Raw genomic sequence first — 60,948 nt, 5'->3', positions numbered from 1 at the left:
AAAGAACCTCTCCTCTCCACCACATTCCAAAAGGTGCAAACAGAGGAAACAGTATAGGATGATAATGCAAATTCATCAGATTAAATTGTTCTGGGAGCTATACCTGCTGGGGATGAACCCAGGGCCCCCAGATTAATTTTGCTAAAGAAATCAGGGCAATGTAAGGGGCTGTTCCAGCTGGGCTTCAAACCCAGACCCCTCAGTTATCCGGAAAATGGGACTTGAGTGAAACAGAGTAGGGACAGCATTTCTCCTCCAGGTGGGAGGCGGGAAAAGAAGGGAGGACCGTGTCAAACTCGGAATTCATGGTTCCAGCTGGAAGCCTCTACCCATGAAGGACCAAATGAAAAAGGTTCAAGAAGAGCCACAGGACAGCTTCTAAAGCATTCCCAGGAAGACAGAGTGGGTGAGTGTGCAAAGAGGTGCAGTTAAGTTCCTATGCTGCTAACGCAGTCTATGGGAGGGAAGCGGTCATCCTGAGCAGTCTCTTAAGGAAGGGATAGGAAGCCTGAACTCATTTCTCTAATGGTTTCAGTAAGGAGGAAAAGAACTGAACAAGTGCCGTTTCCACAGCAAAGAGATGAAAACTGAAGCAGGAGGAGCAATGAGGAGACGAATGAGGATTTCTGAGCAGGGTTGGGCACCTAATGAAACAGGCCATTGCTCAAAGATTTCTCTCAGGGTGGGTTACCCAGATTTGTGTAGGCCAGCAAGGAGGGCAATCAGCCAAGTTAGATCTGGAGATGGCCTAGACACATCCCCCACATTCCCAGCTGGCTGTTAGAAAGAGTTGGTCAATAGCCCAATAAAAGATTTGCTTTTTTCCCAAGCCATCACATCACTCCTTTGGAACTCTGGAGACAACACAAATATTGGGATTTCTATCTAATGTCCTCTCCTAGAGTCTTGTTAATAAGGACAAGGAACTGGAAAGCATCAAAAAGGGTGGGGGGTGGGGGGGAAGAGAATATTTTTGGTGGGCTATAATTTATTCTCAGCATGAATGTTGGAAAAACATCAGATTATAAAGAGATTACATCTGTGACTCTGTGGTCAAAAAAACCCAGTGAAATTAAAAAGAACTGCGGGGCGGGGCAGGGCAGGACATGCAGAATTGTGACCTAGTAGTGAGGAGTAGAAACCAGCAAAAGTCATAGCCAGCCAAGTTTCCAGAGCAGAGAGGAGGAGGCAGGAGATCGAGCTGTCTCCAAATACCAGTTATCGATGAGAAACAATCCCACAAGGCTTTGCTTTGGGGAAGGAGCCACCTTCCCTCCCCCACTGAAAACACTCCATTGGTGATGGCAGCAGTGCAGAGAGCGGCCACCTGGAGACACAGGTGCCTCCAGAGCTCTTTTACCGTATCCCCTGAACCAACCTAAAGAGAGAGAGAGAAAATGTCAGGCAAACAAACCCAAACAGGAGTCATCTGGTAGATGCAACATAGCAAAGAGACTTTATTAAGGCCAGGCACTGAGCTAAGTAATTATCTCATCTCCCTTGATTCTCATCACAATCTGTGAGGAAAATCACTTGCCCAAGGTCACACAGCTAGTGCCTTAGGCTGCTGAGTGCAGGCCCCGGGTTCCTAGCTGCGCACATACTCTCATGACAAATGTCCGTCCTTCCCCAATCCCCCCCCCTTCTCTCTGCTGGGATTTCTTTCATCTCTCCTTTCTTCCTCAAGTTCGTCCCCTTCTCCTGTCTTGCTGCTAACCCGTTCCCCTACGAGATCTCACACTGGCTTCACTTACTGCAATTTTGTCTCAAGCAGGTTCAGTTTCTGTCGGTCTACATAGCGAGAAAAAAGGGATATCAGGTTTGCTGGGGTGGAGACGGGCTTAGCCAGAGTAGCCTGGGGAATCCGCAGGAGCTCTCTCGTGGCCATGAACATCAGCTCTGTCCTGACAGAGAAAACCCGCAAAAAGACTGTGAGCGAGAGGAGGCAAGCGCTCCCCTGGCGCCTCCCGGGTGTCCACGGCCTGCCTTACTCACCACTGGTTGTCCTGCATTAACTCTGTTGATGTGTCTGAGCTCTGCAGCTCCTCTCCTCGGCTCAGGACCAGGTAGAGCAACGACAGGCCGAACTGTTATGGAGACAACGAAGACATCAGTCCAACAACCAGTCAAGCAAGCGGGCCTACTGTGTGCCAGGAGGTAGCAATGTGCTAGGGAAGCAAGGAGAGAGGAGGACACTGTCCCTACTCACAAGGAGCTGACCGTCTACCAGGCGTCAAAGAAGAGACTAAATATGCCCCAACACAGGACGGTCGGGGTGGGTGGGCTCTAGCCAAGATGCCACCAAAAGGGCGGCGCTTGAGCTGCGCCAGGACTGAGATGGGAGATGGAACCAAGAAATCCCCTTTGGCCAGATCACAGTATGGGAGTGGCAGCGATTTGAAAGATTGAGGGCAGACCATGAATGGTTCTAAAGGCTGAATGGAGGGATTTCTGTTTTATTCTAGGGGCTGAGATAGTCGGATCCGAGCTTTTAAAAATAAACTTAGGAGCAATGCCAAGAATTCACTGGAAGTGGGAGAGCCTTGAGCAGGGAGACAAATTAGGACGTCACTGCATAAAGCCTAGACCGAGGTGGCAGCTGTGTGAGGTGAGCGAAGAGCTTGGGAGTGACGCAGACCTAGAAATGGAAAGCTCTGGCAACTGGGAGGAGAGAGTGGGGGAGTCGGTGCTTACGCCGGCTATAAACCTGGGAGACTGGCAGAATGAGGGTGCCTTCTGCAGGAACAGGAAATGGGGCACAGGGGTGTTTGTGGCAGGAAGACAATTGCTGGTTGTTTTGGGCAAGACGAGCTCGAGATGTCTCCAGGCTGTCCAATTTGAAATGTTCAATACCAAAATGGTAGTGTGATGAAGTGGAGGGGGAGGCTGGGACAGGATCCGGAGAACTAGGAGTGATCCTAAAGTAAACCCAAATGAGCTGGCAACTTCCCTGAGGGAGCCGGGGAGAGAAAAGAGCTAGGAGTCTCTGAGTGACAGAGACAGTCAGGAGGGGATGGATTAGGAGAATGAGGCAGCAAAGGAGAAGGATGAGGAGCAGCTAGGCAGGAAAGCTAGGCCAGGACAGAACAGTGTCACAGTAGCCCAAGAGAAGAATCAGGACTCCTCTGACTCCTGCATGAGGAATCACATTGGGCAGTTTATGTAGAGACGAAATGGTGATCACATCATCAGGTGATGAGGTCTAAAGTCAGCGCATCAGCTGGTGAGGTGGAGGAAGCAGAGGCAGGGACCAGAGATGACTTTTCCCAAGTGTCTGTCTGAAAAGGTACACGGCCTAGATAAAGCACAGTAACTTAGGGATGGGTGCTGTTGGGTCATTCAGTCATATTCAACTCTTCATGACCCCATGGGCCATACTGTCCATGGGGTTTTCTTGGCAAAGATACTACAGTCATTTGCTAATTCCTTCTCCAAAGGATTAAGGCAAACACAGGTTAAATGATTTGCCCAGGGTCACACAACTAGTGTGTCTGAGTGTCTAAGGTCTAAGCGTCTGAGGCTGTAGTTAGGTCTTCCCAACTCCAGGCCTAGCACTCTATCTACTGAACTACCTGGCTGCCCCCGAAGGGATAGTAAGTTTTAGGAAAAGCTTTTTAAGGATAAGGAATACCCGGATATTAATAGGGAGAGATAGAAGATTAAAGAGGAGGGAATGACTAAAGTTGTAATCTGCTGGAAAAGATAAGATGGAATGGAACCAAAGAAATACGTATAGAGTTTGGCTTTGGCCAGGAGAAAGATTACTGTTAGATAGTGGAGCAAAGGTAGAAAGCTTGGGGGGATGATGTTAAAGGATTCTGAAATGAAGAGGTGGGAAGGGACATCCATGGAATGATTTCAATTTTCTCAGTAAAATAGGAGGCAAAATCCTCAACTGAGACTGTGGGGAAGAAGGAAGTTTTTAGAAAAGCTCTGTGGTGAGTCAACTTGGGAAGAAGAAATGGATCATCTTTGCGTCAGACAGAATTTAGTTGAAGTTGGATAACATGCAATTTAATCTACCTAATCATCAAGACTGTGACTTCCAGCTCCATTAAGCAGCCCATTAAATAGGAGCAAAGAAGCTGGATGGTGGGAATAATGGAGGGCTGTCCATTATATGTAATTCTTTGCTGCCATCTCGAGCACAGAGACCTCAGGTAGTCACAGGCTAACATTCCCAGCCCTTTACGATTTCTACACTAAAAGATGACATTGTAAGAGTCAATACAAAAAGAACTTCCCTACTTCAGGGTGGCATGATGAGCATCATTCTGAGGATAAACCAGATCTGCCTAACTATATATATTGTGATGAGTTATACTGTTTCTTTTTCACTGTGATAGAAACAAATTCAAACTGGGAAAAAGTTGGAGAAATAAGTGAACATAGCCCCCACATAAAATGCACCTATTATCTTCTACAACATGCCTGATAAGGTGTCAAATGGCCTGTGTGGCCATCTCCAAAAACAGAAAAATCCTGCAGGATGGCTTTAACTATTAGGAAGCTCTTCCTTGAATGGAACTGAAATCTGAGTCCTAATAACTTATAATCAGATAATGGAAAGGAAACCACAAAAACAAACTGATTTAGATCAAAAAAAAAAAGGGAGAAAATCAAGGCTTATAAGACTGACTTCACGTGAAAAGAGAAACAGCAAGGAGGCTTGCTTATCAAAGCAGTGGAGGTAGTTCTAGATGAGGATGCTTTTTAAAAGTAAAATCTAAAGATACATACAAACGCTAGAAAGTAATATTGTAGCTATTAAAAATCCAGAATTTAAGGAAAGCGCAAGCCAAGACCACTTTAATAAATCCTGGAGTATTAAAAAGAGGTGGAAGCACTTCTATTAATAAAGGCATGAAGTTTTTTTATCCCTAGAAATGTTAAAATTGAAAATACAAACAGATTCCAGAAGGATTTAGGTAAATTTACAGAAAATTAAGGATGTCTAGGAATGCTAGGGATGTCTTAGAACATACATCTCTATGCTTTTGGATATGACTTCAGATAGAAAAACCATGTTCCTACAAACCTCCCTAAGGTGATATCGTCAAAGGATTAGCTGGATGTTTTTTTCTGACCCAGAATTTGACTTTCTTCATATTTAAATAGAGTGTCCCCAAAGTTTTTAAGCTTTAATGGCTCAAAACTGCATTTAAGACTTTTGAGATTTGCTATATGCTATTTTCATTGTCCTTCCAAAGTAATTAAGGCAACCTAAACTAATTTAGATCTAAATTTTGTTGCCTTTAAGATATCTTTATCACTCAGTTTTTTCAAAAGAATGTGAATTAACAGACAGAATTTATTTAATCGCTTGAATTCTAACACTAATTTGGGAGGAATAGGATGAGTAGGATTAGATGCTTCTATTTCCACCCCAGTCTATCCAAAGGTCTAGATTTTAAACTGCAATAACAACATACATGAAGCAGGCAACAGTTGCTCCCTAGGCCTTTATACCAGGCCCCTGGAGCCTGCATGCACAACAATTAAAAGTTGAGAATATGCTTCAATATGGTATTCAAGGGGAATAAGGAGCCCAAGAGCACCTTGTTCTGGAGCACAGCAGTGAGGTGTGGGTTGGCGGGTGCTGGTGCAGTTGCACTTTGAGGTAGGTTCATTAGCTGTTGCAGAAGGCTGGTGACAGTCATCGATGGAAGATGATAAAGGAGAAGGGAGAAGGGACTCAATAAGCAAGGTAAAACCTAAGAAAGAAAGACAAAAATATCATACATTAGTACTGGAATTCATATTCCTTCCATCCAAAGTAGGTGAGAGAAGGAAATTACTCTGTATGATACACTGAATGAAACAAAATTCACTGAAAAGGGAGAAAATATGAGAGCATCCTACATTATTGAAGGCTAAAATTGATGCAATCTTTAAAAAAAAAAAAAGATCCTAGAGCACCCCAACTTCTTTAAGTACATTTTATTAGCAATTTCACACTGCCTCAAAGATATGAAATCCTTTTATATATATACAATAGGATTTTTTTGAACTTAGAGACTATTTAAAATGTTTGCTTGTTTTATTAGAAACTTAACATTAAACACATTGATACAACTTAGTAATTAATTTTAATCCTTAATAAAATATAATACTTTTTCAGTACCTTACTTTATGTTCCCACACAGACTCTTTCCTATAAATTCTCATTTATTTTTCATCATATATTTTTCATTTTATATTATAAAAGTCTTTCTGGATTTCTCTGCATTGCTTCTCTATCTTAGTTCTATTAAAGGATTCCATTATGCTGGTGTAATAAAATACATTTTAATCATTCCCCTACTGTTGGAACATTTAGGTTGCTTCCAGTTTTTTCTTCCTTGCAATTACATATAATGATGCTATGAAAAACTCTGGACAGTTATTTTTGTCAGGAGCTGTTCCCAACAATGGAATCCTTGAGTTAAACAATAGAATTCTTTTTGTAACTTTTTTCTATGTCTATTATTACCTTATTTATCCTCTTAATCACTCTGTGAGGTTAAGTGGTATTATAGAGAAACTGATCTGTCGGCCTTCAGAGCAAATTAACAACTAAACCAAAACCAAGAACACAACCTTTTGATCGCACTGTTGAGACAAGGGGTTTTTAGCTTTTTGGGGGTCCTAAACTCCCTTCAGTTTTTAGCAAGCTGGTTAAGTCAATTGGATCCCTTTTTGGAATAACATTTTAAAATGTGTAAAATACATAGAATTGCAACTGAATTGACTACAATTAAACCAACTAGAAACATATGTATTTATAAATCTTTTTAACACTCATAGACTTACAGTTGAAGTGTCAAGCTCCAAAAAGAAAAAGAGTTAGAAAACTAGAAGGGCATCCAAGCGTTTATCTGTCCCACTTCTCATTTCTCTTGGGCAAAATAGAGTCCATACTATTACAGTTATCAATTCTATTTTCAAAGGTATTCACCCAATGAATGAAATGATAAAACTATTAATTTCTGTTCTCCAAATTCTCCCATTATAATTCAAACCCATTTCTTTCTATTTTATCCTTTAAGGAAATAACCTGATTAGTGTCTCTTAACAATTTTATACCTTTAAAGAGAGTAAAGCCAGTGTTTTCATGATGCTAAAAAAAAAAAAAATAAAAAAAAAACACATCTCCTCAAATATAATCTCTCTAGGGCCCTTTACTTAATTCTAAAGTGAGACTTCAGAAAGTGATCACTAAAGCCCTTTCCAGATTGAGCATCCCGTGGTTCTCAATTTTTCCAAACAGCAGCAACAGACTATTAAAACAGAAACAATCTACCATGACTTCCGAGTTCTTTTCTGCCATTCTGGTGTTCATCCCACATTTCCATCCTGTATTTATCAATCTTACTTTTGTTTTAAAAACATCACTTTGGGGCAGCTAGGTGGCACAATACATAGAACACCAGCCCTGAAGTCTGGAGGACCTGAGTCCAAATCTGGCCTCACACACTTACCAACTCTTCCTAGCTGTGTGACCCTGACCCGGGACAAGTCACTTAACCCCAACTTTCTCAGCAAAACAAAAACAAAAAGACCAAAACAAAATATCACTTTGTCCTATTAAACTTTATCCAGTTTTGAATTTCCTGAAACCACTTTAAAATTTGTTCTGAGATTTTTAGCAAGTCTGTACAAGAATTCAAATATTACCCATGTCACCTAAAAAAAGTATATCACAAATATTAGCATGGGCTTCAGGGACATCACTTGATTCATTTACACACATTCTTGTTTTTTCCCAAATCAGAATGTAAGCTTCTTGTAAGTGAAATATATCTGTCTTTATACCTGTATTCCCACTGCAAGGCATTTAACAAATGCTTACTAAGAATAACCCATAGAAAGATAAAAGCTATAAATCAAATACATCAGGAAGACAAGGTCAAATGGGCCAGAATCAATACTGCAAACCCATAACGATATCCTAGCTGCTTCCTTCTTGTTTACATGGGCTGTTCTAACTTCCTGAACAAGTTCCTTAAAAGAAAAGATTTAAAAAACTAAAACTGTTATGATCTCTAAGGTGTAATGGCAAGATGTCTCTCTGGAAGTATTTACCTCATCTTGGGCATCCTTCTTAATCAGAAAGGGCAGATTCCTGGCTGTTGCCATGAGGATGTCAGCTGCTTGCTCTTTGGACAAGAAAGGGAGAATACGGGCAACCATTCTCTTCCCTTTACGGATACACATGATTTGCATAAAGTGGTCATCACTTGGCCTGTACAGGGAGAAAAAAAAATTTGAAATTAAGCCAAGATCAGGAATTCTACAGGGAGTGCCTAATTTATTCCATTTAAAATAGTGCCAATTGAACATCCCATATGGTTTTTTTTTTACCATAAACTTGGTCAAAACCCACCCTCACCCTCGAAGAAAGGATTAAAAATTTTCTAGGCCCCCAAAGGCTTTTGGTCAATTTATTTATTTATTTTTTTTGGTCAAAAGATCCAGGAGCAAACTTCTTACAGTGTATATCCATATGAATATTTTTCCAAGAAAAATTCTTACTGTAAAAAGTGAACAGTTTACTTTATAGAGGACTACACTATTCAAGTCCAATCCAACTTAAGAGGTCCAACAGTGACGCTATGCCCCCAGTTGATTACTGAACCCAAATGGGGTGGTAAGGCCAAAGGATGTTTCAGCACCCTTTCTATGTTTGATTTCTCTTCTTCATTTCTGTTTTTCCACAATAGAAATGCTTCTCCTTTGTCCAATTCTAGAAAACGCTTACTGCAAGGGAAGGGTTTGTCCACCACAGCTAAACGTATGCTTTGATTTAGGAGAAACTGTTCTAAAAGCACTATATGTGTATAGGGTAGATGATGAATAATCACTTTACAGGCAAGAAGCAAAGACCTTATTCATCTTCTGCTCTTCCAGACAGCAACTCTTACCTCTCTTGCCCAGGCAATTTCCCCCTCAGGTTGTCATACATGTCACATATCTTCTGCTTTCTCTCCTCCATCAGTGCTTTCCGCTCCTCTTCCAGGCTTAGAAGATAGCGCCTTTCATAATCCTCCACATCCAGGAGAAGACTATATGTCTAATGGAACAAAAAAGTCCTCTGTATTAGGGTATCGTGCTATCAGCCACGCCCCCCCCCCCTCCAACCATGAGAGATTACAAAAATTGAATAGTGCTACTGAGATTAATTTAAAAGGTAAACTAAGATACTATAGATCTCTATTAAGTCTCAATTTGGAACTTCCCTCAACATTGTATTGCCCCATCTCCTTCCAGTTAGGTGCAAGAAGCATTTGCTAAATGACTGAAACACAGACTATATATGCCATTTATTAACCCCTTCTTGTAATTCCAATAAATGCAAATTTTATCATATTATGCATATGTTTATCTATAAATATGTATTCAAGAGTTTCAAGAGTTATATATATGTGTGTGATTATATGTAGATATAAAAATATAGCAATTTTCCACACTGGGGCTGTGGGTCATGGGGGGGTGGGGGTGTGAATATAGGTTTAACTGTTAGAACTTACTTTCTCAATTGTAACGAGAGTCTTTCGTCTCTTGTCTCGAACTTGTTTCTCTTTGGTCTCCTAAGAAAAGACCGAAGCCTCAGTGCTATGTTTTTTATCACAGTCATCCCAAAGCACATATTGAATATCTACCTGCAGGTAGTGTGGCAATCAGGTTGGGTAAACTAAGCTGAACAAGGAGATTTTATCTGCCAAAAGTAAATGATGGAAGACAATACCACAGAGAGAAATACAGACAGCTGAACCAACAGTACCCAAGTAGAGATAACAAAGGATATAAAAACTTATTAACATTCTATATAACTGAGAGGAAGTGCATACACATGTACCACATATATACTCTGTGTGTATGTACACACACAAACATATATAGAGATCTAGAGAGAGAGAGAGAGAGAAAGAGAGAGAGAGAGAGAAATCAAGTCAGAGACTGACAGGAAGAGATAGAAAAACAGAGAAAAAAGAGTTAGACAAAGCTGAGGGTGGGAGAGGGAAGCAAAGAAATCATGGAGTTCTTTTAAGAACTAGACAGATGTCAGATAAATAACAACCCTTTTCTCTCCCCCCTCCTCCCCCTACTGCTGTATGGTACTGATAGGGACACGAAGAAGAAAAGGTGATAATCCAGATCCCTGTAAACAGACAGCTCTGCTAACACCTACATCATCTTCGCTCCGGGATGTTATCACCGCATCAATCATTTTCCGGGGATTATTCACACTAGAGACAGTAAGCTTTCCCAAAGAGCCCTCAAATTGCACTGCAAAAATACAAACAAACAAAATAAAAACAAAACAACCACAACAATGTTGGCAGACAGATTTAAACTATGAGGAAAAATAACTAATCGTCTTATATCCAATTCTGAGTAATAGATTTCCCAATAATCTCTTATGCAAACTTTAACACATAGTGGGAAGATTACTGAAAATATCTCACTCTTTATTTTAATAAAGGATCATGGGAAATATGCTTTTGCCACTAATGTTTGGCTGCTGTATTTTATATAGGCCCCTGTACTGCTCCAACCTACTTAGCCCTGGCACTACTCCAACACTCTCAGCCTCCAAGTCAATAGATGATGAGGCCCTTATTCACCTGGCTTGTAGGCATGCTCCAGCTTTGCCACTTGGGGGGTGATCAGTTTAGTACGTTCTTTCTTGGGGCCATCTCCATGTACTTCCTCAGCTGCTGAGAGTTTCTCCAGTTTTTCAAAGTAGTTCTAGAGAACAGAAAGGATTCCAAATTATCTTTAATACCAGAAGGCCTGAAATTTAATTTGTGTCAACTGACATAATACTTTTTTTTTAATGAATAAGGCAAAGAAAACAGATATGATGAAAAATCTATTTCAAAGTAAGATGATAATATAATTTTGCATATTGACACGTGCCTTGTCCATCTAACATTAATGATTCAGAAGAACGGATAAACAGAGTCTGCACCTTACTGATATTCCACATTTTGTTTTTGTCTACTTTGTGACTGGTCCAATCCATCAACAAACATGCGTAAATACTACTATGTGCCAGAGTCTAGGCCATAAAGACAAAAGTAAACTCGTAGTTTCCAAGAGTGTCTATTCTAAGAGGGTAACAACACATACAGATACAAAATAAAATGTACAAAATAAATAGAAGGGAGCATGGGGGAGGATGTCCTAGAAACTGAAGAGAGATTAGAAAAGACTTCATATAAAATTTGGCTCTTGAGATGAACTTTGAAGGAAACAAAGAATTTGAAGAGGCAGAGATGAAGGAGAAGAATATTCCAAAAGACAAGTAGTGACTCGGAAATGAGGTGTTAGAAACGGCAAGACCAGGTTCTGACTGAACCAGAGGACAGGAAGAGGAATCACAGATACCAAACTAAAAGGGCAGGTTCAAGTTAAGTTGTGAAGGGCTTTAAAACGAAATAGTTGAATTAATATTGAAACTAAAGGTAAAAGGGGTCCCTGCATTTTACTGGGAAATTGTTCAGTTGGTTTTTAGTTGTATCTAACTCTTTGTGACCCCATTTGGGATTTTTCTTGGCAGAGACACGGGGATGGTTCACCGTTTCCTTTTCCAACTCATTTTGCAGATGAGGGAAACTGAAGCAAATGTTCAGTCATGTCTGAGGCCAGATCTGAACTCGGGAAGATGAGTCAGCCAGAGTCTAGGCCCTTTGCTCTGTGCCCGATGGCGCCCCCTAGTGGTCCTTAATGGGAAGTACTATCTCAAGTCTGTCCTTAGGAAAATGACTGGGAGAAAGTGTTTTTCCTAGAAGAAGGTAGAAGAAATATAGCAAGAAAAACCGAGGGGACAATAAGGTCTGAAGGCTCAGGCACCTCTTGGGGCAGATGATAAAGACTGAAGACCAGAGAGCAAAATCTTATTGAGGTAATCTGCTAGAGAATGAAGATAGGGCGAGGTGGGGGCATGGAAGGTTTGAGAGAAGCCCTGATTGCTTCTGTGGTAAATAAGAATCAATTAGGGTTGGAGTCAAAGAATTAACTTGCTGTGGTGATGACCCTTTGAGATTAGGAAACAAAACTAGTAGACCTAGTCAGCTTGATTGAATGATTTTCTCCAATTCCATTAAGCATCACAGGAGCAGGAGAAGAGAAGGCAGATGGCAGTAGTAATAATCCAGGATTGGAGTTTGGCAAGGTTATGAACACTGGCAGGACAAGAGGGAATAGACCATATAGAACCAAAATGGTAACTACAAGGTAGAAACTGAGAAGAGGAAAAAAAGGAAATTAGGACAGGAGCAACAGATGGGAACATTAAGGGGTGAAGGAATTTGGAATTGAGGATAGGAATAGGTTTAGCTTTAGTAAATCTTAGCTTTATTAAAATAGCTTTAGTAGTAGGACATGAGGAGATTTGTAATGGTAAGATGGTATTATCTCCTAAAAATTTCTTTGGAGGTTTTGATGGTAAGATTCTGTGAGTGATGGTGAAAGGTATGAGGGATCCCATGTGTAGAATGAAAGAAGTCTGAGGAATTTGAAGCTGAAGATTTTTTGGGAAACATCAATACATATACTGAAGGTTCCTAGCAAAAGGGAGCTTTTATATATACATTATGGCATATAAAGAAATACTGTGAAGCAGGCACTGAACATCTTGACAAAAAATCCTAAATGACATGGGATGAATGAGTGCCATAAAGGAAGAAATATTGATGAATAATAATGCAGCAAAGGGAGAGTCTAAAAGTGGCCATGGAGAGCATGAAATATTCTAACTCTCTTTCCAAGAACCAGTGGGCGAGGGTGGGACAAAAGAAATATAGCTGGTGCTATCTAGGTGTAATCATGTCTCTGTAAAAAGCAGAAGATGGGAGGAACACAAAAGGAAAAGGGCTAAAATGAAGGAAAAATCCGCTAATCAAGGAAGGAAGAAATTCCAGAAGGCATTACAGAGGGATGGGAAGAACAAAATGGAACACAGTAGAAGCAGGATTGATGTGGATAAGGATTAGAGGATGTGAAATAGGGGAATGAGACATTTACTCTAGAACAAAAGTCAGTCTCCAAATAAGTTGAGTCATCTAAGGTAAGGTTGCCAGTGTTCTTCTCTGGCAGAAGAAGAATGATGAGCAAAGGTAATGCCCAAAGGACCCGGTGTATTAAACTAAAAGGGCCTATTGAAAATAACTACAAAATCATTCTATTACAACCAATACCCACATTCAACTTGAAAAATGGAATTTATCAAGTCAAGAGCCAGTCAGGGATTTCAAAAGAAAATTTCACAGATAATTGTTTTTGGAAGGAGGCATAAAATAACATTATTGTCTAAGAAATATATATTTGGAAAGAGGAGTCAATGATGTAGAAAAAGAGGATAACAGAGTACCTAAATACTGTTACGGTACCAACAGTTTAAGTTAAAATATCTAGAAAGTCTCCAGAACGCGGGGTCTCACAGGGTGAGAAGGAAAGTATAGGTTTCAATATTTCATCACTGAAAGGAATCCTATATCAGTAAAATCACAAATTCATTCAAGTATTTAATTAGTTAAAATAACCAGTTAGGGATCCAGAGAGATATACAAAGAAATGGCAAATAACATATACCTGGTAATAAAAGTCATCCAGGTAGGGATCAGTGCTTTGTAATTGCATCATCTGGATCTTCGAAACCCAATCCTTTTCCCGTTGCAACATAAGGTTGGCATATGGGTCCTTTCGAAGCTGTTCCTGATGGTTGCTTCGGTGACCTCCTCGATCCCCAGCTGCACCATTTATAGTTCGATGCTGACTAAGGAAAAGAAAAACATGTTTAATTCACTCAAAGATTTGGAATTGGTGGGTAACTTGTTTTGTTTTGATGTTATTAATAGGCCTCTAACAGTCAGCTCATTTGAGTCATTTCCCCAACTCTCTAAGCAGCATGTGAGCAAAAGTGAAGAAGGCAGATGGCAGGAGTAATCCAGGGCTAGAGTATGGCATGGTTATGAATACTGACAGAACAAGAGAAAAGGGATTTGAGATTAGAGGATAAAATGAAGCTGAAATACTAGAAACAAGGTAGAAAATGAGAAAAGGAAAAAAGTAAACTTAGAACAGGGCCAATGGTTTATTCCAAAAAAGGAATAGGACCTATATATACAAAAATATTTACAGCAGCTATTTCTGTGGTGGCAAAGAACCAGAAATCGAGGGGATGCTCATCAAATAGGGAATGGCTAAAGAAGTTGTGGTATATCACTGTGATGGAATACTACTGTGCTAAAAAGAAAAAGGGGAGTGGTTTCAGAAAAACAAGGCAGCACCTACATGAACTGAAGCAAAGTAAAGTGAGAAGAACCAGCAGATCATTGTGTATAATAACAGCAATGTTGTAATGATTGTGGAAAAACTTAAGTTATTTTGATGAATACAATGATCTAAGACAATTCTAGAGGGCTCATGATGAAAAAATGCTCTCTATCTCTAGAGAGAGAAAGGATGGATCCTGGAGTGCAAACCACAGTATGATTATCTCACTTCCTTCATTTTTCTTACTTTTTTTGAAAATGTAGCTAAAATGTTTTGTCTGATTTACATGTATAACTGATATGTTGCCGACCTTCTCGTGAGGATGAGGAAAAAAGGAGCTAGTGGGAGGGAAAAAATTTGGAACTGAAAATTTTAAAACAAAAAAAATTTAAAATAATAAAAATAATTAAAATATGAAATATTCTCCCCTCTGGTAGTGAGAATGAACTCCTAGAAAGAAGTCACATCTAAGTTAAAGAATATAATTGCATACAATGACCCAAGACTACTCTGAAGGATTTATGATGAAAAATGCTATCCATACCCAGAGAAAGAACTGATTATATCTGAATGTAGACTGAAACATACTTTTTTTTTTTACTTTCTTTTTTTTCCTTGAAGATTATTTTTTTGGGGGAAATCTATGTTTTCTTTTGCAACATGAGTTTTATGGAAATATTTTGTACAACTTCACATGGGTATTCCCAATGGGGGTGAGGGGAGGGGAGGAAGGGGAGAATCGAGAACTCAAAATTTTAAAAACGTAAAAAATTGTTTTACATGTAACTGGAGAATATAAAAATATTTTAAGAGAAAAAGAATATAATTGCATAATATTCTATATAAAAAGGAGTATAGACAATAAGGAAAAAATGTTTGAGAACTGAGTTGAAAATAAACGATCTGTCATTTATTATTATGCGAGTCAGTAGAATGTAAGCTCCTGGAGAGGATGGACCATTTACTTTTTATTTCTGCATACCTGGCAGCTTACCATGATGCCCTGGTACACAGGCAACCTATAAAAACTTGCATTGAGCTAATTATTGTTTCTTCATAACTCAAGCCTCCATTATCTTCCTGGTAAAGTACAGATGAAATCTTTTGGTTCCCTTCTCCAGAACTTTATGATAAATTAAGAAAAAGAATTTTTCAAAATTGAAATTCTTTAAGCACATAAATAAGTGCTATATCATTCTTTGAACTGTATGACCAACAAGAACAAGTTGTAACATCTGTCACTTGGTCATAAAGATTAGGTTTGATAACACTTAAAGTTTTTGTAGTCAGTTAAGAATGTATATAGAATATTCACTATTTAAGAATATAGTACAAAATAATACACACATATATATAAATACATCCTATATAACGAATGATAGCTATACATATGTCAAGGCATTCCTGGAAATAATGAGGCAAAAGTAGCCAAAGATTTATAGCAGAAGTTACTTTGAAGGGCAGAAATGTGATTTCATGAAGGTGTGAATAGAATGTGCAAAAGGCCAAGGATGGAAGTAGGAAAGTTATATGAGCATTAACACAGGCTCATTTGACTGATATGATGAATATAAGAGAAATATGAGAGTAAAGAGACAATATGTGGATGAGAGGAGAGTTCTTGTAGAAAGTGATATTTGAGCTGAGCTTTGAAGAAAACTAGGGACTCTATTACAAAGCAGAGGAGAGAACATTCCAAAGAGGGCCGGCCAATGCAAAGGCTGAGATAAAAGAAAGAATGTCAGATACAAGGAAAAGCAATAAACTAGTCTAGGTGGAACACAAGACTGTGTAGGGGAAAGTAATGTTCAAGGAACCTGGAAAGGTGAGCTCAAATCAGATGATGGAGGACTTTAAAAGCTAAGTAGGGGTGTCGATATAAGATACTAGAAATAAAAGGAACCACTCAAGTTTCTTGAGGAGGGAGGTGACAAGGTCAGATCTGTATTTTATGAATATCAGTCTGGAAACTGTGGAGAATAGACTATAAGAGGAGATAGAACTGAGGTATGAAGATCAATTAGTTGACTTTAATAATCCCAGTGAGACGTAATAAGGGCCTGAAGTAGGGTGGGGATTCCATGAATAGAGAAAAAGGAAATGAGGCAACTGTGAAGACAGAATAAATAAGACTTAGCAGAGAATAAATAAGATTTGAGGGATAGCAAACAACTAAGTATAATTCAAGATTAATGTGTCCATAAAAGTCTTGAATTTAGGTAATTAAAAGAAAGGTCACAATCTCAATAGAATAAGAAAATTATGAAGACGGATGTTTTTTGAGTTATTTTATACATATTGTGTCTGAAACACCTACAGAACATACAGGTCTATTTAATAGTCTGTGATAGAGAAGCCCCAGAGTTTTGGAGCTTGATTGATTTAATCAGCCACAGTCAGACATACTGTACATTTATGTAGACATCACAAAGGTTTTCAATTCCGAAAACAAACAACATGGGGTTGAGATAAAGACAAAAGATCCTGCAAAGGACACTAAGGAACAGCCACAGAAGTAGAGAACCAGGAAATATCAGTGCACAGAGGAGAAATATCTAGAAGGAGGGAGTGAAGTCAAGAAGGTTAAAGTACTGAGCAAAGGCCACTGGTTTTGGCAATTAGGTCACTGGTAAACTTGGATAGGGTAATTTCATTTAAGTGATGTGATGAAAAGTCAGAATGCAAATGTTAAGCTTGAATACTATTGCTTCAAGAAATCATGACCTAAATCTATTTAGAGCTAGAAGGCAAAGTGAAAATAAATCCACTGATCATTTCCTGGGAAAAAAATTCCAAGAGAAAAATCTAGAAATATCACAGCCAAAATCTAGACTAGACTAGACTAAACATCCAAGGATAAGTTACTCTGCAAAACCGAGGGGAAAAGTGACCCTTCAGTATTTCTGATGAAAAGACCAAAGCCGAGTAGGAACTTTGAAATACAAAAGGAAATTTATTTGAGCAACTGAAGGGGGCTGTATGTTGATGCAGAACTAATATTCTAATTAAAGAGAATAAACAAATGTCCCACTGGAACTTTAATCTTCAAAGGGTATTGAGGAAGTTAAATACAGAAAGAAACACAGAAGACCTGGGGGTATACCGTTTCCTTTCTGAGAGTTTTAAGAGAGGAAAAGAGAAGGAAGAGTATATTAGCATAAAAAGGAGGAAGAATTTCTCATTGTAGTGGTATGTGAGAAGAGTATACAAACATGGAAAAATGGCATTTGCAAAAGTAGCATCAGATCAATCTCAATGTTATCTGAAAAAGACCGAGTCTGCAGTATTAAACTCAACAGAGAAACAAATGTGGATGAGGGCTGGGAGGGCAGAGGGAAGAGGGAGAGACAGACCAGGCATGGAACAGCGACGAACAAAACTTCCTCATCTTTAAAGTGATATTTGAAAGGGAAAACAAAAAGAAAAACAAAGGCCATCAACTAGGGAATGGTTGAACTAATCGTGGTATGTGACTATAATGGAGTATATGGTAGCATAAGAAAGATGAGATGACAAATATGGAAATTTATTTAAAAGGAAAAAAAAAGATGAGATGATTTCAGAAAATCCTGATTAGTATGAACTGATGCAGAATGAAGTGAGCAGAACTAAGGGAACAATTTATACAACGCGAACATCAGTCAAAGTAATGAGCAAGCATGTCTTGGGGAAGATCTGTAACGGAGCCTCATAGAGAGGTGACAGACTCAAGGTATAAAAGAGCCCTGACTTTGCACATGGCCACCAAATGGAGTCATGTCATGCTTCCCTGGCTCTCGTCTTTCTGTAAATGGGTGGGGAGTTTAAGAGAGATAGAGAGAAGGGGGAGAGAGAGCTAGTGCCACCGAAATATTTTCACAAGTGCACAAGAAAGTTCAAAAAGAAAGCATGTTGAAAAAGCAGGGCAGTTTTCAAAGTAACATATGGAACTCAAACAAATAAGATTCATGCTTCCCACGCAATTCTGTGTTCTGCCATGCTTGTAGAAATGCTACCAAGAAGCAAAAGTCACAGCTAACGGGAGGTGCTAAAGATCAAGCAGGCAGGTGAGCAAGGTCCCAGAAAGGAGACCAGAAACAGAACTAAGCAGGCAGTGAACAGTGTGAAAAAGGATCAAAAGGGTGAACATCAACCATCTGTTTTTAAAGACTATCAGGGACAACTTGAGATACCACTACACATCTCTCAGATTGGCTAAGATGACAGGAAAAGATAATGATAAATGTTGGAGGGGATGTGGGAAAACTGAGACACTATTAACATTGTTGGTAGAGTTGTGAATGGATCCAAACACTCTGGAGAGCAATTTGGAACTATGTCCAAAGGGCTATTAAACTGTGCATACCCTTTAATCCAGCAGTGTCACTACTTAATCTGTATCCCAAAGAGATCATAAAAAAGGAAAATGGATCCACACGTGTAAAAGTGTTTGTAGCAGCCCTTTTTGTAGTGGCAAGGAACCAAAAATGAGTAGATGCCCAACAGCTGGAGAATGGCTGAATAAGTTATGGTACATGAATGTTATGGAATATTGTTGTTCTATAAGAAATGATGAGCAGGCTGATTTCAGAAAGGCCTGGAGAGACCTACATGGACTGATGCTAAGAGAACATTGTACACAGCAACAAGATTATGTGATGATCAATTCTGACAGACGTAGTTCTTTTCAACAACGAGATGATTTCAGGCCAATCCCAATGATCTTGTGATGGAGAAAGCCAGAGAGAGGACTAAGGAGACTGAATGTGGATCACAGCATAGTATTTTCACCTTTTTTGTTGTAGTTGTTTGCTTTGTTTGTTGTTTTCTTTTTAATATGATTTTTCTTGTGAAGCATGATAAATGTAGAAATACGTTTGGAAGAAATGTACATGATTAACCTATACTGGATTGCTTGCCGTCTGGGGAAGGAGAAAGAAAAATGCACAATACAAGGGTTTGCAGGGGTGAATATTGAAAACTATCTTTCCATGTATTTTGAAAAATAAAAGGTTACAAGATAAAAGAGAGATTACAAATTTAAAAAAAAGACTGTCAGGAAAATGAATTTTTTGGTTTAATATTAATACTTATGAAAATTAGAGATGAGGCTTATACCATTTACAAGTAATTTTTAAAATTCAAATTTACATAGAATGTTTCTTCTAAGTGATTCAACAAATTTCATAAATTCATTCATTCATTGCTCACTATTCTTATAAAGTAAGAATATGGGAATAATAACTTCCATGTCTATAATGTTTTAAGACTTTCAGAGCAATCTTCTTACAAAAGCCCTGCAAGGCAGGTAGTCTAAGTAACACCAGATTCTTGTAAAATCAAGGAAACCGAGTCTCTGGAGTTAAGTGGCTTGCCCAAGGTCACATAGCTCAAATGTGCTTTACCAGCATTTGAATCCAGGTCTTCAGAATCCAAGTCCACTACTCTTCAGGCTAGACCACACTGTCTAATAACTCTATTTGCACAACTGAATATCTGATCACTGTAAAATTGCCCAGTTGAAATATTAGAATTTCTCCTTTTTTCCCTTTCTTCTTCTTTTAATTAAAACACATACAAAAGGAAATAATGTATTTTCAGGAAACCTGACTTGTAACCTTACCTCAGATACTTACTAGTTTTGTGTGACCTTGACTAAAGTCACTTAACCGTGATTTGCCTCAGTTTCCTTCATCTGTAAAATGGGGATAATAGCACTAACTCACAGAGTTGTTGTGAGGATAACATGCATTTACACATGTAATGAGTTATGCAAACTTTAAACTGCTATATAAATGCTATTATTACTTTTATTATTGTTGATTAACTAATTCCCTAATTGTGAAAATAGTCAGTGGAAAGAATTCCTTGTATTAACACCATTCAAATTCAGGAGAATTTGGTACTCACTTTCTATTCTGTTGCTGTCTCTGATGTAAGAGTCGACGGTGCTGGGGGTGAAGGTGAGTTGTGTCTGGTCTAAACATCTGGGACTGAGGTCTGTGGGGGGAAAAAATTTCTAAGAATCATCCAAGTGATAAGAAGCATTCTTTTATTAGGAAAGTCATCTGCTCTGCCTGCTCCTCGTTTAGCTGACAGATGGTGCTAATGTAGTTCAAGTTTATAAATGGACATCATTTTAGGACACTGAGTTACAAAAGTCTTCAGTGACTTCAGGAGAGCTGGTTGTGAAATGATATCAAAGACAATGAAAGTTCAAATCCCATATATTCATCTCCTAAAGGCAGTCCTGACAATTGAATGAAGGGCTAGCAAGAATATGTTTTTTGCTTAATTTCTTACTCTAGAAACAAGGACCAAATAATAGAGCACTATACTCTGTAAACATAAAAGAAATCCAGTGAGCATCAGATATAGTTACCTTAGGTTTTGCAGGTGAGGTCCTGGGCAGGAGGGATGCTGCTGTGCTGGGGGTGGTGTAGCTGGTGGAGGTGCGCCAAAGAAGGCACGGAAGCCAGGAGCTGGAGGAATCAGTTGCCTAACACTTCCCTGAAGCAACTTGGGATTCATGGAAGCAAGGGGACTGTTTACAAATCCAGAGAGACGAGCAAACTGGCTGGGAGACATCCTTCCAGGCTGCAGGTATAAACGGAGACAAACTCTTCAATTCAACTACAAAGGACTTTATACTAAAGAGCAGCAGACTTTTATCTACCAGAGAGTATTTTCTGCATCATTAACTTTGCTGGTGGGAAAAATTAAAAGACTAAATAAATAATTTTTAAAAATAACTTTACTGGGAAAAACAAAGCAGAAGATATGCTAAGGAGTGACAGAATATTAACAACCCAAATACTACATCCTGAGGCAAGAAAGTGAGAAACCCCATCTGGCAAGAGGAAAAGATAGCCACAGTTTTACCTGTGCTCCTCCTAGAAGCTGTGCTCTCTGAATAGGGCTGAGAACAGGTGTGACACTGGGAGGGAATGGGTGGCCCAGAAGGGAAGAGTTCTGGAAAAGAAACATCAATAAAACACATACACTCAGTAGAAACATAAAACATACTTGGGTCATGTGCAAATAATATAAATTTAACAGCTTAAGACATTCAAGCTATCCTGGAGGACAGGGGTGGGGAAACTTGTTTCTGCCAAGGGCTATTTGGATATTTATAACATCACTGCAGACCATTAAAAAAATGATCAATTTCTTTCACCATTTCTTTACATGTTAAATAATCAGCGTTTCTCTTTCTATATCTTGAAATATCATTCCTTCTCCATTTTGTTGCTCCTATAAGCAAGGATGAGGAATGTCTGATCCTGCAGGCCATATAAGGCCCACAAAATCATTTGCTAAGGAAACTGCAGGTGATGATGAGCTGAAAGTTAGGTACAACAGCCTCCCACTGCTTGAGTTCTAAAAGTTGATCAAATCGACAGTCTGGATTTGGAAAGAAGGGAAAGTTGAGGTAAGAGAAATAATTGAGCAGCATGAATCATATTAGCCTTAGGATTTTTGGAGATTAAGAAATTGAAGTAGAGAGGTTGTAGAAGACCTATGTCCAAGTTCAGTATCTAATGGTGGTTAAGAGGCAGCAAAAGATGGTTCAGAATATAAACACATGCACAGTGAGTAGCAAAGTACAATACCGTGACTCCGCAGAGCTGGTTTGGAGACATCCTCTCACCATAGGGAGCAGGATATCGCTGTTGCATTGGGGCACGAACATGAACAGGCTTCGGGCACAGAATCTGTCGGGACAAAAAAAAAAAAAAAAAAAAAAAAAAAAAAAACCAACCCATAGAATTGGCCTTTAGTACAGGTCAGTTTGCCTTTCACCTACTCTAAGCATCCCTCCCCTCAGATTTTCATGTAGGAGTCAAATGGAAATCAATGGCCCTGCTTCTGAACAAGTTCAAGCAAGGTCCTCCTGATCTTTCTCTCTCACAAACAACAATGTGCCCATTTTAGCTGAGGAAGATTTAGCTAATTCTCCAGTATCCCCACCCCTTCCATGCTGAGGGAGGTACTAGCAAATTCTTGGACTTGCAAATTCTCACTCCCTTGATGGCACATTTTGGTAAACAGTTTGGGATAGGGAATGGAGAAGAAAGCTGGAGGATTAACTAAGCCCCATTCTGCAGACTGACATTCTGCTATGGCCTCTATGCTCAGCAGCTTCATGATATATACTGTCACTATTTTGACTTGTTTCAGATAAAAGTGATCCTGGCTGGGCCATACCAGCACCTCCCTCCCCCCATACCTTCCAAATGGGCCTTCCTTTTCAGCTGCTGGTTTCAGGTGGAGGAAAGTCTATGGAACAGGACTGCACAGGCTCTAGGGAAAGCAGGGATATCTTAAGGGTACAAAGGGATGTGGACAGCACTGTGTGTTCCCATTCCCCCCAGCCTTTAATTATCTGGCAGTGTTTTGGATAGTCACCAAAATATTTTTTAAAAAACCATTAAGTGGTAACCAATCTGTTTTCAATTATTAGACAGCAGCAGCAGCAATGAATGAGAGGGGCATCTTTCTCTTTTTTACTCTAAATTGGCTCTTTTCCTTTCTAATTCAGTGCCTACCAAAATCTTCCCCCCTCCGCCCAGAAGGAATCCACTAAATGATTTTGCCCAGATTCCCAACAGCCTGGGCTGAGTGTGTGTGAGTGAGACCTACCTGCTGGTTAAAGTTGGGGACAGCCATCTGCTTAGGTGGGGTGCCTATTGGAACTGCTCTGACAGGGGGGCTCCCAATGATGGGAGAAGTTGAACGTCTTGGTAATGCCCGCTCAGAAAGGTCCCGTTCCTCTTCTGGGCCCTGTGGGGGTCTCTGAGGTAAGGCATATTCTAACACAGACACTGTGGGCATTTCCTAATTGAAAAGCAGAGCAATTAGAAAATTGGACACACGAGTGCTTTAGAAATTTCCAAAACATTTTGAAATAAATATGATCTGCTGTGGCACTTATAGAAGTAAATGGTCAAGCTGAATTTTAAGCAGTGAAAAAGAATACCCCAAATTGGGGAGACAAATGCTAGACTAGATTTTTTTAGTCACTACTGTATCTCACATTTCAACATATTTTAATAAATGTTTGTTGAAGTGAGTCTTAAGGACTCAACATACCAGGTACTATGCAAGTCACGGGCATACTAAAGTTCCTCACATTTTGTTAAAACGATGATATATTTCACAATAGTAAACTGTATACTCTGGATTATACATAATTATATAACCACCTGAGCAAGCAGTGGTCCTCGTATTCGTCTCAGAACTGCAGAACCATCCCAAATGCTAGAATTGAGTCCTCCAGGCTGTGGTTTAACCAAAAAAAAAAAAAAAAAAAAAGGAAGAGAGATGAGCAATTGTTGGAACTCTGGAACAATTTGAATTCCCTGGTTGGTTTATTCTATTTACCCAAATGAGGATTCAGAGAGTTCAACCTGAGAAAACACACTTCATCATTTGGCCTTTGTGTAAGCCTATCACTACACCTGCCTTTTTTACTTTGTATTCACTTTTAGTGAACATGAACAGCAGCACAACAAAAAGTTACAAAGCTTAAGATGTCATTCAGTTCCATTGCCTGGGTGGAAATACCAGGAAAGGTCTATCTTCAGAAGGCCTTAGAGCCTGGGGGATCAACTCACCTGCACAACAGGCCTGGTCTGCAGCGCCCTCATGATCGCCGGGTCCTCCAGTTCATTGTCAATCACCATTTTACTGAGTCGTTCTGCCAGATTTTCTTCATGGTCTCCCAGTAAGTCCATCTCATCAGTGCTCCCATTGCCTGTCTGTTCAACTGCTGCCACTGGCTTCTCTTCCAATTCAGCCAGGCGCTCATGTGCTTCCTGCCAGTCATCATCTATAAGAAAACCACAAAGATGAAATACAACTAACAAAAGCACTAAAGATCTTATTTCATAAATCACCAAGGGACTGTTGATAGGCTTATAAATTCTTGTTATTGGATCTCTTATTTATCTGTATAGGCTCTTTTTTCTTCCTTCAGAATTACCTCTACCTCACTAAGGGGAAAGAATCCCAAAGGTCTCTAGCTAGTCCTGACCTCTCTCTTTTTGAATTACATAAGTTCCAATGAGCTTCTGCATGTTCCCACCAGGCTATTGCATTGATACCTCAAATATAACATGTTTAAAGTACAATTCAACTTTCTCCTAAAATCTGCTCCCTCTTATGCGGCTTAATTTATCATGATCTTTCCAATTACCCAAGTCTAAAACGTCCAAGTCCTCATGGATTTTTCCTTCTCCCTTGCTTTCCATCCCACTAACTGTAAAGTTTTACAATTCAAAATATTCTATATCTACCATCTCTCACAACCAGCTCCCTTTCTCTACTCCTAATGGCACCATCCTAGTTCCAAGCTTCACCTCTTTGTGTGTCCATTATAACAAACTTCTAAGTAATTGACCTGCCTTCAATCTCTCTTTCCCCTCTCCCCCAAATATAGACATATGATGAGGTATCTGCAGTTTCACAAGCTGGCAATGTTGTATTTAATAGTTAATACTTTCTGGCTCTTTGAAAGGGAAGGAGAGTAGTAGAAAAGCCTGCTCTTATCCCACCAACCTTCCACTAGCACAGGAATGTCCCTCAATCAGTCACAGTTGAAGGGGTGGCTTCCTGTTATGAGACAGACCAGGACCCTCTTAAATCAATAAAAATCTACTGAAATAAGGGAGATGATTGAGCTAACTTAATAGGTAAAAGTCTCCTTTCTAAACTTTTCTGATGGCACAGCTTTCAACTTGCATGAGCTCTGCATCATCTCTAAATTAGGTGTTTCTGAAAAAGAAGACATGGCACATCTTTTTGTGATCTAATATGATTAAAAGGAGACAGAACTTCTTGACTTTTGGCCCATAATCTTCCCCATCATTCTCTTGCCTGCTGTGGCTGTGGAGTAGGAGTCTGGAAACTTTGCTTTCATTTTTCTTTCCCCTCTTCCCCATAGCCCATAGAATGCTGAGTCTCCTTCCTAACCCTCTTTGCTGGCTCAGATATGTTCTAACCTGAAGCTGAGCTTCAGCAGAAACACACTCTGCCTCTGTCTCCTTTGGCCTCTTTCTTCCCTTTCCCCCACCCCCAACTCCAGTCCATGTGGATGGAGTCTAAAAGAATTAGGAGAGGTAACAGTGTCATTCTCTTAATCAACATGCACTAAATGCCTACCATGTGCCAGATACTGTATTAAATACTTGAAATACAAAAATAAAAAAAAAATAAACCCTTAATGCTCCCTTTATTGGGAAAAGTGTGTTTTCTGTGTTTAAGGGTAGGGTTAAGAACTATAAATTTTATTATATAGAATTTATCATGGAGAGATTTATGTTGTTGAGTTAAGGGTCCCCTCCAGCCTATGGATCATGTTTGTAAACTAAGAATTCTTTATATTTGTGATCTGAGTGCCCAAAACAGCATCTGGTATTCAGCAGATGCTTAATAAATGCTTACAGATAGGTATTTTAAAATGTATATTAGATTAACATGTTCATTACTGAACAAGTATACAGTACATATCTTGATTATATCCATACCTTTCTTTGGGGAGTAAAATGCAGTTATTTTTGTGAGTTCTGTGTTGCTGGCATATTAAATCCAAGGTTTCAAAGATCTCAGAAATCCCAGAACCTGTGTAGACTTAGAGCTAAAGTAGATAATAACTTGTACAATTTGGAGTCCATTAACAGCTAATTACTGCTATTAATTTAATCTTTCTAAGCAAAAGCTCTGATCATGAATGAACCTTCACATCTTAAAAATCATTGAAGATCCCTTCAATGGAAGATCAAGTAAAGAAAGCTCCAATTCTCACTTGAGGGTCTACCTAACTTAGTTGGTCACAATGAATCTTTCCATCCTCATTAGCCACATTCCCAATTAAACATTCTACTCTCTAACCAAATTGCTACTTAATATGGAAACCTGCTCTAAATTCTTTACTTGTGGGCTTTTACTCAAACTATTCTCTTTGCCTGGAATGTTCCCTATCCCTGTTTGCTTGTCCAATTCTTAGCTACTTTCTGATCCTCCCAGCCAGAAAGAATTTTTCCTATCTCTTCTAACACTTTATATGTCTCTTTAAACTCCCAATTTGATCTTAAAAATTAGTTATTTGCATATGTATTCTCTATTTTGAAGATAGAGAACCTGTCTCCTCCATCTTTTTTTTTGCATCCTTCTACATCTCAAAAAACTGATACTGTAATTTACTTGCATTATAACACCATTATAGTGGGTCTTGGTCAAACATGATTCAAACATGAACCTCCCCAGAAATATTAAACTACAACTATTCTTGTCAGGAAAACATGTTCATATCTCTATCACCTCCAAGCTTCCTCTTTCTCTTCATCCCTACAGATACATTCTTCACTCAGCTTCTGTTGATCTTTTACTTGCTATGCTTTTCCCAGGCAGGCTCTAGCTTCATCTCTACTCTCAATCTGGGACAGTTCTACCAGACATTTTTTCTTGTTGTTACCACATACCACCCCCATGTCTTTGAACTTCACTCTCATGATGACCAGAACTCTGATCACCACCCACCTTAGCTTTCCCAAACCACGTTTCCTTCCTTCTGCCAAAGCTTCTTTAATATAACCATTCCATTCTTACGTCTATGAGAAACATCGTCTTCTCAGACCAGTTTGCCAAGCTTAACCTTATTCATCAAAAAGCTCCCGAAATTTCTGCTTCTACTCTGAAGGTTTTGATAAGGAACAAAAAACAAGTGGCATTTTTCTTCCTAATTCCACTCCATTTAAATATATACAATGATTATTATCCATTCACAATATACAGTGACATTTCTCTTTGATTGTACACATTACATATTTTGTATTAAATCTGTGGATACATGATTAAATTATCTGGACAGACTTTCAATGCTGTCTGTCTTGGGCAAGAGATCAAAGAGAAAATTTTAATTCTCTCTATACTTGATTTTCTGTAGTACCATACTGAATAACTTTTTAGAGTTGGCCCTTCATTTTATAGATGGAATCTTAAAGCAACAGACTTTACAAGAAACTCACTGAAAAGCAAAAGCAGAGCCAAAACTACAACAGGTTTAAGTTCCTGATTCAGGCTTCTTTCCACTCAGCCACATAGAGATGAACATAAATTCCTTACATTTGAATCTTACCAAATATCACCTAAACTGATAAGTACAAGAACAGAGACTACTCATAAAGCAGCTTATCTGAACAAGATCTGTACCTTTTAGACCACAAGTTCAACGTGAGGCAACATTCACCAGTGGCCAGGGAAGTCAAGTTAAGTTTTCTACTATCCTACAAGCTGGCCGGCCATGTCTGGAGTTAGTGGTGTTCAATTCTGCTGTCACGTTTTAGGAAGGACAACCTTGAGCTGGAAAGTGTCCGACCAGAGGGTAAAGGGCCTTGAGATCATGCCAAAGACTGAAGATGACGTATTTGTTCAGCCAAGCCAAGTCAAAACTTAGAGGACTCAAATATTTAGAAGATTATTCCGTGAAAAAGGATTGTCTTCATTCTACTTTGAACCAAGAAGCAAAACAAGTAACAATGGATAGAAGATTTGGAGAGGAAAATTAAAGCTTGCCAAGGCCTGTACTCCCTCTCTGTGGAGATCACGCAGCACAGGCTGGATCATCACTGCTTGACGAATGGTCAAGTTCTTCTTCAGACGTCATCTGAACTACATGATCTCTGAGGTTCAGCATTACTCTAACTTGACTTTTTTTTCCTCTTTTGCCTTTTCTTAAGGTCCAATATAAAATTCAACATTGCAAATAAAAGAAATAAATTACCTTAATGATTATAGGTAGTAAATCAATGCAGCCAATAATTTCCCATAAAATATAACTATGAGAAAACTACATGTGACAACATTCTTCTTATCCACAATGAATGCAATGGAAAGCATTATAGCTTAGGAAACATTAGTTAGGAAACAAAGGACCTTCACTGACTCTGAAACAACAGTTCATTCTGGTATCAAAGATGGCAAATCTGGAAAAAACATGCCAAATGTGTTTACAGATGCATTCAGATTTGTAAGTGCCTGCCACTCATACTGGATTCCTTGGCTTGCTCAACAACTCCCCGTTTATCAGAATAAATGACCCAATGAGAATTTTCATTATTATCTCCCTTTTTACAGTAAAAAATTTGACAAAGTCAGCTACAAATTCTCAAAGTTTTCATGGTACTAACAGTATATTTTGACTGCAATACCTACAGAAAAGACAGTATTTGTAACACAGATGTTGTGTAAATAACGAGTTATTTCAGGCCATGATACAAAGAGTATCACTACACCTCTTACTTGCCATTTCCCCATTAAAATCCCACTTCTTCTATCTGGGTACCAAAAAAGAATGAAAAGAAGAGTAATATTTTCAAACTGTTAAGTTTATGATTCCAGAAGACTGATGGCAAAGTGTGCTACCCACTTCCTAATAAGAGAGGTGAACCATGGGTACAGAATTATGGTTCTGGACATGGGCAATACAGTAATTTGTTTTGCTTCACAATGCATATTTGTTACAAGGCCTTATTTTTTCTTTTCCTTCCCCCAATATAGTTGGAGGTATAGTTGAGTGAGACAGGAAAGGAATTTTTCTATATTGAAAAGAATAAAAGAATAAAATCACTGGTTTGTTAACTCCTCTGGTGAGGAAGTTCTATTTTAAAAATTAGACATTTAATCCTGAATCAAGCAGGCATGTTTGCATAGTGTACTATAACCTTACCATTCTCATTCTTTCTTTCAATAAATATATAAATCACTTGAAAACAGTGTGTGGCATTTTGAGCTCCAGTGCACACACTGTGTGGTAACATTTTACTCTCTATACTTTTCACATGGTCTAAAGAATGCAGTTCCTCAGATATGAAAAAAGTTTGACCTCAATCCATGTAGGTCACAAGTGGCATTGCAAGTCAAGAAGAAAACAAGAGGTGTGATGGGGGAGGAGAAAAGGGAAGGAAGGAAAAGAAGGAAGAAGAAAAGGAAGAAGAAAAGGTAGCTTGTACTCTTAGTCACTTAAATCAAGGCCTGTTTTGTTTTTTTTTTCCAACCAAAAAATACTGCCTTTAAGACTCTCAGAGTCTGAGCTGCTTTTGGACTTAAGACAATCCCATCAGCGCAGTGATGGTAAAGCCAGGTGGCCTTGAGGTCAACCCTGAAAGATCAAGGAGCAATGAATAAGAGCAGGAGAGAAAAATCAAGGAGAGATGGAGACTTAGTTTGGGGACAATCACAATTCCCAAGAAAGAAACTATTACTTTAGAAGGTAAAGAAATACCCAATTTCAAGAAAGTTGAGATGACAGGCAAGCAGCTACTTATCTGAGTTTGTTTGGTACACAAGTATTGCCTTTTTAAAACTTTTGCTTGTCTGAATTTACTACTCCAAAATAACACAAAAACTTAACTTATATACAGAGCAGAATCATCTATTTTCTAAAGGAAGCCTGATACTTGGTATCACAGTAACCCAGAGTTACTAACACTGCCAAGCTGAGTCAATCAAAAAGCTGAGTCTTTGGACATGTAACAATTACACAAAGCAAACTAAAGGAGATCATTAATTGTGATGAATGATATTTACACGATGCTGCTTATTATTAAAGAGATGTAGCGTGCGTGTGTCTATAAAATCTGCCAACAGATTTTTAACTCTAATCTCTTCTTATACTTTTTAAAAAAAGATTTCCCCATCTTGGAAAATCCTTTTTCTTTTTTTTGGTTTGTTGAAACTGAAAGTTTGTGGACTGAAAAATTTTCCTTAGTCACACTTCCTCACTAGGCTAGCAAGTAAGCTCACAGGAAATAATTTTAATTCTCTTTATTTTCTGCATTCTGTTCTTTGTGTTGTTCCAAGGGGTACAGCAATATCTATGTGGAGGGTTGGGGGAGAGAAAGGCTAAATATCATACACTAAGTGTCCTTACAATATATTATCTGTCCCACTTTTAGAGGAAACATACTCTAAGTAAATATCTTTGCCCAGAACAATACTGAAAGTTACTCAGAGAGCAAAGATCATCCTTTTTATGGTTTAAAGTTTAAAGACGTAATAATGCAATATCTACAAACCAATTCAGTCACAGTTTATTTTAATGTTGAAGAACTCGGTGAAAGAGTGAAAACAGAACATGCTCTTAATAGATAAATGGCTCTAATGTTAGCACTCAATATTTTGTGCTATATTGTTACATTAGCTGTCTACAAATGCTATCATCATAAAGATAAGACAAAATGACAGACAGCTTCTGCCCTAAGACTCTATCTTCTGACTCCTTCACTCTGGTTGATACCAGTCTCGAACATCTTAGAGCACAGCATCCTTTTGGCTTGTCTCCACCTAAAGGCCATTAGTCCCTTTCTCTTAAGGTTCTTCTGGCTGGAACCCAGAACAGTGCTCATGATAATTCCTTAGCTCTCTATGGAATTTACACAACTCAGTTCCCATCCTTAAATTCTCTTTTACTTTTCTGTCTTCATCTCAATCTAAGATATATTGAAAACTGCAGAGAATATCTTCTAAGGTCTTCCTTTCTCCTATTTGTCAGCCTCAGTCTCATTCACCACTATTCATGTTCTTCTCTTTCCTCACTGCTTATATATATGTTTCTTACTATACTTTTTGTCTTGGATTACTTGTGCACAAATGCCTCAACTCTAAATTCCTACAGATATTTTTACATCCTAATTTTGTCACTATCATTATACTTTGTCATTAATTTCATGATCAAAGGATGAGTAAACACTGCTTCTCACTTCTAAGAGAGTACGTCCAAGGAGCTCCATTGCCCACTGATTACTCAATTATTTCAAATCCAGTTCAAAATTGAAATTAATTTTAATTAATTTTTCTACTTGTTGCAGGGTCTCTCTTTCTGAAAGGCTGGATTAATGACAAAACTGAGCCCCAAGACAGAGACGTTAAATTGGTGGTTTTCATCTGCCTCAGAAGAGGTGCAAGAATACTTAGAATGTGAGGTGATACTTACCAACTGCACCTGCTCCAAATGTGTCATCATTGAATTGATCAATATCTTCATCTTCTTCCCCCAGAGCCTGAAAGGCATCATCATCTTCATCCAGAGGACAATCTTCTAGGGACTAAAGAAATAAGAAACAAGTGTTATGGTACTTGACAAGTCCACACACCCCTATTTCATTTTCAGTTCTGAAAAGACCACTTTGAACTGTCTTCTCTGTTGAAGAATGTCGTCCATTCGCTTTCATGATGACTATGGTCTCTCTTCTACACAACTTTATCAAATCTGAGATGCTTTCAAAGGTGAATCTATTATCAGGACAGTCTTCTCTTTCAGTAGCCATCCTATTTCCCTTTTCTTCCCAGGATTTCTCTTATCAGAAATCTTGATTTTATTGATACTTTTTTTTTGATACCATAGGCACTTTCTAATACTTCAAACCTACTACACCAAGGTCCTGACAAATACATTTTCCAAAACAGCCCAGCTAAATTACTTAATAGTCTGATTGCTTCTGACAGAGTATCATTTTTTGTTAGCAGAAAGGATGACTTGTGTGTTTAAAATAGTCTGGTACTGACAGTGTCTGTGCTATTTAAGTCCAACTTTGTCTTTATTTACAATATGCAATATCGTATGCAATATTTTTTGACTATCATTTGACATAATTCATCAGAAATCTAGTAAAGGGATTTGATCTTAAATCTCAACTGCTACAAATCACAATGAAACTAATCCTCAACTTCCTTATTTCACTGGTTTAAGTAGCAAAAGGAATTGAAAGTTAATTATATGACATTTCTGGCTCTGCATTTTAGGTATTTTTTCCCATAAACTTATTTTGCACCATTCATTTATTTCTCAGTCACTCCTTACTTTTAAATATTTCCCAACCTGTCACCCCCCAAACTAAGAAAACAAAAATGTCACTATAGCAAGTTTTCAACCTCACAATTCACTCCATTTTCCAACAAAGCACATCTTGATAAATCATCTGTTGCACTTGCAAAAAAATTGCAAGGCAAATGAATTTATTCCCCTCTTTTTCAGTTAACCATTTCTGCTTTTAAAAAATAACAGCCTAATTATTCCCCTCTCTTATTTCTGCAATCATTTAAAGTCCATCCCAAGTTAGTGCAATTGGGGAGCCTTGTGTTCAGGGAAGTCTTCTTGCCAATTCTAGTGGGGTGAATGAACCAGAGGTTTAGTGCCAATTCTCTAACCTAGTGGTACACTGGATAGGGTCCTGGATTAGGAGTAATGAGGCTTGAGTCAAACCCTTTCTCAAACCCTTACTAGCATTGTGAGCTGGGGCAAATCACAATCTGCCTGCCAGTTTCCTCCCATGTAAAATGGAATTATAACACTATCTACCTACCAAAACTGTCATGAGCATCAAAATGAGATATTTGTAAAGTGTTTTGGGAATCTTTAAGCATTATATAAATGCAAAATATTAATAATTATTAGAATCACAGAACACAAGAGGTGTTTCACAAGCTGAAAAATATCAGCTTCTTGAGGGCAAAGAAGCCTGTATTTCCCCATTTTTAAGATGAAGAAGGCAATGTGGTACAGTGGAAAGCATGATGAGTCTTGGAATCTGAGGACCTTGGTCTGAATTCCAACTCTACCACTTCACTATCTGTGTGATTTTTGCCCAAGTCAATTAACTTCTTTGCCCCTGTTCCCTCATCCATTGAGAATGAGAGAGGTTCGAATAAAGGATCTGAAATTGCTTCTAGTTCTAGATCTAAGATCCTATAAAATCCAGAGAAGTCAATTGCTTTGCTTAAAATCACCAGGTTTAACTGGACTCCGAAGGAAACTGAGGCCTGGCAAGTATATTACTTGTAATGTACTCCCTCTTCACATGAACTTCTTAAAGAGAGTCTAACTTCCTTAAAAGCTCAGCTCAAGTTTCACCTCATTCATATATTTGCCCATCCTTCCCTCCATCTCTTCCCATCACTGTAAGAAATCACTTTGTGTTTGTACTTGCATTTAAACTCGAGAGTAAGGGATGTTTACTTTTTAGTTTTGTATCTGAAGAACAGACTTGCCCAAGGTAACACAAATAAATAGTAAGCCACAGAACAGGGTTCTCGGTTTGCAATCAATGCTCTTTCCAGCAGCAGGCATTTATAGTTAGGTTGATCTCAAATCCAGATCTGCTACCACTGAGAACCTAAATCCCCTAAGCCCTCTGGACAGAAGTTTCTTTCCTTGTAAAATGAGGGGGTTGGGACACAATACTGATTAAAGCTGTTCCCAGGGCCTGATGGAATGGAAATTCTTGCTGTAAAGTCATCTACAAAGAAATCCAGGGGCCTGGGTGAGAGTGGTTTCTAATCTGGAGACCAGGGCTCTGGGTCAGAGCCTCAAAGGCCTGTGCGGGCGGGTGAGAAGGACACCAGTACCTGGGGCTCCCAGGGAAGTAGGGAAGACGACAGCCAACTTTGCTGGAAGCCTAAGGGAGGATGCAAATCCCAGAAAAAAACTCCTACAGGGTTTAGAAGCAAAATCACCACCCCTCCAAGCTAGACCCCAAAGATAGCCTGCACCTGAGGGGCCCCTCCAAAGAGCCCCCTAACGCCATGGGGCTCCCCAACACTACGGGCCTCTCCAGGAGGCGCCCAACGGCTCAGGGCCCCCCAGAGGGTTCCCAACGGCCCAGGGCTCCCTGGAGAGCTCCCAACGGCAGAGCTTCTCAGCAGCGCAGGGCTCCCCAGGGAGTCCCGCATCGAAGGCCTGGGGCGAGTTCCGAGTCCTCCTGCCCTCCAGCACCTGTTCCCTTTGGTACCTCACGATCGGAAGAGCCTGGGAGGCAGCGGCCCGGGCTCGGCCCCACCCCAAGGCTCCAGGAGCTACCAAGAGGGCTCGGCAAAGTTAGAAGGGATCCCCAAAGTTAGAACAAAGTCCCCGAGCCCCAAGGGAGCGCCCCAGGCTGCAGCAAGAATGCCTCCAAGTTACACTGTAGCCCCTCCAAGTTACACTGTAGCTCTTCAAAGTTACAGAGTAGCCCCTCAAAATGTTACGAGAGCCTCCTGAGGTTGGAGGGACTCCCCCAGTCACACAGGGAGTCCTCCAGACCACACCGCACTCCCTTGAAGTTAGAGAGGGAGCCCCTCAGGGTCCCGGAGGAGGCCCTTTGGAAGCCCCCTCCCCCAGGCCCCGGGACAGCCTCCCCGACCCCCACTCTCCTCAGGCGGGGCAGCGGCTCCCAGGCCGGGGCGTCGATCCGTAGGTGTAACGGGAGTAACGGGCCCGGCCCCTCCCGCTCTCCCCCACCCGGTTCTCCCGGGGTGGGGGTCCCCCCTTCCCTCTGACCCCCACCCGCTCCCCCTCTTCCCGGGGGACCACTTCCGGTGGCCCGCGCTCACCTCGTAGCGAAACATCGTCGGGGGGAGGGGGGAGGGAGAAGGGGGGGAGGAGGCGGAGCGGGAGGGGGATGGGGGAGGGAGGCGTGGGGAGGGGGGGAGACGCGTCCGACGCCCCGGGCTCCTCCGCGCGCGCCCGCCACTCCTCCGCCGGCTCGCGACCCCTAGCCGCCGCCGTACGCCGCTTGCGTGCCAGCGTGCGAAGGGGCGTGCGCAGGCGCGCTGCACTGTGCCGCGGAGCAGCGGAGGGCAGGGGGAGGGGCCCTTCCTCGCTCGTGCGGCTGCGCTGGGCCGGATCTGGCGCTCCGCAGTCCTCGGCGGTCGGCGACAAATAGGTCCCAGAGTTCAGTTCTGCTCCTGCGCGTGGCTTCTCCCCACCCCCATTCCCTCGCCTCAACCCCGGGCTGGATTCCCTGGGGCGAGCGGCTGCTCCCCGTCTGGGGCGTGGCCGGCGCTCGTATCACGAGACGTCTGTCCGCTGGGGGAGTCCGCGTGATCGTCACTGGACAGCGCCCCGCGGGGGTCACTTAGAGGCTGGCTTTCCTGCCTCGACCTTGAGAATCCTTCCCGTCCGCTGCCTGCCCTGCTCCGGACTTTCAGACTCCCGCCCTCCTCGGCGGCCCGGCCGGGCGCAGACACAAGTGGGGGGAGGGGGGGGGGGGCGAGAGGCTTCCTGGCGCCCCAAACGGAACGTCCGCGTGCTAGTAAAGTCATACAGAGAATCCTTAGTGGGGGCGGGAGGAGTCCGGCGTCCTGCGGGCTGCCCCTCACCGGGGCCTTCCGGGTTGGAGCGCAGACTGGGGAGCTGGGGGCGTCAGGGGCTGAGGGAAGCGCCGGTCATTGACTAAAGGCGGGGGTCATTGGCTGAGCTTCCTTCCTCCCTTCCCCCCCTCCCTCTCTTCCTTCCTTCCTTCCTTTTCTTTCCTTTTCCTTCCTTCCTTCCTTTTCCTTCCTTCTTTCCCTCCCTCCTCTTCTTTCCTTTCCTCCCTCTCTTCCTTCCCTCCTTCCTCCCTTCCCTCCTTCCACTTTGGTAACAAGTAAAGCTGATACATAAATAACAAGATGTTACACGATAGCCGAATCTCCTGGCGCTAAAAACAGTTGCTACTTTTTGTCTAGTGCTGGATTTAAACTTTACCAAGTGATGTACCCTTAGTCTTACAGCAATCAGTGACAAACTGGGACTAGTACCCAGCCCTCCTGACTCTTTAGCAGATCTCCTATTATGCTCAGCTTCCTCTCCTCCATAATTACGTGTCTTCATATATAGCATGTATATGTATATGCATTTGTATGTATGTATCACTTGTCCTTGGTCACTCAGCCTCTTTCATTTGTCAAAAGCAGGGAGATGGTGCTACCAGATCTCTAAGGTCCCTTCCAGCTCTAAATCCAATGGTTCTTTTGCCTTCAGTTACCTCAACTGTAAAATGAGCAGAAGAAGGAAATACAAAACACTCCAAACTCCAAATGGATTCACAGAGACATAATTGAACAATATATAGCTCTATGTAGCTCTGCAGACTATATGTCCATATATAATTTTCCTATATATGAACACAATATAATGTGTAACAATATGCATAAATAATTTTATATGATATATACAAGCATGCACATATATGTATGCATATAAACATGTTTGTATGCTTCATTTTATGCACTGAATTTTGTGGTTATAACTTCTACAATGTCCATTCAACCCATAAACAACATTCCCTTCCATACTTCCTCACACACAAAACCATAGAATTGAAATTAGACATTTCTGCAGGAAGCATTAGTCCAACTTGAAAGGGCTCTTAGGATCAAAATTTCAAGTTATGAGAGACTTGAGAGACCCCTAAGTTCACCTCCCTCATAGGTGAGGAAACCTATATACACCTAAATCACACAACCCTCCTAGGATAACACTGCCACTTAAGTGTCTGAGGCAGGACCTGAACTCAAGTCTTCCCAGTTCCAAAGCCTTATATCTCATCCATTAAACCATACTGCTTTTGAAAGGTCTTCTGTGCTATCCCTGTAAGTCTTTAGTCAAAGATATCTGATGAGGGGAAACCTAAGACATCCCAAGAAGGCAACCCGTTCCCTTTGAAGATCATTGTTCTTATTAGTAAATTTTTCCTGACATTGTCTCAGTTGACCTGTTTGCAGCTTCCACTAGCCCTTGATCCTGGTTCTATCTTCTAGGCCCCAAATATTCATGTTTAATTACTCTTTAAAGGATTCTAACTCAATTCACAATTCTGAGTCAAATACTATGACTGTCTGGCCCAGGACTCTTGGTCTTCTTCATAAGAATATGACACATTCTATCTAATACTTTGTTAAAATCTTAACAACTGCACCCACAGACTTCCCCATATCCCATTTTAAGAGGTCTTTCAAATAAATGATTGAATGAGTGAATAAATAAATAAACCAACACATGAGTGAATGAGTAGATAGATGAATGAATGAATGAATGAATGAATGAATACATAAGTGATGTCATGTTGGTGAAGTCTCACTGGGACTTTGTAAGAACTACTTACCTTGCCGGATCTTTACTACCTCTCTTATGGCATCTAATTCCAACCTGGATTCACCTCTTCTTCTTGCCCTGTCATTCAAGTACATTCAATAAGCATATTGCAAACACTACAGGAAGCTACTATGCTAAAGTTACCAAAACAAAAATGAAGTTAGATGAGTTAAATGAGTTTTGATGAGTATAATACAAGCTACATAAATTATATGCAAAAGTGTTACTACTGGGCTTATATCCCAAAGAGATCATAAAGAAGGGAAAGGGATCTGTATATGCTCGAATGTTTGTGGCAGCCCTCTTTGTAGTGGCCAGAAACTGGAAACTGAGTGGATGCCCATCAATTGGAGAATGGCCAAATAAATTGTGGTATATGAATATTATGGAATATTATTGTTCTGTAAGAAATGACTAAAAGGAGGATTTCAGAAAGACCTGGAGAGACTTACATGAACTGATGCTGAGTGAAATGAGCAGGACCAGGAGATCATTATATACTTCAATAACAATACTATATGACGATCAATTCTGATGGACCTGGCCATCCTCAGCAATGAGATGAACCAAATCAGTTCCAATGGAGCAGTAATGAACTGAACCAGCTACGCCCAGTGAAAGAACTCTGGAAGATGACTAAGAACCATTACATTGAATTCCCAATCCTTATATTTTTGCCTGCCTGCATTTTGGATTTCCTTCACAGGCTAATTGTACAATATTTCAGAGTCCGATTCTTTTTGTACAGCAAAATAACGGTTTGGTCATGTATACTTATTGTGTATCTAATTTATACTTTAATATATTTAACATCTACTGGTCATCCTGCCATCTGGGGGAGGGGGTGGGGGGAAGGAGGGGGAAAATTGGAACAAAAAGTTTGGCAATTGTCAATGCTGTCAAATTATCCATACACATAACTTGTAAATAAAAAGCTATTTAAAAAAATAAATGAAAATAAATAAATAAATTATATGCAAAGCAGAAAAAATGTGCCCAATACATAAGCTACATAAACTATATGCAAAGGAGAAAAAAATGTACCCAATACATAAGCTATATAAACTATATACAAAGTATATACAACATAATTTTTTTCAGGCAATAAACAAGTAGCTAGGAGGGGAGGTAAAGAAAGGTCTCATGTAAGAGATAGCATTTGAACTGAGCTTAGATTATCACTAATTTGTTATATGCATGTGTATATGTATTTGTGTGTGTGTATATATAATTTGTACATAATTGTTTGCATGTTATGTCCCCACTAAAATGAGAGCTCCACGACAGCAGGGACTGTTGCTGCCTTTTTAGTAGCCCCTGAGTTTAGAACAATTCTTGGTACATAGTAAATATTTAAATCAATGCTTGTTTTAAGCATTCTAAGAGACAGAGGAGAGATAAGCGGAATCCACATAGGGGATACTAGTTATGAGACATGGAGATGGGTGATGGGTTTCCCATTATTAAGTATGTATAGGCAGAGGCTGAATAGCAGTTATGTCAATATTGTAGAATGGATTCCTATTCAAGGACCAGTAAGACAAGATGTTCTTTATGGATCTTTTCATTTTTGAGATTCTGTGTGAGTTCTATTTCAGCTACTGCCATCTCTGTGAGTTCGGGTAAGCCATTTAATCTCTCTGAGAAGATAAGCAGAAGCTTTCTGCTGTGAGCAATAAACATAGAGCTAGTATCCAGCAAGCCCCAGTGAGCCAAGCCTTCACAAGTAGATACCTACCTACAGCATGAAGTCTGGCAACAGATAGCTGACCCCAGACACAAAAAGGACTCCTTTTTCTATATAGCATCTACATGTGAAAAGTCTTATCAGGGATATGTCTGATCACAGACAAAAAAGGTAATTTTCCCATACAGTGCCTACGTGTGAAAAATCTTATCAATTTTCCTGTTTTTGCCCAATTCCCCCGTTTTTCTTACTCTTTCTTCTTTATATAAACTCTATAAATCTCACTCTGCAGGGGTACTTCTCCTCTTATGGAGCGTATGCTTGAGTGCATAAAACTTAAATAGAACAAATGTCTTTACTTAATTTGGAGATGGTTTGAGCCAGAATTCTTTCAGAGATAACACTGAACCCAACATTTCTAGATCTTTTTTTCCTTATCTATAAAATAAGGGGACTAGACAACTAAATGTCCTAATAGGAAGGGATTTTAGACTTAGTGTACAGAGGACTTGGTCTCAGATACTTTATATGTAAATATGGGCAGGTCATTTGACCTCTAACTCAGTCTTCCCATCTGTAAAAGAGGAAAATAGCATTTATCTCCAAGAGTTCTTGTGAGAATCAAATCAGATAATATTTGCAAAATACTTTGCAAAACCTAGAGACCGAGATATATAAATGCTAGATAATATTGTTGTTTTAATTATTATTAATAAAATTATTTGAATCCCATATTGCATTGATGTGAACTTAATCTCTTCCTCTGTTAGGAAGAAGCCCAAATGGCTATCATCAAATATAACCAGTTCCCAGACTATCCTGTTTGCATAAAGTGATAATGAGGATGGAACTCTATCAACCTTCATTGTCTATCCCCCAACTTCAGTGCATACTCTTTTTATTCTGCTAAACTCCTCTATGGATCTAACCTGCCAGTCTATGGCTTCTTCCCACCTCATGGATGATTTCCTTTTCCCTAATTAATTGTGAGTTCCACTGAGGAACTTGTCTTTCATATGCTCTCCCACTCTATTTCATATTTACCATTCTTGGTGTCTATTATATCCATTTTGTCTGTAATCTATTCCCCTAAATAAACCTATCTTTTGCCAAAGAGAATGACCATTGTCAATTTGTCACATTTATTTTGAACTAGAAATTGCTACCACTGACCTTACCAGCATGATCCTACTTGAATGAGATCAGAAGCAGGCGATAGATTTCATTAGTTTTCAAACTCCAAACTAGATCATGAGACCTAGAAGGCTCATAATTTTCTCTAAACTTTCTTGGAAGATTTAACTGATTGTTAAATTTTTACTGGGAGCACTTTCATTCCTAGAATGCAACCTACAAATCAGAGTCTTACTTTATTGTTTTGTTGATTATCACTGGATTTAAGGAAGTAATGAATAAAATGTTAATGCAGATTAAATTTAAAAATGTGTCTTGTGAACTCTGGGGTTGTTGGAGATCTAGTTGGGGAACCCACAGCCAGTCTATTCTGTAAAACAATTTTGCTGAAGATATTCTTAAAGAGCTTAATTAATAGATAGCAAGAATAAATTAATTTAAAAAGTGGGAAGTAGTAAGTTTCTTCTTCAGGCCACCAAGTTTTCTTCCTCCCGTCACTACTCAGTACTCAGCTAAGTGCAATCATCAAGCTTAATGGATTCCTATTTCTAGCTTTGTTTTTGACTGCAGGACACCATCGTGGTTGTTGATTTGCCTCCTCTGCCCCTTCTATTCATTGGTCCTAGTTAAAATAATAAGAGAATTAAAGTTTCACCAAAGCCTTTGGACTTTGGTTTTCCCCTAGGCAGCCAAGGAACTGGGATTCTCTCATTACCTACTCACATAGTTTGTGGTGGGATCATCTTAACCACCTATGAGTTCTAGTATTCCCTGATGATTGATTACCTGGTAATGAGAACTGGGAGCCTCCTGGGATATGATGTGGATTGTGCTTTGAATAAAATACATTGAATCATATTTTAATGATTTAAAAGCCTCTACTGAAATCTGGGATCAAATCTGGGCAAAAATCCTCTCCCACATCTCTGGAGAGGACTCCAACTTATAATTTTGGCATTCTTTTGCAGAGTTAAGAAGAAGTCAGCATCCTATCCATTGAATGAATCACTTAGCCCCTCTTCAATTGGCAGTCATGCCATTAAAATCTACGAATCCTGCATCCGTATGCACTTGACACAAGTCCTGCTCAACTATTTAGAACATAAACTCTCTGTTAGTAGCTTTCAGGCTGCAATTGGAGATAAACAAGGACAGCCTTAGGAAAAATTGTGAAGGAAGGGTTTCTCAATTCCTTCTCTGTGAGTCTCTTTCCTGGCTTCTGGTCTCAGGACTCTCAAACTTTCTCACCTCCTCATTCTTATTAAAGGATGCAAGTCATTTACATTATAGTGTGAATAAGTGAGTCAACTTTTTTTTTTTTTTTGGCTGTTTTAAGCCTGGGTGACAAATTAAAGGAGTGATGTTTACTCTGAGTATTCTCTAGAAGAGTGGGGTCAAACTCAAATAGAAATAAGGACTACTAATCCCTGTGTAATGATCCCTGCCTGTATATTGACTTGGTTTTAAAATATATTGTTATTTATGTTTTATTATTATCAAATTTTATTTTGCCAAATATTTCCCAATTACATTTTATTTGGACTTGGCTACATTGAGGAATTGTATCGATTGAATTTGATTCTTCTGCTCTAGAAATGAGCATTTCCCAGTTGCTTTACTGAAGTATAAGTAGAAAGAGCAAGATTTTTGGAATTTGAATTCAAATAAATTCAACAGGCAAATTTATTAAGCATCTACTATGTGCCAGGAAATATGGGAGGTGCTGGGAATACAAAGATAAAATCATAATTGCTTGTGGACTCCAAGAACTTATATTCATTATAAGCTTACTATGCTTGGCCCATAAGAAGTGCTTCATAAATGCTTTTCATGCATTTTTTGCATTTTAAGACTGGAATTAAGAAGAGAGATTAGGGATGGATTTTTAGAATTGGGTGTCATCTGCAGAGATGGTAATTGCCCTCATTGTAATGGATGAAATCAGTAAAGGAGAGTTTGAGAAAAGACTGAGGACCAGTCTGGTATATACTCATAGATAAGGAATGGGAGATAGATGATGATCCAGCAAAGGAGACTAAGATTATTAGGAAGAGGGAAGGGAGAGAAGAAAGAGGAGAGAAGGGAAGGAAGGAAAATGGGAAGGAGGGAGAGGGGAGAAGAAGGAGAGAGGGAGAGACAGAGAGAGAAATAGAAAAACAGAAAGACAAAGTGAGAGAGAAAGAGAAGAAGAAAAGAAGAGACAGAGGGAGAGAGAGAGAGAGAGAGAGAGAGAGAGAGAGAGAGAGAGAGAGAGAGAGAGAGGAAAAAGTGTCAGTGGAGGTAAGGATATCCAGGAAAAGTAATAGAGTATCTGGAGTTTCAGAAAAGTCAATGAGGGTGATTACTGAGCAGATTCATTGGAATCCGATTTAGCAATTAGGAGATCACTCCTCTGAGAAAGGGTAATTTCATTGGAGTGATTGGGTCTGAAGTTAGTTTGAAGAAGTAAGTTGAAAATGAACAAATGCATCTCAGCAGAGAAATGGAGGATTCTGGGATAGAATAAGTGGGGTTGGCTAGATCAACTGAATAAATAATAGCTATTTTTGTTATGTTTGTTGTGTTTGATTCTTTGGGACCCCATTTGGGGTTTTCTTGGCAAATATATGAGAATGGTTTACTATTTCCTTCTCTAGCTCATTTTGTAATTGAGGAAATTGAAGCAAACAGAGTGAAGTGACTTGCCCAGGGTCACACAGTTAAATATCTGAGACCAGATTTGAACATTTGAAGATGAGTCTTCCTAATTCCAAGCTCAGTGTTCTATCCACTATGCCTGACATAAAAAGGATTACCCTCTTCTTAGTAATATAACTAATTTCTTTTATGATTGAAAGTTCATTTACAAATCTGAACCTTGAAAAGAGAGTGCAGAGTTTTAAGAACAGGTAACTGGAGAAATATGAAAAGTGGCATCATCAACACTTGAAAAGGAAGTAGAAAGAGAAGCAGGTTTGAGAATGGGGAAATTGGGATAAAATGACAAGCTTAGTTTTGCAAAAGTTCACTTTACTGAGTGGATGCCCATCCTAGTTGGAGAATGGCTGAATAAGTTATGGTATATGAATGTAATGGAGTATTTTTGTTTTATAAGAAACGATCAGCAGGATGATTCAGAAAGGCCTGGAGAGACTTACATGAACTGATGCTGAGGGAAACCAGTAGAACCAAGACAACACTGTACTCAGCAACAAGATTATGTGATGATCAATTGTGATGGACTTAGTTCTTTTAAACAATGAGGTGATTCAGGTCAATTTCAGCAGATCTGTGATGAAAAGAGAGATCTTCATCCAGAAAGAGAATTGTGGGAAAATACTACTTTCACCTTTTTTGTTGTTATTTGCTTGCTTTTTTCCTTCTCATTTCTTTTTTTTTTTTAATCAGATTTTTCTTGTATAGCATGATAAATGTGGAAATATGTTTAGAAGAATTGCACATGTTTAACCTAGATTGGATTACTTCCTGTCTAGAGGAGTAGGGTGGAAAGAAAGGAGGGGGGAAAATCTGGAACACAAGTTTTGAAAGGGTGTGTGTTGAAAATTATCTTTACATGTATTTTGAAAATAAAATGCTAGTATTAACAAAAGTGGAGTTTGCAATAGAAAGTTTCCCCTCACAGAATCCTTTGTTAGATCCTCTTTTTTGAATTAAACCTATAGATTACACTGTGGTTTAGAAGTTCCCCATCACAAGGACTTGGTCACCAAAGTATACTCTTCTGGTTGGCAAGAAACATCATAAGGTGAGAATATGAATTTGGGATATTGGATCCAATCTTTTCAATTCCCCCTTAAAATCTTTATTAAGGAGAGATGTTACTCTTCCACATTCCCCAATAGCCAAAGAAGATAGGAGATTCTAATCCAAAAGGGAAAATGTCTGCCTAGGGTTTATAGAAGTCCAGGATAGAATAATTTAATCAAGAAAATGGTTCACCACATCCAGCCATTCTGGAGAGCAATTTGGAACTATGCTCAAAAAGTTATCAAACTGTGCATACCCTTTGATCCAGCAGTGTTTCTACTGGGCTTATACCCCAAAGAGATACTAAAGAAGGGAAAGGGACCTGTATGTGCCAAGATGTTTGTGGCAGCCCTGTTTGTAGTGGCTAGAAGCTGGAAAATGAATGGCTGCCCATCGATTGGAGAATGGTTGAGTAAATTGTGGTATATAAATGTTATGGAATATTATTGTTCTGTAAGAAATGACCAGCAGGACGAATACAGAGAGGATTGGCGAGACTTACATGAACTGATGCTGAGCGAAATGAGCAGAACCAGGAGATCATTATATACCTCAACAGCGATACTGTATGAGGATGTATTCTGATGGAAGTGGATTTCTTCGACAAAGAGAAGATCTAACTCAGTTTCAATTGATCACGGATGGACAGAAGCAGCTACACCCAAATAAAGAACACTGGGAAATGAATGTAAACTGCTTTTTTGTTCTTCTTCCCGGGTTATTTATACTTTCTAAATCCAATTCTCCCTGAGCAACAAGAAAACTGTTTGGTTCTGCACACATATATTGTATCCAAGATCTACTGTAACCTATTTAACATGTATAGAATTGCTTGCCATCTGGGGGAGGGGGTGGAGGGAGGGAGGGGAAAAATCGGAACAGAAGTGAGTGCAAGGGATAATGTTGTAAAAAATTACCCCGGCATGGGTTCTGTCAATAAAAAGTTATTTAAAAAAAAAAAAAAGAAAGAAAATGGTTCACATTTACTTAAATACTTGCAAAGACCTCACACGATTCCTGTCAAACCTCCAATTGTAAAGAGGAAAATGAAACCCAAGGCTCACAATATTGCTGGAGATCATTTAATGTCACCTCTGTGTAGTGTGGCCAGTCAGCTAAATACTTTAATGCCTGTAGGGATTGCGATAATTATTGTAGCTGATGTGAAATATGCTCGGGTACCAACATATTTTAATTTTTACTGATGCAGCAAGTGGTATAACAACCATATTCTTAAAGAAGTGAGTTACAGGAAGAAATAGACTGCAAAATTCAATCTCCACCTCTCATAACTAGAAAATCTAACCATAAAATAAAGAAAGAAGTTAAGGAGATGAATAGTATTTTGGAAAAGTCAAATATACAGACCTCTGGAAAAAATAAAATGGGGTTAGAAAGGAATATACCTTTTTCTCGGTGGTACATGGCACAAAAATAGAACATGTACTAGTTATACCATCAAATGCAGAAAGACAAAAATATTAAATGAATCCTTTTCAGATAATGATTCAATAAAAAGTACTTGTAATAAAGGGCCATGGAAAGACAGATTAAAAATTAATTGGAAACTAAATAATCTAATTCTAAAGAATGAGTGGGTCAAACAACAAATCATGAAAATGATAATTTTGTCAAAGAGAATGGCAGTAATGAGAAATATACCAGATTTCATGGGATGCAGTCAAAACATTTCTTAGGGGAAATTTTATATCTCTAAATGCTCAAATGAATAAAATAAAGAATAGATCAATGAACTGGGAATGCAATTTTAAAAGTTAGAAAAAGAACACTATAAAAATTAAATACCAATTAGAAATTTTGAAAGCCTAACATATTTAACATGTATTGGGCAACCTGCAATCTGTGGAGGGGGTGAGGAGGAGGGGAAAAATCAGAACAAAAGGTTTGGCAATTGTCAATGCTGTAAAATTATCCATGCATATAACTTGTAAATAAAAAGCTATAATAATAATAAAAAAAGAAAATTTGAAAGTCAAGGGAGAGATTAATAAAACTGAAGGTGAGAAAACTAATAAATAAAAACTAAGAGCTAGTTTTATGGGGGGAAATGATAAAATAGAAAAATCATTGCTGATTTAATTTAAAAAAGGAAAGAAGAAAACCAAATTACTAGTATCAAATGAAAGGAATGAATTCACTATCAATAAAGAGGAAATTAAGACAATTGTCATGAGATATTTTGCTCAATTATAAGCCAATAAACTTATAAAAAATAAATAAATAAAAAACCAACAAACACTAGTGAGCACAAGGTGGAAGCTAAAACCTTCCCAGTAAGACCAGGGATGAAACAAGGATGTCCATTATCACTATATTATTCAACAGTCTACTACAAATGTTACCTTTAGCAATAAGAGAAGAAAAAGAAATGGAAGGAATTAGAGTAGGCAATGAAGAAACAAAGCTCATTAGAAAATCCTAGAGAATAAATTTTACAACTACTTGAAATAATTAACAACTTTAGCTAAGTTACAAGATATAAAATAAACTCACATAAATCTTCAGCATTTTGCTATATCACCAATAATGCTCAGCAAGGGGAGATAGAGAAATTCCATTTTAAATAATTGTAGACAATATAAAATATCTGGGAGTCCATTTGCCAAAACAAACCCAGAAACTATATGAAGACAATTATAAAAAACATTTCATACAAATAAAATCAGATCTAAACAATTGGTAGAATATCAGTTACTTATGGGTAGGCTGAGTTGATATAACCAAAATGACAATTCTACTTAATTCATTTATTCAGTGCCATACCATGCAAACTATCAAAAATTACTTTATAGAGCTAGAGGAAATGATTACAAAATTCATCTGGAAGAATAAAAAAGTCAAGAATATAAAGAGGATTAATGAAAAAAATGCAAAGATTCTAAAACTATATTATAAAGGAACAATCATCAAAACTAGTATTGCTTAAAAAAATAGAGTGCTGGATCAGTGGAAAAGATTATACATACATACATGCATATAAGGTACAGCAATAAATGGTTATAGTAATCTATCAATTGATTTCCCCAAAAACTCCAGTTTTGGGGATATTTGACAGAAACTACTGGGAAAACTAGAAAATGGTATGACAGAAACTAGTTATAGACCAAAGTCTCACATCTATAGCAAGATAAGATCAAAATGGGTACATGATTGCATTAAAAAAAAATACTTTTGAGAGAAAAAGTGGATATATGATTTAGACACAAAGGGTGTTACCTTAGGCAAATTAGTAGAGGAATAGTTTATCTGTCAGATCTATGGAAAAAGGAAGCTTTTCTGACCAAACAATAGATAGAGGTAAATAGATAAAAAAATAGATAATTTTGATTACATTAAATTAAAAAGATTTCATGCAAACAAAAACAACTTATCCAAGATTAGAAGGAAAGGAAAAAGATGGAAAACAATTTTTCCAGCACATGTTTCTGATAAAGGTCTCATTTCTCAAATATATAGTAACCTGAGTCAAATTTCTAAGAATACAAGTCCCCATTTGATAAATGGTCAAAGAATATTAACAGGCAGTTTTCAGATAAAGAAATTAAAGCTATCTATAATCTTATGAAAAATGCTCTAAATCACTATTGATTAGAGAAATGCAAATTAAAACAACTCTGAGGTACCACCTCAAACATATCAGTTTAACTAATATGACAGAGAAAATGATTACTGTTGGAGAAGATGTGAGAAAACTGAAGCACTAATGAATTATTGGTGGAGTTGCGAACTGATCTTACCATTCTGGGCAGCAATTTGGAACTATGCCCAAAGGGCAATCAAACTCTGCATAGTTTTTAACGCAGCAATACCAGATGTGTATCCCAGAGATCTTTAAAAAAAAAAAAGAAAGAAAGAAAAGGATCTACATGTACAAAAATGGTTATAGCAGCTCTTTTTGTGGTGGCAAAATATTGAAATTTGTGAGATTGCCCATCAATTGGGGAATCGCTGAATAAATTGTGGTATATGAATCTAATGGGATATTACTGTATTATGAAAAATGATGAGCAAGTGAATTTCAGAAAAATCTGCAAAGATTTACATGAACTGATGCTGACTGAAGTGAGCTGAACCAGGAGAACATTGTATACAGTAACAGCAACAATGTGTGATGATCAATTATGATTGACTTGGCTGTTCTCAGCAATACAATGTTCTAAGACAGCTCCAAAAGACTCATGATGGAAAATGCTATCCACATCCAGAGAAAGAACTATGAAGAATGAATGAAGATGAAGCATATTCTTTTCTTTTCTTTTTTTTTTTAAGCAAAGTCCTTTCATGGAAAGATAAAGTAGTAATAAAGCATTTCCTCTATAAAGAACAATATTTCACAGTATAAATATCATTAGTTAGAACAGTGGGCACAGGGAATATGCATTAATAGACATCTAGATAGGGAAAATGTGTCTAGGATATTGAGGGATCATTATTACTACAGCAAGGCTATGGATGTTTCCTGATGATACCATGCTCTTTCTACTGAACCTGCTCCCTGGTGCTTGCTGTTGGACACATAGTCTCTGCATCCATAGTCTCTTCTGCATGCTACAATTTGGTCCTATGTTTGTGAAGCATACTATTTTCACATTTTTGTTGTGTTTTGGTATTTTTTGTGGCTTTCTCCTTTTGTTCTGTTTCTTCTTTCACAAGAAGACTAATGTGAAATTGTGTTTGCATAATTACATATGCATTATCTCTATCAGATTGTTTGATGTCTTATGGGAGTGGGAGAGATGGAAGAAGAAAATGTTTGAAACTCAAAATCTTATTAAAAAATGAATGTTGAAAACTATTTTTATATGTAACTAGAAAAAATACTATTTGCAAAAAGTACTCATACAGCAGCTCATTTTGCAGTTAGCAAAAAACTAAAAAATAAGAGAATGACTACCAATTGGGAAATGGTTGATTAAATCATGCTATATTGATTTCATGGAATACTCATTTCAGTGTGTCTGACAATTTGTAACCCCATTTGAGGTTTTCTTAGAATAGACACTGGAGTGGTTTGACAATTCCTTCTCCAGTTCATTTTATAGGTGAAGAAACTGAGGCAAACAGAGTTAATTGACTTGCTTAAGGTGACAAAACAGTACTATCTGAGACTTGAAATCAGGATTTCCTGACTGCACGCCTGGAGCTCTATTCCATTGCACCAGCTAACTATCCCCTAATAGAATACTATTGGACTATAAGAAATTTATGAAAAAGCTGGTTTCAAAGTAGCCTCAGAAGACTTGTATGAACCGATGCAGAATAAGTTAGCGAACAATTTATACAATAGTAAAGTGATAAAGACAAGAAATTTTGAAAGATAAATTACCAAATTAATATAACATACCCACATATGCAAAAATGTTTGTGGTAGCCCTTTTTGTAGTGGCAAGAAACTGGAAACTGATGGATGCCCATCAGTTAGAGAATGGCTGAATAAATTATGGTGTATAAATGTTATGGAATATTATTGTTCTGTAAGAAATGACCAGCAGGATGATTTCAGAGAGGCCTGGAGAGACTTAGAACTGATGCTGAGTGAAGTGAGCAGAACCAGGAGATCATGATACATGGCAACAACAAGATTATACAATGATCAATTCTGATGGATGTGGCCCTCTTCAACAATGAATTGATTCAGACCAGTTCCAATTATTCAGTAATGAAAAGAGCCATCTACACCCAGGGAGAGGACTGTGGGAACTGAATGTGGACCATAACATAGCATTTTCACTCTTTCTGTTGTTATTTGCTTGCATTTTTGTTTTCTTTTTCAGATTTTTTTTTTCTTTCTAGATCCAATTTTGTGCAGCAAGATAACTATATGGGTTTGTATACATATATTGGATTTAACATATATTTTAACATTGACAATTGTTGGAATATCTGCCATTTAGGATGGGGGAAGGAAGAGAAAATTTGGAACAAAAGTTTTTCTAAGGGTCAGTGTTGAAAAATTACCCATGCATATGCTTTGTAAATAAAAAGCTATTAAAAAAAAGTTTTAATACTAACTCATCTTTCTATAGCTCTTTAAGGTTAAAAAAGGATTTTCCTTATTGTCATCAGGTAGTGAGTCAGTTAGTCAATATTTATTAATCACCTACTATATTCCAGGCACTGTGCTAAGCACCAAGGCTACAAATATGAAAAAGAAAGTCATATTCTGCTTTCAAGGATCTTATAATCTATGGAAGAAGATGAAGGAAAAAAAAGTAGGAGTATGGAGTAAAGGAGGAGTAACTGTCCCCTTTTTCATTTACCATATTTCAGCCTCTCTGTGTTTGATGCCCAAGGTGGGTGCTAGTCTAGGCATTATAAAATTTATAGACATTCAAAGATGAAAGTAATGAATGAATAAAAAATCATTTCTTAAGGCCTTTACTAGACTATAGACACATTATCAAGGGCTGGGTGGGGATCCAAATCCAAACAAGCAAAACTCTCCTCTGCCCTCAATAAGCTTACATACTAACTGGAGAAAACAAAAAATAGGGGAGTGGTGGCCAGGGAGGAGGGTTTTGGAAACAGGAAGTCAGAGAAAATGGTGCTTGGGGTCAGAGGGCAATTAATTTATATGTCCTTAGCAAGGATAGTAAAATTGATATGATGACTATTCTCAGAGATAGTATGAGGAAGTGTAAAGGTAACAGTTCATCATTCTGAGCCAGGGCTACTAAGATGTGACCTGCAGTTCCACATAGGGATGAAGGCTAGAGAACAGGTAAAATGGCATGTAAATGGCATTAAGTCCAACTCCCTAACTTTATCCCCATTTTGTAGAAAATAAGATAGAGACTGGGGTCTTCTGATTCTAAATCCAGTGTTCTTTTCCTCAAACTATAGAATTCAGCATACTCAAGGTTTAGTCTGTAGGATTAAATCCCAGGATAAGCCAAGTTTATTCAATGACTTTTTTTGTTGTTGTTGTCCCAGATGACTTCATCACTGGCCCCATTACATCAATTACCAGAAAAGGATTTCTCTGGCAGCTGAGTAGACAGAACAATTCTGATGTAATTCTTAAGCCCAGACCAGAGTGCACTGACAGGTGCGTCAGAATGGCTTTGTGGATTGGTGGCCATTGTCCAAATAGGCACTTTGTACTTCAGCCATCACCTACCTATTTTACTCCTTTGATTGAATATTTAGGGACCTTACTATCTGCTGAAATCTAGAAGTTGATGGAGATAGGGTGGGTTCTTGTTTAGGACACAAGAGAAATAAACTCCAGATGATAGCTGACAATTGGAGAAGGATCAAGTGGGAGGGGATGGGGATTATATCCCCACTGGAATGGAGGACTACCCCAAGTCACTTCACTGAGATATCAAGAGATGCAAAACTGGGAAGGGTTAACTGGGCAGACCAGGGTCCCTCTGAGGACCAAAATGCTGTGAGATCAGCCTCTGGGGCTCTCTAGAGGTAGGTAAAGGATTGAGGACAATCAGCAATGCCTGGAAGTTACTGCAGACCCATTAGAAGGTAAGAGCTAAGTCTCCCTATCACAAATTTAAGAAAGTTGGTAAATCTCCTTACTTCTCAGCAGAACCCTCTCAAACCAGTGTCGGCAGCAAAAGGAGACCTTTTAACATTTTAGTGCCTATTTCTACCATTTCCACACCTCCCCAAACCTATTTATATTTAGGTGAAAATTAGTTAAGCATTGAAGATAAGTCAGGCTTAGAAGACAGCATGAAGCTTGAGCAACATATGGAAGGAGATGGGAGAACTTGTTCCTAGAGGAAGGAAAAGTGGATTTGGAGCAAGAGGAAATGGTCTTGACTTGACTTTTTGATTTACAGCCTCTATGATCTTGGCAAGTGATTTAAACCCTTTTTGATTCAGGTTCCTTTTTTGTACGATGAATAATCTCAAGAACCTATCCAGTCCTGAAATTCTATGGTTTCTCATGTATATATTTGAGGCCCATGTCTTTTTCTTTTTAAGCATTAGTGAGCAGAACCTATTTCTTACCTTCTGTGAGAAGCCTTTGCCAAACTCTCTTAATTGCCATTTTATTCTAATGGCCAATTTATTCTAAGTTTTGTTTGTACATAGTTGTTTGCATGTTGTCTTTCTGATTAGATTGTGAATTCCTTAAGGCAAGAAACAGATTTCGGGTTGTTTGCTTTTTTTGGGGGGGGGGAGGAGGGGAATTTCTTTGTATTTGCATACTAAACATAGTGCCTAATATATGTTATTCAGTTATTTCAGTTCTGTTAGATTCTTTGTGACCCCATTTGGGCTTTCTTAGCAGAAATACTAGAATGGTTTGCCATTTCCATCTTCAGTTCATTTTACAGATGAGTAAACTGAGGCAAACAGGATTAAGTCACACAAGTAATATGTGTCTGAGTTCAGATTTGAACTCATTAAGAATCTTCCTGACTCTAGGCCTGGAATTCTATCTACAGTATCACCTAGTTATCCTGGAAGGAATTTCATAAATGCTTGTTGACTTGATTGGATTTTTCCCTCAACCCTTCAATCGATCAACAAATATTTATGAACCATATATTATGTGCCAGGTACTGTCCCAGTTGCTAAGGATACAAATATGAAGACTGAAACAATCCCTGCTGGAAAGGATTTTACCTATCATCTGTTCCTTTGGCTCTTCATTATAATTTGAGAATTCTCTAAAATCTGGGACCTAGAATGACCACCTCCCCCAGGTGGTGCCATATTCAACCTGTATGTCAACAAACCAAACCCATAATGCTTAGCTTTGTTGTCCACCTTCTTGCTATGAGTATATATAGAGACAGACAGGTAGGTCTCTTTTCTTCTAACAGAGGAAGACCCAAAGACAACTTTGCTATGATGGACATTCAGATGTCAAAATCAATGCCTGCTTATTCAGGTTACTTTATTCATTTCCCTCTTTTTTTAAAAAAATAGGGCAGATGTGGAGATGTTAGTCTAGGAGGATTTATAATTGAGTAATCCTACCAGAGTTTAGGAAACAGATCCATTCAGACTTCAAGATTCATTATAGAATACCCTAATTTCTCTAAACTCCTTAGCTGCTATTGACATCTCTTTCTCTAATCTCAGGAAAGAGGGCTTTCTGTTTTTCACAAGACATCTTTCCTAGTTGTACCCCAACCTCAGTTTTCTGATCTTTACATTGTCTACCATCAAGTTGACAAATTATAGATTTACAGCTATAAAGGAACTGAGTGGCTACTTATTCCAATTCCTCTTTACTTTATAGAGGAGAAAACTGAATCCCTATTCAGGTTAAGTGATTAACCCAAAATCACACTAGTCATAAATAGGAGAGTCATAGTTTTTTTCAAGTTGGCTGACTAACTCTATAGTCAACAGAATTTCCATAGCACCATATCTCTTTCTCATATGACTGCTCTTAAATAAAAATAGTGATGATTGTAAAATACACAGGTCTTTAGTGGAAATTCCTCTTCATTCCTCTCTTGCAGACTCTTTCCTCCTTCCCAGTCAGAGTTCCCAGAGGCTTTCCATTGAGGTAATTTAAAACATTCAGAAGGTTTCCTCTAACAACAATAATTCATATTCATTTCTGGGGGACTACAAGGTTGAGAAAGTATTTTCTTTACAACAACCTAATGTGATAAGTAGTGTGTTATTCTTCCCATTTAATGAAGACACTGAGGTATTGAGAATTGAAGTAACTTGCCCTTATCACCCAGCTAGGAACTATCTTGAGTAGCATTTGAGCCCAAGGACAAAAGTAATGTGTCATCTGTTTCTGGGGAGCTGGCTTTATGAGATCTCTTTTTCACCAAGTAGCCCAGACCTTTCTTGATCCTTTCAGGCAGCTTAGGGAATAGCAGCCTCCTAGCAGAGCTAGGAAATGGCTGTTCTCCAGGCAAGGTCTTCACAGCATCAGAGAAAAAAAATCTCTTCCCTACTAGTTTTGAGATCAAATACTTTAAGATAAAAATAACATGTTGCTACTTGATTAAATATCTTTTGTTTTGAACTGTGCTCTTTGACTGGCTAGTAAGAGGATACACATTAGTGGGGGCTTTGAACTATGATTTTGAGAGAGTTCTGACCTATGCAGTGCAATAAACCCAGGACAACTTTTCTAGTGACTCAGAAATGGGAGTGAGTGCTCTAGTTTGTACAAATACATTGTTGAAATATAAATGGCCTTGTAAGCCACTTAGTTCTCCTTCCATTTTATAGGTGAGGAAAATGAAGTCCAACAAAAGAAAAATGATTTGATGAAAGCTATGTTGCAAATCAGTGGCAGAACTGGGAATAGACCCTAGTTCTCCTTAAGTCCAGCCTGGAGTTCTTTCCACTCTGCTGCAGCCTCTACAAGCGATTAATGGACCATATTATTTTCTAAGTTTTTTTTTTTTTTTAATTTATATTCACCATGTGAATAAGATTTATTTTATATCTTTATATTGAGGCACAGGAAGACATCACAGAAAACCAGTAATACAGCTGAAATGCAAATATATCTTCTGTCAATAAATGGTGTATTTGATGTAGCAACACTCAAAGCCAACCTATAGGGGTATAACGTTATGGCAAAAACCTAGGACTTGTAGTTAGTAGATCTGAATTTACATTCTTCTGAGACAATTCCTGGTTCTATGGCCTTCAGCAAGTCACCTAAGTTCTGTGAGCCTCAGTTTCTTTATTCTGTCAAACAGGATAAAAATACACACATCAGTTAATTCAACAGGGTAGTATACCAGACCCTAGCTTCTTCAATTGTGGTTCACACTCCCATATAGGGTCATGTAACTGAATGTGTGGGTCACAAAATTATGATTTATTATCAGTAAATGTTTGATTTCTATACCTATTTTATGTCTATATAACCAAGGTCATGTAAAAATTTCTCAGATGAAAAGGATTGCAAAAAGAAAAAGTTGAAGAAGCCCTGTACTAGAAAATATGTAGAAATTGAACCAGAAAGGCTTGGGTTCCAAATTTGTCTCTTGACACTTATTAGTTGTGTGACCCCGGATAAATTATTTCACTTCTTTAATCTCATAGAACTCTCAAAGACTCTTAAGTTGTGCATCTCTATTGCTTTTTGTATGAAAAAAAGTTTTTAGGAATGCCTCCCAGAAACAGGTTTTACATAATTCTATTTTTACCTACTTTCTCTGGCTCACATTTCTGGAGGACTTCAAGATGACCTTTCTTACAGTCACACATGAGTGGGGCAGAATGACTAGCAGTAAGAAAGAAAGCCTAGCATGATGAGTATATGCTGGGGTACCCTGGGAGACATAAATTTGAATTTTGCCTCAGGCACATACTTGCTGTGTGATTCATAAATCACTAGGGATGATAACACTTGAAGCACCTGCCTTTTAGAGTGGCTGTGAGAAAAGTACTTTACTAACTTCCAAGACTATGAAAAAAATATATTTTTTTACAATAATTATTGGCATTTCCATAGCACTTTACAATTTATAAAGATATGAATGGAAATTTTCCTCTTGATTCTCATAACCACCAGGTGAATAAGATGCTCACTGCTTAATTAAATGTCTTTGGAAATGCTGAACTGTGTCCTCTGGCTGGCTAGTAAAAGGAAACCTACTAGTGGGGGTCCATGAGCTGGGTTCTAACCTGTGTAATGCTGGCATTGCTTTTCTGATGTGAGAGAGTGCTCCAGTTGGTACAAAAAGAACATTTGAACAGTTGAAGATGAGGAAACCGAAACTTAAGTGATAAATCTCAGAGATAGAATTTGAATCCAGGTTTTCCTTTATGGAATCAAAGAGAGATTCCCTACATTTTTCATATGAGGAAATTGAAACATACAAATGTTAATTGATTTTCTTAGGGTCACAATTACTATGTTTCTGAGGCAGGATTCAAATCCAAGTCCTCATTAGAACTATATCTCTTTTGGTCTCTAAAATTTAATTTTTTGTGCATATTTAACATATATTGGACTACTTGCTGTCTAGGGGAGGGGGCTGGGGAAAGAAAGGGAGAGAAAATCCGAAACACAAGGTTTTGCAAGGGTGAATCTTGAAAACTATCTTTGTATATATTTGGAAAATAAGCCATTATTTAAAATTTTTTAAAGAAGAAAAAAAGAAAAAACAAATAAAATAAAATAATATAAAATGAGGGCATTAAAAGTAAACTTTAATTCTTGAGAGTTTCTCATGCTTTATTGGCTGACTTTCCTTGTAGAAGTGTAGGTTAGGATTTCCTATCATTTCTATGAAACTTATTAAGTCATTTTTCAATCATGTCCAACTCTTTATGACTCCATTTGGAATTTTCTTGGCAAAGATATTGGAGTGATTTACCATTTCTCTCTCCAGCTCATTTTACAGATGAGAAAACTGAGTCAAACGGAATCATACAACTACTGAATATCTGAGACCAGATTTGAATTCAGGAGGAAGAGTCTTCTGGACTCCAATTGTAGGATGCTTGTTTACTTATTCTAGCTCTTCTTCTTTGCCATAATTTTAGGAAGGAGTGACTACTGTTTCTCAAAATTCTTACTATTTCTACTTAGCAACCAATTTTTCTATGGTGATGAAGACCAAGTTCAGAATAGCAGTTCCTTAGGTTGGTTCCATCACTTTTTAAAAAGATTTTAATAAGGTAAGAAATTGTTAGTTTTTCTGCTTTGAGCAACTTTGAGCAATAGCTTTCAGCTGTTCTCTGTGTAATCGAAGTCCTTCATCTTTATTTCAGCTTGTTTCAAGGCCATATCCTGTTCCCTTTCTGTCCCAGTGGTCTTTAGTGGCAATCTCTTTTTCTGTCTCCCTTGATATTTCCTCAGTTTTTCTCCACCATGATTTTTTCCTTCTTTCTTTCATGCCCTTCTCCTTAAGCTATAACGCTACAGTGCCTTGCTCCCTTCTTTACTTATCCTATTCTTTTGCATAAGATATAAGCCTCCAAAGCCATATTTATTCATGTCTAACTCATACAATAAATTCTTAATGTCACTCATTGGTTAAATTTGTCTTTTTGTGCTAGACTTTATAGTTCACCTTGGGTATGTACTCATCCCTGGGTCACTTCATTAAGGATCTTCCAAGTTGTTATCAAACCATCAATGACTTTTCTTTGGATCCTACTAGTCAACCAGTTCTGAGTCTTCTAAATAAATGATCATCTAGTCCTCATCCCTCTCCATCTTATTATGAGAATTTGATTCTTGCCCATTGTTTTCCTATATGTAATTTACTTCAAAGTAGTAGAGTGGAGATAGAAAGAATCTGGTAAGACCTGGTTTATATGTTCACTTCTGATTCATAGTGGCCATGTAATCTTAGGTAGTCACAACCTCTCAATGTTCTGGGCATCTCTCTAAGAATATAAGTTGCAAATAAAGTGTCAACCTGTAGTAGCAGAAGGAGTTTCTTCACATATAAATTTCTAATTCCTATGACAACATAGGTCTAGTCCCTATGTTTGGTTTAAATAGGTTTACAAAGAAATGTATTAAATCAATACATTCAATTAGAAAATTTTGTCCCTTCCCATTTTTTTTACTAGAATATATTTTTTTCCAACTTATTCATTAACTTTGAAATTTCTTCTAATCACTTAGATCTATCCTTATTTCTGAATGTGGTTTTACTGGGGCACATGGATAACTGAGTTGTTTCTCAGATACTTGATTTCTTTAAGGTTAATATAAATGGTATTTCTTTTCTAAACAAAAGTTTTCTTGGATTTATTGGTAGTAGTAATATATAAGACTTTTGGGGGTAGACTTAATATGAATCATACAACTTTGTTGAACTCATTTTTTATCCCAATTTTTGGTCGAGTCTGATAGCCTGATGAATTCTTGAATATGATTTGACCTATTGAATTGTTCAACTAACTGTAAATGGAGGGTGTGTGTGTTTTTCTTTCTTTCCTTTTTTTTTCTTTCTTAAGATTAAATCAACTAGGAATTTGACTCAACTCTTTGATATTATAGTCAAGAATGGGACAGCTTGTACTTGCCAATCTATCTGGCAATGTAGGTTTTAAAGGAGTAAATGTTGTCACAGTTGAAGCACTGAATACATCTAGTTTCTAGAGATAGCCAACTAAATTGCAAGAGGATCAGGCTGAGGACTGCGTGTTCTTGGAGCCTTCCAAGTAAACAGGGTCTCAAGAGGCAATCAGTTCATTTGACAAAGAGTTGGATGACTGCATGTGTTCCTGTTGGCCACCACTGAGGAAATTAGCTGGGGAGGGAGAGGCTGTTGATTTTTTTGGAATAACTAGGAAATAGTCACTCCTTGAGGCAGTAAAGGCAAGAAATGTATATGGAGTGTCTAAACTGCTTCTTCCTTTCTGAGTCAATTTCTGGCTATATCTATGAAACACCCAAACAGATCAAGATAATAAGCACAATCAGTGATTCACCCGATCAGTTAACATTTATTAAGCTCTTATTCTGCGCCAGACACTCTTCTAAGTGCTGGGGGCAAGGGGACAGAATTCAGCCAAATTTTAAAATCCTAAAAACATTTACTAAAAAACCTGCTATAAAACCTGATAGGCTTTTGGCAGCATGTAGACAAAGAATCAGAAAAGTACAGCTTTTTCCCTCAAAAACTGCCTCTTTTCTGAGTTGCTAAGAGATAAGGTGGATAGGGCTGCCTGCCATGACCAAACTAGGTTTTTATTTTATTCTTGCCTTTCCTATAGGACCTGGCAAGACTAGAACTAGTCCTTCATGGAATAAATTTTATTTCAGTCAATTTGGCTTTAAAGAGCATTCTTTGAAAGTAAACCCTACTTTCCTATCAATTTCTTTCTTTAAAAAAAAATAGAGCTATTTTGCCATCTTGAATTGAATGGAAAAGAACTTCAAGTAACTGATGTAAGAACTCCAAGAGATTTTCCTTAAATTTGACCAAGTCACTCCCACAATAAATTAATTCTGTGGCTCCCTGTTTTTTAAAGAGTCAAATACAAAATCCTAAACTCATAGGATCATAATTTTGGAGTGGAAGGCATCATGGAACCCTTTGAGTTCAATCTCCTCATTTTACAGATGAAGACACTGAGGCACAAAGAAGTTAAATGAGTTGCCCAGAATTACACAGCTCGTAAGTATCTCCTTTACATGGAATTTAAAGTCCTTCAAAATCTGGCCTCAGTTTACCTTTTCAGCTTTACTATGTGTTACTCCCCAATATTATACATGATCATGTTCTATATTCCAACCAAATTGGCCTTCTTGCTGTTCCTCACACATGGCATTCTATTTTCCTTCTTCCTCCTTTTTACTGGCTGTATTCTGTGCCTGTGATGTTCTTGTCTTCTCTGCTTCTCAGAATTCCTCATTTCCTTCAAAGTCCAGTTCACATTTCACTTTCTACATGAATCCTTTTTTGATTGCTTCAGATGCTAGTTCCTTCCCCCTCAAATCATGTTGGGTTTATTTATGTGTGTATAAGTGTTTATATCTGCATATGAAAATATATATATAGCTGCATATATAAAATACATTATATATGCATATATGCACACTATATATACATATATACATATACATATATGTGCATTCACATATATGTTCATAAAAGTTATCAATATTATCAGGCTCATATGATGTGCTGTTTACTTTTTGTGAATTAGTTTTTTTCCTCTATATCTGCATATGTAAATATATAGAGCTGCATATATAAAATACATTATATATGCATATATGCACACTATATATACATATATGTGCATTCACATATATGTTCATAAAAGTTATCAATATTATCAGGCTCATATGATGTGCTGTTTACTTTTTGTGAATTAGTTTTTTTCCCCTGTCTTTTTAATTTCTTTTGTATTTCTTTGGAAGACTCTTTGGGGGAAGGAAAGTATTTGGAAATAAAGGTAATGTGCAAACTAAAAATGTATCAATAATTTAAAAAAGACATTATGCAAATATTTAAATTATTCTTTTAGCTGGAAGTTTGACCAGATTCCAAGAGTTACAAATGTGAGATTAGGGAATTCCCAAGCACGAAAGACTTGCCCATGGTCTACAGAAGGACAGATAATACAATGTCTGAAAAGATTCTGGGAGTGATGGAGAAGTTTGAAAAATTATCCTATGGATCTGACACTAGGTCCAAATCATGGAGTCAGGAACATTTGTATTCAATTTCTCTGCCACAGCCTAACTCTAAGATCCTGACTGAGTTAATTGACCCCTCATGCCTCTGAGTAATTTTCTCTGAGACTAAGTTACAGATGAGTTTTCCATTTGCATTTGGAAACGAAATTGGGGAATCTTGATTCAGCATTACTCACAAAAAATGAAATCCAAGATCCTATAAGCATCTGGAATGCAGACTTTCCTTTTTATTCCTAGCACTTAGCCCAGTTTCTAACCTATCTCCGCATCGCGGCCCCCGTCTTGCACATGAGCTCGGCCGAGGGGCGCCGCCGGGCCTTCTCCACCTGCTCCTCGCACCTCTCCGTGGTCCTGCTGCAGTACGGCTGCACCGGCTTCATTTATCTGTCCCCGAGCTCCAGGTATTCCCCGGAAATGGGCCGCGCCGCGTCGGTGGTGTACCCCTTCGCACGCCCATCTTAAACCCCATGATCTACAGCATGAGGAACAAAGAGCTCAAAGAAGCCCTTGGGAGGGCGCGGTGCAACTGAAGGGCTCCTTATCTCTGGGAAATGGACCTGGAGCACCAGCGGGGCGTGGGGAGATTAAGGAGGGCTGTCTCCCAAAAATACGGGAGCGGTGTCTTATTTCCGGCTCTAGTTCGTTTTACAGATGGGGAAACTGAGGCAAAAAGGATTACGCGGCGATGTACCCAGATCCCCCCAGCTAGTAAGTGTCAGGAATTGAATTAATCGTCGTTTTACAGATGGGGAAACTGAGGCAAAAAGGATTACGCGGCGATGTACCCAGATCCCCACAGCTAGTAAGTGTCAGGAATTGAATCAATTGTCTCACATCTGGATTTCTGTACTCATCAGTTGTGTGGTCAAAATCACGGAAACTCCACGTGTTCTTCTTTAAAATGCAGATTATTTGAATGACTTTCCTCACCGGGTTGTTGTGAGGGAAATATTTTATAAACCTTAAAGTGCTTTTAAAATTGTTAATTTTTATCAAAGACTCCTTGTAATGGGCTGAGGCTCGAGTTGATGCACGGAAGTCCCAAGCACATGAGGCTAAATGGTAATTGGACCATAATCTATTAATATACATGATTGGATAAAGAATGGCCTCGCCCACTCTCTGTGCAAGTCCTGATGTGTTGTATAGGAA

The 60,948-nt window shown here is 38.5% G+C and overlaps 1 protein-coding gene across 2 annotated transcripts; it reads right to left on the bottom strand.

Moving 5' to 3' along the window:
* Positions 1 to 825: 825 nt before the first annotated feature.
* PATL1 (PAT1 homolog 1, processing body mRNA decay factor) lies at positions 826 to 34,787 on the bottom strand. 2 transcript variants are annotated; one of them, XM_012552734.3, is made up of 19 exons: positions 34,609 to 34,787; positions 31,235 to 31,346; positions 23,859 to 24,073; positions 23,448 to 23,522; positions 22,885 to 23,079; positions 21,855 to 21,956; positions 21,124 to 21,213; positions 20,624 to 20,838; positions 20,152 to 20,241; positions 13,579 to 13,762; positions 10,608 to 10,731; positions 10,172 to 10,269; positions 9,510 to 9,569; positions 8,904 to 9,052; positions 8,065 to 8,224; positions 5,559 to 5,714; positions 1,996 to 2,087; positions 1,755 to 1,904; positions 826 to 1,378 (listed from the first exon to the last, which is right to left on the bottom strand). In XM_012552734.3, the coding sequence occupies exons 1-19, from the start codon at positions 34,621 to 34,623 to the stop codon at positions 1,357 to 1,359; spliced, it is 2,304 nt and encodes a 767-aa protein (XP_012408188.1). In that variant the 5' UTR covers positions 34,624 to 34,787; the 3' UTR covers positions 826 to 1,356. The 2 variants fall into 2 exon arrangements, with proteins under 2 accessions (XP_012408188.1, XP_031799759.1); XM_031943899.1 differs by lacking the exon at positions 34,609 to 34,787 and adding an exon at positions 33,646 to 34,355.
* Positions 34,788 to 60,948: the final 26,161 nt, after the last annotated feature.

This window comes from Sarcophilus harrisii, chromosome 6, assembly GCF_902635505.1.
Source record: "Sarcophilus harrisii chromosome 6, mSarHar1.11, whole genome shotgun sequence".
NCBI classification, from domain to species: domain Eukaryota; kingdom Metazoa; phylum Chordata; class Mammalia; order Dasyuromorphia; family Dasyuridae; genus Sarcophilus; species Sarcophilus harrisii.
The sequence above is the reverse complement of the archived record's forward strand: the minus strand, read 5'-3'. Positions and strand labels throughout refer to the sequence as shown.

Coding starts and splice junctions, on each gene's coding strand:
- PATL1 (XM_012552734.3), bottom strand. Junction 24,074..31,234: donor ATTTGGAGCAGGTGCAGTTG/GTAAGTATCACC, acceptor GTTTTCTTATAG/ATGATGACTGGCAGGAAGCA. Junction 21,957..22,884: donor TCCCCAACTTTAACCAGCAG/GTAGGTCTCACT, acceptor TTGTCCCGACAG/ATTCTGTGCCCGAAGCCTGT.